Source organism: Porites lutea, chromosome 8, assembly GCF_958299795.1.
Source record: "Porites lutea chromosome 8, jaPorLute2.1, whole genome shotgun sequence".
Classification (NCBI taxonomy): domain Eukaryota; kingdom Metazoa; phylum Cnidaria; class Anthozoa; order Scleractinia; family Poritidae; genus Porites; species Porites lutea.
The window spans coordinates 32853650-32916594 of NC_133208.1; the positions used below are offsets into that span (position 1 = coordinate 32853650).

Sequence of the window (62945 nt, forward strand, 5' to 3'; positions counted from 1 at the left end):
TGATGTTACGGCGATAATTTTAAAATAGTTCTCTATGTATTTGTACAAGAAGGAAAATATAGAGCGGTTTTCACTTGACTGTCGAAAGGGATTGGTTTTGGTTTTGGTTTTGGTTTTACTACGCCCTTTGGTTGGCTAGTGTATTTACTTTGGTTTTGGTTTTACGACAGTCAAGTGAAAACCACTCTATTGGGATGGCTTTATCCCACTAGTCTACACTCTTTCGTTTTTGCTTAGCTAAGAATAAGAGTTCTTTTCTTAATTTCTCGCAAAAAGAAAAATAGGAACGTTGATCCAATTTGTAGGACTTGAAAGTATTAAGATTTGTTTGTTTTTTTGTTGTTTCCTATTAAGTTCTTATTAGGAACAATTAACTTGCCAGAAATCAGAGAATGGTAACAATATTTTGCCCGAAACCTTGTGCGCGTCTTGTAGGAACTGTTCAGCGGTGTTGCTTCATAGTGAATTCACGTTTTTCGAACATTTCTGGCCTTTCAACTGAAGATTCAAAATGTTAGTCCACGTACAATCACGGTCATTCCTGTCACTTAAGGGTGGGTCCGTTAGGTCGCCAATGATTTGCAACCGAATTTTAACTTCACGATAAGAGTAAGCAGTTTATGTTGTTTTATTACATTACCTCTGTGTTAAAAATGGCGTTTTTTTTATCTTCTATTACCCATTCTAATACCCTCTTTCTCCCTTTTCCTCTCCACCAAGTTTTTCAATTTTTGTTATGAGACGACTGCATATTCCCAAGAGCTTTTGAAATCATTTATTTATTGAAAATTTGGTGGACAAACAGAATGTATATCTATGAGGGTTCCAAAAATATTCAGTTGAACAAACCTATATCGTAATAAAGCATTGCTTAATTTTCTTGATTGAGCCAATGACTTCCTGTAGTTTATTTCTACGATTAAATAATTGTTTTAAAGATGAAAATTTGCTTTAGAACCTAGTTTTTAAAGTGGTCAATGTTCAGTAAACACAAACAGGTTATCTTAAAGAGAAGTTTTGTCTTGACCAATAAGACTCTGGAATAGCTTCATGGGCTAATGACTAGCGCCACCCTCCATTCAATACATTATTAATACAAAATTACCATTCGCTTTGTCCAAAAAATGGCTATAGTTTAGACTATTTTTTACCAAGTTTATGTTAATGGGAAAGATAACACCTGGAATATGAAAGAAGTGTTGATATTTTTCTCAATTTGTTTAATATCAGCCACAGTTCATGAAATTAGAGCAACAAAATTAGGTCACAAGTCGGTCAAACACCGAACGTTGTTCAATGAAAGATGGAGGAGGGATAATTTAGTGAGACAAGAAAAAGGGAAGAGACTCAAGTGGAACTCTTCAGATAAAAAGGAAGATGCCTCGTACATGAAGAGACAGTTTGTTCCAGAGATGCCTGCATTTTTCAATTTTCCCCACCCTCATATACATCGGATAATAGTTCACCATCATCCAGGTGAGTGGGTCAAAAAGGTTCGCTGCCTATGCATATCCCCCTTCATATGCTACTTTAAGAGGAAAATAGATTTAAGGATGCGCTAAAAACGTATTCTTTCACATAAATACACTTCCCGAACGCTGCCGCTCCCATTAACTTTGTTTGCATTTTTTGCACACATGGCACAACAAGCCCCCAGACGAATTCATGGTGTGCAAAGGTCATATAAGAGCCTAGTATAAATAAGTATCCATTATATCTATAAAAGACATCAATACTACGCTAGTGTGGGCTTGTTTACAAATTGTTGAATGCCATTTGCAAGATTGGATAACGCCTTAAGGCGTTAGCGCATGGAAAAATCTTCAGATAGTAAAATACAGTTACAATGTTTGGTTGCAACACTGATACACTGTTTTATTTGCTACACTATCACCGTTAGATTTGAAACAGCGCTTTGATTTTAGTCCCTAAATTAAAGATTTGTATTGGGGCGAATTTTATGAAGCTTAATGGCAAGAAACATGTTAAATTTTTATGACGCTTTTGAATGAAAGAACCTTCTTTGGTTTCGTTTCTTTCCAATTCATTCCACATTTCAGTTTAAGATATATGTTATAAGTTACATTTATTTTATTTATCACAGCGTTAGGTACTAAAGATCGTTTCCCAGCCGTTTCCCTGATTTAAAGTTTCCTTTGCACATTCTTTGTCAAAAAAGATCTTAAACAAAAGAATTCATCCCTCATTTTTATTCATTGCTTTATATGACGTAAAATTGCGTACTGAGAGACCTGACATTACATGTCCGCTTTGCTAAAATTGCCGCGAAAAATCTATTTTAAATAAACCAGGCGACGTTTGCATTTTGCGCCCAGTGCAGCAACCAAGCTTAGAGGGTACAAATCCATCTCAATACAATCTGTGCCATTATTATTGCTTTTCCCGGTGTGTATATGTAGCCACAGTAATTGACCCGTCCTGCTCCGCCAAAGGCAAAGCGAAAGCACTCAACCATAACCAGTTTTCCAGTTTTCTGCTCTTACATTAATTCTAAAAAAACTTCTATACTATTGCACCTTTGGTATTCATCTTTATTATTAAATTGAACCCCAGCTCACTCCACATGCGAACCGATACCTTGCCAAAATGGAGGAACTTGCACCGTGGTGGCTCATGGGTACGAATGTACTTGCTCTCCAGGATTCATGGGAACGCATTGTGAACGTAGGTTTTAACACCTTTGTTAGCAGAAAGAGTTATTTAATACAGATATCTCCAGTGGTCTACGTCTCTGTTTTAGTCCCAAGTCATTGCCTTGATTTTAAGTGATGCATGTCCTTCATTCCTGTCATTCCTTTGTCAGTTCTTGTCATTTCTTCATGTCCTGTAGTCAGAAGTCAATGTGAGCCAAATCCGTGCAGAAATGGAGGTACTTGTTATGACGTAGGACAAGGCTACGAATGCACATGCTCAAAGGGCTACCGAGGACAAAACTGTGAAGGTACTACTTATTGACAAGTCTTTGTGACAATGATTATTAAAACCAAACGCGTGGATAAAAAGAAGGTGTTGGAAGAAAATGTAAGGATGAAATTAAAGGCTGATCTATATTTTGCTCAGAGTACTCGTCTACCGTTATCATGCCCCAGCAGGTGACGTCAATGTGGGTTTGACATCGTTTTTGTCTCTCTCCCTTGCTCCAAGGAGATGTTTTCTCCAGTTTATCTTTTCGATTTTCTTTCCGCTTAGAGACAAACTTTTCTCAATCCCAGTTCGATTACTGATATGGCAGACTTACAATCGCCAATATGTTATCTCTAGATCATCGAATTTGTTTTTTTTGTCTTAATAGAACAGAACAAGTGTCATCCCAATCCATGCAGAAATGGAGGCACATGTACTGGCATCAACGAAGGAGAAGGCTTTGAGTGCACGTGTAGAGAAGGGTTCAAAGGAAAGAACTGCGAAGGTGAAAACCAAAAACAACAACAACAATTATAACAACATACGACTGTTTGCGATAGAAGTTAGAGTACTATCGTAAGATATAACAAAGTAGGTCAGCACTGCTCAATCATCGAACTATGGGGCCTTTAATTCTTGGACTGTAAATCTAAAAGAAAGAATATTAGCCCTTAATATTCATGACAGAAACATTAAAGATATTTTTTTATGCCTTGCAGTGTAGATATGAAGTCCTTTGATCACGTAGGGATGTAGTACTCAATTAAAAACTACAGTTCAAACTGTTTTTTGAGTGAGCGCCTTAATATAACTCTTTACCCTCACATAGAAATCAATCTCTGTCTTCCTAACCCTTGCAAAAATGGTGCAACGTGTACAGAAAGAGTTGGAGGAAGATACGAGTGCACGTGTCCCATCGGTTACAAGGGGATCACTTGTGAAGGTATGGCGTACTCTTGACACTGTGTAATTAATGCTCCTTAAAAGAAACTGGTATGACGACAGCATTATGAATAGGGTTATGTGGCAAGGCATTAATTTTTAATACAAGGCTCCAGGGCTCAGGTGGCAGGAAGCCGGCGTACTTGGTTACCAAACAATCAAAATCTAATCATACTTATCTATGTGCTCACCATAACACCGTGTATAATCACTAATGGCTTTCACTGAAATTTCGTCGAGTCAGTCCTTCATTTCGTTCCACCTCAGCAAACGAGATAAACGTTCTGGTAATGAAGACACTTTGCTGATCAGTCTTTGTCGAGGTGAAACTAGACACGTTAGAATCCATTACAACAATGAAGTGATTCATTGCATTGTCAAGTTCTGTAATCTATGTTCGCCTTTTTTTTTTTTTAGAACGAAGCATTTGTTATTCAAATCCCTGTATGAACGGAGGTACCTGTCTAGATGAGACTTACGGTTACAGATGTAGTTGCCGAATGGGTTATAGTGGCATGAACTGCCAAAGTGAGTAAAATGGAACTTCTTGTAACTGCTATCTCATGTCGCCCATCGAGGTAAAGACGTTTTCAACTCTGATCCAACCCACGAAGGCCAAAATTGATACCCTTGAAGATTACAGCTTTAAAATGTCCTGACCAATGACAAATTCCGTATTTTTTTTTCAAATTTAACGGCCAACCTTTTGATAGGACATTCTTTGTATTCGGAATTTTGTCAACACGGGACCCTTGCGATGGTTTGAGATGGTTTCAGTTGAAGGGATTTCAACATTTCTCCAGTCAATATTTCTGGCATATTTTGTGTCCCCATCGCGGTATCTTCCTGACGTGATGAAAATATTTACAGTGGCCATACTGACTCGTAATCGTATTTAACGTCACATGTCCAGATAAGATCTCTTCTAAGATAGCATCAGCCCTCTCGAGTTCCTTAGGCGTAGAGGAGAGAAAAATGTTCTCTGATCCCAAGATATTTATAGAGTTGTCCATTAGTCATATATCCTCATTGCCCTTTGTTGAAGTGATATCCTAACCTTTTTCGATTCAAAGACTATACATTCGAGAAAGACTTCTTATGTTAATGCAATTTTGAAACTGGTGTGTTGTATTTTTTAGATCACGTGTGCAGACCAAATCCTTGTCATAACGGCGGCTCATGTCTCGAGGAGGGCTCCTCTTACAGATGCGTCTGTCACGTTGGTAACCATGGAGACCGATGTGAATGTAAGCATAAGTATATTGGTGTATGGAAGTGCTGTTTAAGTGAACATGATTCAGGGCAGATTATTGACGTTGGGTTTCGGAAATCTTTTTACTCCCACAAAGGATTGAATTCGTAATCAAACAGTTTTATTCCCAGAAGAATGCTTATATGCAAAAATTGACATCCTGAGCGTGCCTTAGAGGACTATTGTTCCTCCGTTTTCTGTTTACCGGCATGGTGACTTTGCAGTAGTTATTTTACCTCTCCTTTTTAAAATGTCCCCGATAGTGTGATTTCCATTAGTTTCTAAGAAACACACAACAACCAGCGGGTCCTTGAGATAATTCTTTTGCTGAGTCATTGTAGCTTTTTTATTTTTAAATATCTCCTCTTTCAATTCCAGAATTTAGGGTTGTTAATGAAACTGGTTGGAGATCTAACAGTCGTCAAGGAATTCAAGACATTGTTTTTAACATGCATTTGCTGTTTTCTTTTAGTACTCAGTTCCTGTTTATCACACCCTTGTCTACACGGAGGAACATGCATTGACACCTACTTTCTACACAATGATATGAACGCAGTGGACTTATATTCCAGTCCTTCCTTTGTTGATTCTCAGCAGAATGCAATGGCGTATATTTGCAAATGCATCGCGCCCTTTGCAGGCCGCAACTGTGAAGGTAACGTATTGTTTTCAGGAAAGATGAGAGACCATCTAGTAGGTGTAAAATCAAACCTGTTTTGTCCTAAATTTAGTGAACATCTTTGGTCTTTTACCCTGGAAAAAACTGAATGGGAAAAGGTTATTGTTTCATCCTCAACCAACGTTTCATTTACTTAAAAGTAAGTAAGACACTTAGTACGGTCTGGTCAGAACCTTACGCATGTTCACAAACATGGACAACTGATTCTCCCTCACTTGGGCTCATCATCTTTAAAGGAAGTTTATTATCTGTTATTGTCACTGATTGCTCTCCACCGGTAGCATTTATTAAATATAATAAATAAATGCAGACAGTGATATAAATTTCCAAGCTTTGCGCTAGTTTCATCCTCGGTATTTCATTTGTAGATGACAGCTGTCGATATTGCAGTCCAAATGCCGAATGCATTTTAGGGCACTGCGTGTGCAAAGAAAGTTATCATGGAGACGGAAAAACATGCAAAAGTAAGTATGTCTAGTTCAAGTTGTTTTGGCATCAGCTCACCTCAGGTTTAGAGACGGTCACCTTGGGTGAAAAATATTTGTTGTCTAGTTATTGTGCTCTCTTGACAATGTAATCTTGACTTTTGTAAAAAATATAAAATAAATAAATAAATAATGATCAAAATCGTATCGTTTATTCCGAATTCTTGTTATTTGCTTCGTTTGCCAGGAAATGTGTGCCATCCAAATCCTTGTAAAAACAGTGGTACTTGTGTACCAACGGATTCTTCTTATGACTGCGAGTGTATGCTGGGATGGACTGGACCTCATTGTGAAAGTGGGTAGTATTGAAGTCGCTTTCCACGCAGACGTTCTTATGGCTTCGCCACGCGCCGTGGAACAGAAAGGCGTGACGAACCCATAAGAACATCTGCATGGAGAGGCTAGTATAAAAGAGGATTGTAACACAATTTTAGGGAGGTTACTGGCTGGAATTTTTCTCTATAAACCCAAGTTTAGCTCCTCAATGATGTTTGTAAATAGCCTCGGCCAGCTGGGATTCTTTTGATTTGTTGAATAACAATATTTGTTTCCTTTGTTATGTTCTAGCTCGACAGTACTGCATTCCCAATCCTTGTAAGAATGGAGGAACATGTATCCCAGAAGAGAGCGGATATAGATGCACCTGCCTTCATAATTATGAGGGCAACGATTGCGAACGTAAGTAAATTGTTCAACAGTGATTTTTACGTTATATTTGGAATGGAATAATAATGTACTAAGAGATCGGGATTCATATAACTGGAAATGCACTGCAGGATCTCAAAAACCCCGCTTCCCTAAAAATATGAACGGTAAGAACGAGCGGGAAGCGATATTCGTCTTATAGATGTATCGATAACTTAGTCTGAAGTATATACTGCTGCAGGGAAGATGTGAAATGCGTCTCCTAGAGGAATCGCATTTAGACAAATATCCCCGATCGAAGAAAAGATTTTTTTTTGTAAAAGATTGCTTTGATATATTATAGGAAACTTCTTTTATAGATGTTTGTTGTAGATATTCTTGTTGCTTATTTTATTTCCACAGTGGCAAATCCATGTTCCCCTAACCCATGTAAGAATTCCGGTACCTGCAAGGAAATGAACGGTATAGCTACCTGTGAGTGCCCCGCACAATTCGAGGGAAACTTCTGCGATGGTGCGTATTTTAGTAGTCATTTTAGTTTAACCTTTCTTCAAAGTTGCTTAACAAATGGCCAAGAGTGATATACTCGTTTCGAGCTCATGCATGATCTTCCGATATATCCCTTCGATCTTATGGCAAAATATTATCGTGAGACATTTTTCCCAAAGGACCACACATCGATTGACTGCCGCTAGTTCGTATAGTGTCTAGGGATTTTTTTTTCAAATATAGGTGACCTGGAAAGGCAACTTTACCGGCACAGTTGACAACCGCTGTTGCCATAAACAGCCTTTGATGAAGTAATGCAATTATTTTTTCAGCGGCTTTCCTAATAAAGCTTGAACTGATTGACCATTCTTGAAATGATTTGGTAACAGCAGATAATAGTGAACTAACGTAGAGGGACGGCAGCGGGAAGTGGACGGCAAACCTTACGTGACAAGCGTGACAATAATTCTGTTTGAAAACAATTTCCGCCAAACTTCACCTTCCTTTAAAAAGATCTTTTTGTAAAAGATCAAAACACAGTTATATTAATTGAATATCACAACAAACACGCGGGTAATAGGCCTGTCACGTTTGTGACACACAAGCGTTTTGCTGTCCTCTTCTTTTTAGTAGTATAGGTAACACCGGATTGTCCTCTTTTCTTAAAGTCTCATGAGGATATTATTATCATTATGATCTGGTGTCATCCATACGATTGGTGATTCCCCAGCCTACTGCCCTATTCTCCTTAGTAGAACCTACCAAGTTTTTTCACTCACCGAAGTCTGCCTTATTTTAACGTCACATTTCTAACACATGGAATGGGTTATATTTATAGTGGATAAATGTGCCAAATGCGATTCTCACGCCCGCTGCGACAACGGGAACTGCATCTGCATGGAGGGCTGGGTGGGTGATGGTCAGACGTGTTCACCTCAAACTGGAAGTAAGTATTATTCGTACAAACTCTCTTAGAATTGCATGTTGCAGGAAAAGCAAGAAAAATGGCTGCTTACAAGGATAGCACAACGGAAGATCTTGTACTGAGCACGACCAGGCGTCTTTGCCTCGAAAAAGTGCTGTAACTTGCAATGAAGACGATCAGACCAGGTGTATTATTGTAAAGTCGAAGGATTTATTGAGAGAACAAGTCACTACGTCTTCGTTCAGTGAAAACAAGGTCCAGATAGGATGTTAAGAGAGAAACACTCCAACAGTTAATCTTTACCGCAAATTGCTCATTATCGTTTTCATGATGTGCTTATTTATGACCTTGAGGCTCAATAAGATAAAAAACCTCGCAGGGTTCAACATGAAAATGATGCGTAGTGCATGTGGAAGGTTAACGATAGCCTCACTAAAATTATGGATCGCTTAGCCATCAAATTGGTAGCCTCATCGCCCAAAGGCGGCAACACGTACCGCTTTGGTTTACTGATGGTAGACTGATTCTTCCATGAAGGACTTAGTGAGGCCTATTTGAATCCTGGAGTGATATGTAGTGCATGTGCAGCCTCCAAAGCGGCTTGTTCTTCAAGAGCCAGTTATCCACAAATTTGGTTCAAAGATGGTGCCAATGCAGTGTTATGTGCATGGTTTGTTAATAACAAAATCAGGTCAAGTATTGTTTTAAAGCAAGGCATAGCCCAAGCGTGGATTAATTCAGAGTGCATGTTCAGTCCTGGGAGTTTTCCTACCAGTAAACATGGATTATCAACAAAATTGGCAGAAAGATCTCGCTAACTGCTTACCTTGCATGGTTTTTTGACGGTGGAAAGGTTCAGTCCTATAATTGAGGCATGAAGTGATCAGATCGATGGTCTTTCAAATGACGTGTTCATTGTTAATTAAAAGTTTCCTATTTATCATTTCAATCACAGCACCTTCTACGCCTGCATCACTTCCATCACCTCCTTCTCCGCCACCTCCTTCATTACCTGCTATCGTAGGTGCACCCGGAAGCCCTGGGAATTCATATGGCCCTCCAAGTTCCTACGGACCTCCTAGCGATATGCCAACTGGTACTGTTGGGTGAAAATGTCAAAGAGATACCCCCAAAAAATACGAAACCTGAGCAGAACCGTTCAGACAACAGTAACTAACGAGAAAAATTTCCTAAAACTGACGACTTACTGGATTTTTTAAGACATGACATTCTTCTCAGTTTGGATTACTGGACTACCAGACTTTAATCCTAATATCTGCGCACCTTGGGACTGTAAACTAAAGCCAAACCATTTTGGTATGGCAAACGGACGATATGGACTTTGACACTTAGCGTAACGATAACACTCTGTAATAATTATTTATTACAGGAAAAAAAGACTTCTCCAACCCAGTTAATATTAACGCTCTTTACTTACAAGGGACAAAATAATCGATAATATGGATGCAGAAAGCAAAGCTTTAATAAATAATACTGCACTCGCACCTTCACATATTAATTGAATGCCCTATGAGTTTAGAAATTAGAGTATTGATTTCTGGACAATGATCATGTTGATTTTAAGCAGCCAGGACAACGAAGCCAAGCAAAGCGTCACTCAAGATAGACCTATCGCGCTCTAAAATTAATGCCATTTTTCAAAGAGTCTTAATTTTGTCCTAGGCGTCCAGATCTTGGTAAGGACTTTGAAGTTCTTATCAGTAACCGGTAGCGGTTTACTTTCACACCAAGACCCTGTGATGCTACTTCGTTGTTTTCCAAACGAGACGTCTACCAAGATGTTAAGGGAACCCACAGAATGATTTTGCCCATTACGTTTTTTCTTTTTTCACGTTCTCGCTACTTTCTTGGTCGTGGTTGCTTAAATTCTCTCAAGGGCAAGCGCACTTAAGATGGCAAAGCTTTAAAACAACAGCATTAACGATAATAAGGTTTTTCTTATTTCATTTGCCATTTACAAACCTAATTAGTTCACGTTAAGCAGCAGTGTCTCAGAGCTTACCAAGTTATAGGAAAGTAATGCAAAAAGCAGTAACTTCAATTAACAAGAACGTTTTTGACACGAATTTACTGTAGCCCTCACGCAAACTTTGACTACTCTATATTCAAAACTCGTGCATCCAATGACCCAACAATATTGAAAAGAATTGTCGGTCTCCACGTCAGATGTGAACAATAACGTTTTTAAAAAATATACAATGGATTTCAGTAAGTGAGTAATTAAATAACCAAGTAAGTAACTAAACAATGTAAGAAACGTTGTTTTAAGAACTTCATCTTAGTTTAACTTAGAAAAACAAAAGTTAAAAGTAAAATTTTAAATTAATTCTTAAAAGGAGAAACTCCGTAAAACATCAAACTGTAGCAAAGAGGTAAAATAATTAAATATTAAAGATAAATCTTTCTCATCCGTTCAAAATTGGTCAGAGAATGATTGTTTGCAAAAGTAATAAACTAAATAACACCATTCACCTAAACGTTTATCAGTGAAAGGAGAACAACTGCTACTAACAATTACTTTGTTTAAAAACATAATTACATTGTCCAGCCCTCCATTTATTGTTTCACGAAACCAATATCAGACCTTGTTGCAAACGGAGCGGAAAACTCACAAAGCTAAAGTCCGGGGTTGGATATCTGAGAGGGTACTTTCCACATGAACTACAACAGTGGTATCAGTTTCAGTCTCAATCAAATTTGGGGATTTAGTTAACAGATTTTGGATGCTTACCCCGTTGCAAGGTTTTATTGGACCGTTCGATTTCCCCAATAACTGCTGGTAAATGTAGACCCTTTATCCCGAGCGACCGTTACACGCCCCTCCTGCTTCACTCTTTGGGCTGTCACTTGCACGGTTCCACATTTAATGACAAGAAGTGGGATGTGGTGGGAATGCTTTTTTGCAAAGTTGTAACTAAGCCAAGGTTGACAAACACTTGATGGGCCCCATAAAAACACCTTCCTGCTAAGTAACGGTCTTATTCACGGTGCTGATATGGTCACCAAAACAAAACTCATTGTATTTCGTTGCGTCTATGAGGAAAAGGTCTAAAGAGCTTTTTACAGGGTACGTGAGTTATCAGATGAAGGAGAGTTTACGAATATCAAATTTCATGATTCCGGTTGTTAGGAAGCTGATTATTTCGGAATTACGTTGTCGTCATCGAAGGGAAACTGTTCAAATTGATGTAATGTCGGGGATGGGAATAACAAGTCTAATGAACAGCCTACAGCCCTTTTTGAAGAATATTGTGTCTTTTGCTCAGAGTTTTGATCCTTTGGAAGAGGAATGGAGCATATAAGGGATGGCAAGGTTGTGATATGTATCTGCTGTGGTAGCTGATAACTTGATAATGTATCTGCTATGGAAGCAGATAACGTATCTACTACCGTAACGCGTTCTTTTACTAACTGTTATTTTCCCTTGCGTTGTTTGGTTTTTCAGCTCCTACGTCACGTGCCAGTCCATGTGACTCAAACCCTTGCCAAAACGGAGGCCAATGCTTAGACGAAGGCAATGCATACCAGTGTCTCTGCAAAGAAGGCTTTTCGGGGACCAACTGTGAATTAGGAATAGGTGTGGAAGTGAGCATTTTTTTTGCAATAGACAGTTTAGACTTGACCGATTTTCTGCCTCGGTGCCTCGGTACAACCAACAAATCGTTAAGTTTCATTGGTAACATGATCTCTAAGGTTTGTGCAGCATGCTTTGAGAAAAGAGCAAGTCGGTTTGCATTTAGTCTAAATTGATTAGAGGATGAAAGATCCAGCTTAGTCGAAACTCGATCAACAAAGGGTACTAAACAAACCGGAGAAAAGACTGCAGAGTAATTTAAAAGTTGATTAAAAAATAAAATTACTTTAATATTAAACGATACTGTAACTCTTAACACTGATTTTGTCACCATGTAGGTAAGGCCAATCCATGTGACCCCAACCCGTGTCAGAATGGTGGTCAATGTACAGCAGTAGATTCAAAACCTGTATGTGCCTGTCCTGAAGAATTCGAAGGAAATTTCTGTGAAATGCCCAAAGGTAAACTGTGTAATTGTGATCTGATAGGAATGAGTGGAAATGGCGACTGGACCACGGAGAGAGCATGTTGTGACGTGGTATAATGGTTTCTAGAGCTGCTGCTTCGACATCATCTTTCGTTGTCAAAAGAGTTCTTTTTTTCCTTAACTACTGATTCACTTAAAGCTTCTCTAGCATGACCATGGTCTGTCTTGAGTTATGCCCGGCAGCTACTCTTTTGGGCCGCTGGTCTCAGATGGGACTAACCCGTCTGCATAAACAAAGTAAGGTACTCAAGCAGTTATTTTGAAAGACGAATTTAGACCTCAGTTGATTATAGCTGGAAATGAACTTTCCCTACAACGTTTTCCTTCCATTAGGCGGAGGTGTTGGTGGTATTCCTGGAACAGGTGGAGGGGTATCTCTTAACTCAGCTTGCCACCCTAACCCGTGCATGAATGGGGGTTCCTGCACCGAAAACGGAGGAGGGTATGACTGCGCATGCATTGTTCAGTACAGTGGCCCTAACTGTGAAAGTAAGTGTCCTGTTGCATTTGGCTGCAACAAATCTTAGGTTTGTTTCAATTGTAGTTACACAGGTCATGCACTGAAGCTGTCGATCGCCATTCACTATTAAAATTAATTTTGTGTGTTATTGGTGAAGGTAGACCCTCCCTTGGTACAGCTGGGCTTTCTGATAAACCACTTTCTCATGTTTTCTGCAGTCGATGAATGTGAAAAGTGTGACATACACGCCTTGTGTGCCAATGGACACTGCAGATGTAAATCTGGATACTATGGAAATGGGTATCAATGCGAGAAAGGCAAGTAAATTTTGTCAATGAAAGGAAACGATAGTGTCACATGTAAATGAAGTGATTATCTTATAGGCGAAGTTGGCGTATAATGTTTCAGGAATCCAACAGTTAATGGTCCCTACATGTTATACGCCTTGTTGGTCATCTCAGACCGACTTGGCACAAGCCCTAATGCCCAGATCTCCTTTTTGTTAAGTTTTTTGCTTTGTCCAGAATATAACCATTTGGTTTCGTAGAAGCAATTTATGCCTCATCATATGAAAAGTGACGAAAATCGCTTGATCAGAGAGAGTGACATAGCAAGAGTGATGGAAGCAATGAATATTTTTCTCTTTTTTCTTTTTTGCAGAGGAATCAGAATGTGAAGGTTGTAGTCCCTTCGCTAGTTGCCAGAATGGAATTTGCGTCTGTTTGGAACAGTACACTGGAAATGGATACGACTGTGCGCGTAAGTGACTCTGTTCATGCATGGATGTGGGTCGATAAGACGCCCTAGAGGGTATCCTGGGACAAGATATATAAGAAGCTAGATGTCTGGATGTCTGGAAAGCAAAATCACAGTCGAAAAGGATGATGTTTAAAAGTTCTTCCATGAGGAATCGAAAGATACAGTCCTAGACAAAAGCAGTTCGTAAGGTCCTCCAACTTAATAATTTTGGCTTTTGAGTTCCCTTTTGTTAAATACCCCCATTCCCCCTCTTCAATGTTGGGTATACATAACAGAACACACAAACACTTTAGTTTTGGACAACATTGGGCCAGGGAGCGGAAGAAGAAACAAGAGGTGAAAAGTTGTGGCCCAGCACTTTTGACTATAATTGTAGACATAAATTCATCGATAGAGGTCTCAAATTTTAAACAAAGATTAATCCATCCGCAAATGAACTGTAGAGGTGTAATATCCATGCGAGATCATAGTAACTACAACGACACTAGAAACTGATTCATAAATAGTGAAATATAAAAAAGTATGAAAGTTTAAGTGAAACTTAGGGCAAAATTGTGACTTAGGGGAGGGGTAGGTGGTCAGTAACCCTGAAACTTCAGTTGATCATGCTCAGTTTCTTTTTCAGCTGTAAATCCTTGTACTAGCTGCCGTCCTCCAAACATCTGCGTTCAAGGCTCGTGTCTTCCAGGAATGACTAAGAAGTAAGTTCTTTTTTCAGGCTGCAGTAGTGATGGCTGTTGCTTGTTTAACCCTTTAAGCCTCAAGAGTGACTAACATTAATATTCTCTTAACTATGTTGATCCATAATCGGGAAAAAAGGTTGTGAGAGTTAATAAAATGGTCATTAATAAGGGAAATGTTCACTGTCCCCTATTTTCCCGTAACTGTTAGTCGAGATCGAAGTCTTTGAGTTACGGGTGACCATTTTGGATGAGTTTCAAACCTACTTAGGTGTCGGCAGACGGTTCGCTATAAACTCCAACGGCCGTCACCTCGGTATATATGATACCAAGATGGCTGCCCGCACAGGCCCCTTACGAAAAAATAAGGAACTATGTACAGGCTGCCAAGTAGAAAATGCTTTGACCTTTTATCAAATTCTCTCAACTAATTCTTTCTGGAAATGTATGGAGACCAGTCTGGAGAATTTGCCTGTGGATGTTGTGACTTAAAGGGTTAATAATAACAATAAAAAAATTCCCAAATTTGATTGGCTATCAACTGCCTGATTTCAATATTAATTAATAGGACAGTGCCAGTATGCGTCAGGCCTAAGTAATTGGAAAGTACGCACCATCGCACGCGCGTAGATAAATGGCTTTTTTTCCACTGCTAACTAAAAGCTCTTGAATTTTCTGGAGTTTTTATTTTAAGGATAGCCTAAAATATCACATTAGCCCCTTGTTATAACTGGTTGATGAAAAATCTTGCAGAAAACGTTTCCTACTCTTAAGAAGAGTAGTTATGCTTTTTCAGAGATAGGCACTTTCAGCAAGTCATGGCCAATTTAGAGGACTGCGTCATTCCCTTAAGGCAATGTTACACGGGACGATTTGTAGCAAAGATTTTAGCGCATTACAGCGTGGCAACATTGTTGCGACATTGTTTCGAATAGTTGCAACATTGATCCAACATTGCAACGTTGTGTTGCGCTAAAAATCGTCGTTGCTAATCGTCCTGTGTAACATCACCTTTAGCTTTAGTTCCACCACCCTCGAGTGAAGGTTAACGCGATTAACGTATTTTTCCGCTCGTAAAAGCTTTAGGACGCCTTGATGTAACCTTGCTTCATAACGATAGTAGTACCCTTGAGACTTCTGTTCACTTTAGTCTTAATATTTGAACTGTATGTTTTTCTTTATCGTTTACACAGATCACATGTGAAGAACCTTAAGAAGAAACGTTTTGTTCCTAAGAGAAAAATTGTGTAAACTTATAAAAATTTCTCGTGGATGCCTTGCAATTAGAAGTTAAATATAACTTGCAAAAACCAAGCGCTAAAGAGAATTCCTCCTTAATGTACATCTAAGTGAATATTTCACGTCATATACAGTTCTAAAACTCCACAGTACAGATCTTAAACAGCTCTTAAATCTATAAGGAGTTTTGAACGTCTAACCGTCCGCGATTCTCTTTGTATTGCAAGTGTATTATAAGCCTTTTGCAGCTTAACAGTCACGTGGGACAAAAACACCTTGCTGGAGAGCATGAGACGCAATGGTACAAGATTTGCAAAAGCATTAAATAAGCTAAAAATTAATGTTCCGTTCTTTCAAAATCCTTAATCCATCGTTTCCATCGAGGTACTTTTGAACCACGTGACTGTTAAGCTAATAGGTGCCCATTCAATTCAAGTCAAACAACCAACAGTTTCTAAGTTTCTAAATAATAAAATATCTGGTGGCTAAGAAAAAGAAGAATGAATAAAATACTTCTATTGTCAAAGCCAGTGTACATGTATAGCAGAGGCGACTTCAAAAAATAAAATTTGCAAGTTATCTTGTTCGTAGTCAATTTAAAAATGGGTTAATTTAAGTTATTTGCACTATTATCTGTGGGAAATTTTCATCAGTCTATTTATATTTCCTGCAACTAAGCCGGTTTATTTTGGTTATGTTGCTTGTTAGTTAGTTTGTTTTATATATAATGACATCCATACATTTTGAGTGTTTCTAAAACGAAAAGGACAGAGTAGAAGGTAGTAGGCTTTTGCTAGTTGGGTGGGTTTATCTTGATGCTTTCACTCAAGGGAAAAAATGAAAGCCATCACAGTAGTACAGGTTGCGTACAGTTTTTCAATAAGATAACCTGTGATGTGTGCGGGTATTTTTAGACGACCTTGGGAACCATTATTCTCTCTTTAAAGAGTAAACTAAAAAATTTCCAATCTAATGCATTTAATCAAGGGAAATCGCAAACCGCTGATCGTAAATTCCTTCAAAGTATCAAGCAGACGTTCTGGTAAAAATGAATGATATCACGAAGGTTCTTAGAGGCTTTGGAACTCCATTATGACTTTCACTTTCCAGTTACCAACATAACCAAGACAAAACAAACGAACTGATGTTACTAATTAATAAAACAGTTCACTGCATGGGCTTCAAACAACCTCACCAAGATCAAAATGTCGGTGATCAGTCAATTATCGTTACAGGTAACATTGTAGTGAATTCATTTCTTAAAAATCCTTATTATGAACCAATGACCATAAATTGGCGTTCATGAAAACTGTTTTTATAAAAATATTAGTTTCAGATTCTTTTTTTTTTTTTGTTGTTTTTCGTTTTTCTGCTCAAGTCCAGGAGGCTATTAAGGAAAAAATATGAGTTAGACAATTATCATGACTGGTGTTCAGAATAATCTGAATTATGCGACAATGACAAATTTACGTGAAAATTTAACTCGGTTCTATTGTTCGTATGTTATAGGACCCACTTGATCTCGATCTTCTCACGAAAACTTCGGCAGGTACGAAACACTTGTCCGTGAAAGACAGCCTGTTAATTTTGAGAGGATCGAGCTCACCTAAATTTTTCGATAATCAGGGAAAATTCCACTTAATGACCAGGAGTATCTGCTACTTTGTAGTTAAAAAGAATTTTTAGAAGTTTCAGTTTTAAAATATTTGAATATTTCGGTGATATAATACAAGCCCAATGAGGGAAGAATGGACTCTGATATAACTGTTAATCATTCAGTAGTTCTTTTTTCTCTTCTTCTTCTAACTTTCTTTCAGAGTATTCTTCAAAATATTTTTCATGGTTTAGATTTAGGAAGCTTACAGATTTGGGTTTGTGTAACGACAAAACTTACAGTTGACAGGCTTTTGAAATAAGATACAGACGTCAAGAGATGCAATGTGATACAAGAAAATGAGATCAACAGCTTTAATGAATAGAATTGGCTGTTAGGGCATTAAGGATTGGTATCACAAGGGGACATGATTATAGCAATTACCTTGATAAGAAAAAAAAAAACATTTTACTAGAATGTATTTACTTTCAACGACCATATATTCTGGTATATGACTGTGATAAGTTTGGGGACTTCTCTGATTAAAACAGATAGTTACCAACCATTTGATTAGCGATTGGCAGACGCCTAGAACAATTCGAAACCTTGCTTTGGTTATTTTAAGACTCAAAATATGTCATGTATTCGCTTATGTGTCAGTTGAGCAATAAAGTGTAGGATTTTTATAAAATGTTTGCCGTTTACCCATGGAAATCCTGTGTGAGCCTTGAGACTCGGAGGGGAACTTACTTCTTGAAAAGAACTCTTTTTAGCAAACCTTTGCACTTTTGCCGATCACCCGGCTTGTTGAGCAGCTCTTTTATTTCAACTTGGCACTCAAATCCCTCCCGTTAAAGAGGTGATCGAGACATATACCCGGAAATGTTCTTGATTTCTGGTACGCATCAGGTACTGCGTTAATGGTAGTTAAGCCATTCAAGTCACTCTTGATATTATGACCTTCATAGTTTTATCGGCTTTCCTCATGAGATGTTGTATATTTAAATATATCTTTACACATTTGCAAATTTTCAAAGGGCAGATTTGAAGGCGTTTGTGGATGCCAAAAAATATTGACTTTTAAACCTATTTTTCACTCAAAACACGATAAAATTTACACCTAGCCCACCAGCTATCACATCAATATTTCAAAAGTTTAGAGGAAGGAACATTGTCGTGCTAACAATGGAGTAAATTCAGCAACGAAAGGCTTTTTGAAAGCTTAGAAGATGTTTTTACCAAAGTTAATAGCCATTTACGAGTTAATTAACATTTTTACCCATTCACTCAAACTTGCTGAAGGAACGCATCAAAGGTTGAACCCAGAAAAGCCAGCGTCACACCAAAGAAGAGGAAGAATCCATACCAGAGAAGTAGGTTTAACTCAGTCGACAAATAACTCCTCTATTGGCAAGGGACAAAGTCAAGTCAAAGATATAAGTGGAGAAAGGAGACAATTTCAGCTACTTCCACCGCATATTGGCGCATATCCTCAGCAACCACTTCCTTTCCACGGACCGATACATCACGTTCATATTCAGCCACGGCCCTTCCCAGTGGTCTCCGTACGCTATGTGCCCAAACCGCTTCCTATACCATATCCCGTACCATCGCAGGTTCACGTTTCACACCTTCATTTGCGCCCAAAATGTAAGTTTGAGTTGCAACATGCTAGCTACTTGATGCAAAGCATTACGGTGGTGGGTAGCCCATGCAGGTGATAGTGAAATCGTTCAATTGAAAATAGTGCGAAAATCACCATGCACTGATTCACTACAAGACGCCTTGGGTCAGTTCATCTAGTAAGAACATAAGCATTGGGTTCATGTATTGTGTGCAAACATAACTTTATTTTATTTAAATGGTAAAGTGGGATATGTAAAGGCAAAATTTGATTGCAAATTTTAAGCTCGTTGACTAAGACACGGACTGTTTTAGTGTTGAAATGTAATTTTACGGCACAGTCACGGCAATGCTAAATATTGGTTGAATTTTCATACGATTTATTTTCAGACGACTAATATTTTAAATTACAAAGAAAATTGAGCCTTTCGAAAACTAAGAGGTTTCAAAATTTACAAATCCAAAGCATTTTGGAGTTTTTATAATAGATCATTTTTATAATAAATCATTTTAACTATTTGAGGCTTTCGAACAGTTATTGAAATATTAGTCACATTAAATTCAACTGCTTTGTCGTGCATGTAAATTGTGATTAAAAGATATCCATGTGTCCTTTCTTGTAGAAGGAATATTACTTGCTTTTTTGACCATCTGTTTGAGACGAACTTTCAACGATATACCACTGGGTGGTAAACTTTTATTCGACTTGCTTCTTAAATTTGTTGAAACTAAGAACTTGGGGGTGGAAGATGTTATGATGAGGATGATCGTGTTCATGGAAATGATGGTTGCGTGCGTAAACATAATGATGATGAGGATAATGTTGATGATGATGATGATGATGACGAAGACTACAATAATGATGATGATAATGATGATGATAACAATGATTATGTATATTTTGACAATGAGGAGAATGGTACCGATGTTATTCATCACAGTGAACTTTCCAAAGAAATGAAGATGGCAACGCTAATGTCAGTAATGTTGTGCCGTGTTGATACTGTATAATTTTATATTCCATCGCAGATCACTTAAATCCTTGTCAGAATGGAGGCATTTTCGTACAGCTTCAACATGATTACTTCTGTATTTGCCCAAAAGATTTTCGAGGAAAGAATTGTGAAGGTAAGAGTGTCTCGTAGCTTCACCTTTGATCCTTGCGGAATGGAAAGAGGAGAGACAAAGAGAATTTATTTGTAACGTACGTTATCTGGTTTAGTTGAGTAATTGACAGCCTCACTGGTGAAGAGTTCGGTTCAGTCTTCATCATTGTTATGACGGACGAAGATGCATCAAACCTTCACATCACCCGGTGAAGGGAGGGGTACCTAGGAACGTTTCCTACCGGAGACTTGGCCCTGGGATCCAACCCTTACCCTCTGTATATACCATTTTTGACAGAAACGGTAGCCCTTTTGCATACCCGTAACAGAAAGTCAAATTCAGCCAATAGGAAAGACTTAGTGAAAATTAGTATATAAGTAACCACAAACTCATGATTGAAACTGAAAGATATAATCAAACTTCCCGCAACGATAGATAATGCCCTATTTGTAACTCTGGTATAATTGAAGACGAATTTCAATTTCTCTTCCATTGTCCAAAATATTCAATCCCAAGGAAGAAATTCTACACTCAAATCCAACAAAATTTTGTGGACTTTAATCAGCTATCTTACACAGAATTAATAATTAAATTGATGAATTCACAGAATTTTCCGTAAATTGACATTTGTTGAAATTTGTCTCATTATGTAATGATTAACGTACTAATTTGTTATCAAATCATGCTGATGACACTTGATTGACTGTAGTAATCATTGCATTGCATTATCATTGTTATAAATTGTAACTTTATGTTAAAGCTTTTGCAATACTGTAACCTCATAATTATAGTCATGCAAATAAAGCTTATGTTGTTGTTGTTGTTGAAAGTCAGTTCATGTCATTGTAAGTAGTGTTTAAGAAATTAAATTGATACAGCCATAAGGTGCGTAAATTCAAATTATTTTAGTCAAAGGCCCTTTTTAACTTATATCATGACAAATTTGCTACCCCTTCATTAACTAAAATACTACCGTTTTGTATACGTGAAGACTGAAAAAGGTACCTTTTTCTTACGGAGTGTCCCCCTTAAAGGCCGTCATAGTATATGGAGTGTCCCCCTGGCTCATATCTAAGTTTTAAATCTTAACATTTCTTCACTCAGATCGAAACTACTGCGCATCGAATCCTTGCAAGAACGGAGCAACTTGTACAGAGATACCTGGCGCGTTTAGATGCATCTGCCCTCGCGGATTTTTAGGAGCTGTCTGTGAAGGTAACCCGACTTTTTCCTCCTTTTCTTTAACCTTCGAATAAGACGCTTGTGCTCCCAATCCTTGTAAGAACGAAAGGGAAATATTAATAGTATTTCTTGAGAATAGAGTGCGTTGCAGTTTTAAAAGTTGCAGTTCGAGACTCTGTGCCAACTAACAGGCGATACAGAACAAAACTCTCTCAACAAAGTTAGACAGCTCTCAGCGATTTGTGACGAATTCTTTGTCATGGTTTGTTTCTTCATAAGTAATGTTTTTCGCTTAATTATGATATCTTACAGAACCTAATCCTTGTCACCCCAACCCATGTAAGAATGGAGGAATGTGCACAAGGTCAGATTCAGAGGAAAAGTTCTCCTGCATCTGTGAAGAAGGCTTCAAAGGTCAACAGTGTGACTGTAAGTGCCAAACTGCAAAAGGTCACCAAACTGGGGTCTTTAAATTTTGTGTGATAATATTTTATCGCGTACCAACTGAATTCGAGATACCCTGCAAATATGACTACATACAATTCGATTTGGCTTGAAATTTTTCCAATATAATCATGTCATGTGGCGTTTTCCAAGGAGTTTGTAATAATTGTTTTCAGGTCTAAGGCGTACTATGTGTCTCAAGAAGATGAAACAAAAACAACAATAATGATAATGATAATGATAATAATAAATTAATCAAGTAGACCAAATAAGAGACTATTAATACTGAAGTAAATCTCAATTTTTTTCCTTTCCAGCCATTAATAAATGTGATCCAAACCCTTGCAAAAATGGGGCAACCTGTCAGCAGTTAAGTGACGAACAGTATGTTTGTATCTGCCCACCTTCTTTCAAAGGAACGTTATGCACAGGTGAGATTAGGGAGCTGAAGCAACGACGACAGCAACGGGAGTGAAAACGACATCCAAAAAGTGAATTCGCGTTGTTTTAAACTTTGTTGCTCTTATTTCAACACTTTTAATTTGTCAAATGTTGACGATTTTTCGGGAGTTGAATTCTAGAGGATTGTCCGTAAGTTCACAAAAAGAAAAAGAAAATCGTTTTCTTGTGTTCACGTCCCCCATAAAACGTGGAATTAGGAACTTTTCCTCGCAGTCCAGCAGTGACAGCATAGAAACATTAAATACAAAAAAAGCGTTAATTGCAGGTGCAAAGTTGTTGTTTTGCCAATCTAAACCTGTAACTTTTTTGCCGTTCTCGTTGCCGTCGTTGTCGTCGTTGCTTAAGCTCCTTAGCAACGCAGCACCATCATGTTAAGTTATAACTACTAACAGTATATTGACAAACGAGTAGAATGATAATCCTCTAAGTGATTATAATTCATTTCATGTTATCATTCCAAATTCGCATTCTTTTAAAACGGTATAGACATATTGAAACTTCAACAGCAATGTAAATTTATATCGCATTAACTAGCCTTCTAATTATACGAAAAGGGCTGACCCATATACTAAATTTTTTTTTGTGGAATCCGGAATCCTACTAAAGATTGGAATTCAGAAACCAAATTCCAGTGAAAAAAACTGGAATTCAAGGCGGGGAATCCTTATTCCCTTACATGGGGTGATTGATATCTCATTGAAAGGGACTTTAAAGAATTTTCTTATACTGTAATCTGTGCAGTTATTGAACATTTATTTATATTTCTTTCTCACTAGAAACTAAGCAGTGTTACGTTAATCCTTGCCTTAACTCTGGAACTTGTCATGAAGATCAATTTGGATACAACTGTACCTGCAGGATGGGATACACGGGAAGCAACTGTGAAAGTATGTATCTCTTTGTGAAGAGATCGCCCTTCGCTAACAGTGTCTTTCAACATCGTGCCTTCAGACCTCAGTAGCAAAATAATATCATTACGTCAAAGCTTTTGCTGTTCACACAAAGACGTTTAAATAACAACTATTTTTGACAGGCCTATTAATCCAACGTTTGACTCTGTGCTGAAATCAATCATTCATTTTGGTTCCATTTGGCCGTTTTTAACATGATGAAAATCTAAGAGGTAAATTAATATGGCAAGCCCTGGCCAGCCTTTTGCCGTTTGAGACCTCGAATACTGATTTACACGAATACGTTTTGGGATTAAGTTATATTCTAACAGCGCACAACAACATCAACAACAAAAACAGTAAAAGAAACAGTTTCAAAACTACTATGCTTTGTTATTGTAATATGGCCAACACCTTGGTTTCTTTCCAGGTCACGTTTGTCACCCAAGCCCCTGCCTTCACGGTGGACACTGCCGAGTGTCCTATGGTCACTCCAAATGTTACTGTCCTCCGCTCTATAAAGGCAACAGATGCGAAAGTAAGTTTCATTAAAAACTTTTATTGTTCTCGATTTCGCGTCTAGTGTAAAGACCATTTTATTGTAAAAAGGCCATTTCGAGCAAATTCGAGAAGTTTCACTTCATCCTAGGACCCCCATAAATTATATCAGTATTTTGTGAAAGTGACCCCTACCCGATAGTTAAGGAAACTACAAAAGTTCAAGATTCATCTTCATGTCTAAGTTCACCACAGACTTTATCTACGGTCGTGTTTAGACCATCGGTGTTTACTATTTTTGGCTATTAATATTAAGAGTGATTTTCGCTTCCAGTCCCTCATCCGTGCTACACTCACCCGTGTCTGAATGGAGGCATCTGTATTGACTCGTACAGTGGTTACACCGCTTATCCTGATAGATGGAATCATGGATCTCTACACTATCTGTGTCTTTGTCAAGCAGGTTTTATAGGGTCCAACTGTGAAGGTAACACGTAACTTTTGCGACTGTCATTGACTTTGATTAATTAATTACATGAAAGCAATGAGTGTGATGATAACATAGAAATGTACATAGGGGAGGCATGGAAAACAACTTCGCCCAATGTAGGTAAGGGTATTTCGCTCCGTATAAGGTATAACGTACGGTATCCAGATTCCGGAAAACCGGCAAATGTTTGCTAGTGGAATCCGGAATCCTCGGAATTCAGCTCAAGAATTCCGCTGGAATCCGGAAACACGGAATCCAGAAACCTGTACTGGGAATCCGGGATCCACAACGTGGAATTCAGATCATCCAAGACTGTCTTGGATTTACCTCACATTGTCCGAAGAATCGACGAACGTTTTCGTTAACGCCTATACGCCATATTTCAGTCGTTCGAAACCACTTTCTTTGTTCAATATTGCTGTACCAATACTTGGCAACCTGTGTCTTTTGGATACACCACACATCAGTGAAAATGGCTGAAACGGTGCGAAACTTTGAGCACATACTCCTTGCATTTCGCTCGACGAATAGCTCGAGGTTGGAAACATTTGTAAAATCGATCTTTTATTGATTATTATTAAACCGAAAACCGCAAGTTTAACGAAGAATTATTGACCATTTAATTGTATGAATAATATTCCCGGATGTCTATATTATGATATCTGTAAACGCTCAAGATACCCTGTGAGCAGAGATTTCTCTCTTCATGAATGGATTTTAGCGTTTACGAAGTCGTTCGCGACTTATAAGCCGCAGGAGAACATGCTCAAAGGAAAAATTAAGCGCCTTGCTGCAGAGGTTTTACCCGGGGCGTATAGAACAAAGCAACTACGTGACTGGTGACGCGAATGACTTTGTAAACGCTAAAAAGCGTTAAAGAGAGAAACCTCTGCTGGCAAGATAAGTCCATGATAGATATTCTCCTGAATACTCAATTTAACTTTTTCCTATCTTAATATTTACTTTTAGTGGACATATGTAAGAAGTGTGACATAAATGCCAAATGTATAAATGAAACCTGCGTTTGTGTAGAAGGCTTTTATGGAGACGGTTTCGTTTGCCACAGTGAGTACACTATCCAGTAGCGTTTTATGATTTCCCTAAACACAGAACATCAGGCCTTTCCCTGGGTTTGGAGGAAGAAGGCCACAGCCAAGTTACCAGTAAAAGTGTTCAAAATTGGAATTGTATACTGTTCACAGGAAAGACCTGTGAGAATAAGGGTATAGAATTTATTGGGATTTCACTATAAGAAACCAGTATTTACTTTTGAAAAATAGACTCAGTCCACGCATTCACCTAGATTCCGCTCATTCGAGAGCAGCGCGAATTACTTTCAACCTTGACCGAGCCTTATCCGATGCTGAATGCTTTTAAAAACTGGCCTTCCATTTCCTATTTTTACAAGAAGTCTGTCATTATATTTATGCACAAATTTTATTTTCATTCTTTATCCTTTTTGCCTGAAAAATTGTTTTCAAAGAAACTCTCAAGCAGATCTTCACGTGCAGTCAATCAAATGATTATACCAAGGCCCAGGTCCGGACTAAGCGGACATTCCTTGTACAGAGGACCTGTTATATAAAACTTTTGCAACACAATTATCAATTTTTCGGGCAGTGTATTACTAAACAGTTTTAAGAACTCTGTGAAAAAAAATCAAAGCTGACATGTAGGCCTTAAATTCTTTAAACAAAGAATCATCCGTTGTTACAATGAAATCAAAGGATTTTTATCAATTGTTAATATATTTTTAGATTCATTTTGAAATTAATTAAATGTATACATTGTAATCTTTAGTATTTTAGGTTCATCTTAATTGAATTTTTTAAATAGTTTTATTTCTTGTCTTTGTTGCTATCTCTCTTTCTTAATTATTTGTACTTCAGCGGCTGATGCCTTTTTCTAAACCTACTCAAATAAAGCATGTATGTAAGTATATTTATGAATGTATGCAATTTTTTTTTATCCAGAAATACCACACCCTTGTCATCCAAATCCTTGTAAAAACGGCGCCAAGTGTAAAGAACTCCAAGGTGGGGAATACGATTGCGAGTGCCCGTCAGGTACCAGCGGTAAACACTGTGAAGGTAAGGAACCGCTCGCGTGATGTTAGATTTAACTCACTCTATGTAAAGAAAGTCATGAGAACTAATTAGGGCCTGTTTACATGAAGTGGGGGACCCCGGTCTAGTGGGGTAGGTTTCTTTTGTTTTGTGTCCCCCAGAGCGTGAAAGCAAAAGAAACCAACCCCACTAGACCGGGGTCGCCCACTCCATGTAAACAGGCCCTAAATAGGCCATTTCCGAGTTCCAAAACCTCTTACTTACAAAACGAAGCGAAGATCAATCTTTCAAAATAAGTTTTATTTGCATGATAATAGAATATCATTTTCATATCAATGGTTTCACACTTAATCACGCTTTAAAACAGACGCTTGGAGCAACTTGAAAATGGCTTATATGTGAAGGATCATATAGTTACCTACAAACACAGGTAGCCAAGTTTGATATTACCAGATATAAAGTGTTGATGATAGCGACATTGATTCAAATCAAGTATCTCCCAGTCACCTCAAAAGTTCATGAATACGTTATGGATGTGGACGTTTTAACTAAATAGTGTTCTTTTAAAAGGGACAAGGAAAATGAGCCCTCGGTAAAAGACGGTATCCAAAACAAACTTTTTTTCCGTTAATATTTAACTATTATTGACTGATTCGGTTTGCTTATGATATGACGAATTAAGCAGATTTCGGAGGCTGTAATACACCGAGGCTAAATCTTACACGATATAGCCCTTTTTGCTTTACACCAGTAACTTGAATTAAGGAGTAAGGGATACTCAGGTCTTAAACTGATCGATTCATTTATTCACATTCGATTTTTTTTTAACTTCAGAGAAAGACGCTTGTGTCCCCAATCCTTGTAAGAACGAAGGAAAATGCTTACAAACTCCTGAAGGTGGATTCCAATGTGTTTGCGAAAAAGGATACACTGGTGAAAACTGCGAGCTTCGTAAGTCTTAAATAAATTTCAGTACTGATGTTAGAGCTTTTTTATTTTTTCCTGAAAAAAAAAAGGTTTCTGTTAGTTCTTGTTGTTGTTGTTGTTTTGTTAAATGAACCTAAGAGAGAATAATCTCTTTTTTAGATTATTCTCTATTGATCAGCCAATAGTTGAGACGGAACATGGTTTCATTGTTTTGTCTCAAAAAACAAACCAAAAAAATGAAAAAGGCAACGTTTCGATCCCTCAATCGGCCATGAGAAGTTCTCAAAAATTAAAAGTGCAAAATTACTTTCCAGCAATCTTCTTTTCAGCTTGATAAGGTGTTAAATACTCGTTAAACCAACCAAAAGCCGCGCGCAGATGAACAGTTCGCCAAAAAATCCGACGAATGCTTAATATATGTTTGCTTCTTTTTAATGTTCAGTGTTTTGTCCTGTTTCGATTTCAAGGTAAAATACCGTGAACTTGAAACCTATAGTAACGTGACTACGCGTGAGGGAAAGTCTTACGATATCTTTTGTTGTTTTATAACGTTCAATCATTGTTTAATGTGAAGCTGCCTAACATAACAGAATGTAACGCAACTCTGCTGTACCAGACTTCATTGTTGGGTCAGTCAAAGACTGGATTAAGATTGCTTGATTGTCTTTCTTAGCTATTAATGGATGCCAAAGTAATCCTTGCCAAAATGGAGGAACTTGCCAGTTTGAAGACGGCAAGGTGGTTTGCAAGTGTAAAGGAAAATTTAGTGGACCAACTTGCGCAGGTAAAGTTTTGTTTTAGTTACGAGTAATGTTACTCCAAAAAGCATGAGCACCGGAAATATTTCATTAATATTGACAGCGTAGACTACTAACCCTGATTCATCACAAGACGTCTCCGAACGAGAGAAGCGGGGGGTGATGAAAGAGTCTCCCCTCTTTCGTCCTTATAATCCCATCCCCTCGCTGCTTCCCTTGAACGTGCTTCTCTGTTATGTAATAATTAAACAGGTACTAACCTATTACAACCTAGATCAGGAAACTCAAACAGACCACGGGACCATCAATGGATTACCGTTACTGCTTGCGGATACTGTTCTCATACCTAGAGAAAGCCTGGTGCAAACGGACGCAACATTGCTGGCCAACAACTCCCGACATTGTTTGATGTTACATGTTGCGTCACGTCCGTTTGCACACCCTCTTTCATGTTGTTGGAAGTTGTTAAAATTCGAAACCAACAACAACTCCCAACATGTCTTTTGTTCCGTTATCGCCAAAGCGTAACGCAACAATGTTGGATCCATTTGCAAAGCTTTCCAACATTTTAGGGCTACGCTTGCGCATTACACATGGTCTTCGTAGAGATCATTAACGTGTGTCACAATGTTGTTGCTCAAATTATTCAGATTTATCTTATTATGACATAATTCCCCACAAGTCCCAACATTTTTCGGCCCACCATTGTTGGGATTTGTTGCGTCCGTTTGCACATAGCTTAATATTGGGCTGTATATTATTCCAGAAACATCTTTGATGCTGACAGTTTGCAGTAGAGTTAGCCCTCAACAGCATATTACTTTGCTTAGGTTATTCACAACACAGACATAACTATTTTCCTTTTTTTTAGACTGTAGTTGTCCTAAGGGAAATCCGTTTGCGGTGCCACCTATTTATGGGCAAGAATGTGATCTGGAGGGGAGCTGTTATTGTGCAGCAGACTTGATTCTAACGGAAACCGGATGCATTCGGGAGCGTAAGTATGACTATATCTTAGGGTAGCTAGTGACAGAATAGAGACATATCTGTACACAACGTCTAGCCTTCGACAATTCTGGGGTTGTTACTAAAACGAAGGAACGTAGAACGTGGAATGAGCACTGGGAGTGGGAAAAAGAAAGCTAATTCATGACAAAAACCTAACTTTAACCCTGGCTGACCCTATCAGTAACGTTATTACCAATTCTTTCATTTCTTTCCCTTTTTTCAATTTCCCGTTTTTCGTGCTCGTTTCCTGTTTCTCTTCTTAGTAACATCCCAATTCTGGGGCTTTTTCGTTAGTTTATTTTAAAGTTATTCTATTGTTCATAATCAATCAATACATAATGCACTGCATTGAAAAGTATGAGCCAGAGAAAACAGACGACATTTTGCGACCCCACCAACGGTTTCCCCGCGAAATGACGTCAGTGAGAAACGAGCGCAGAAATTTCTATACTGATGTCGCGCACTACCTAGATCTGGATAGTGGCGTTGGTGGCGTCCCAAAATGTTATCTGTTTTCTCAGGCTAGCATTTAATGTGTTCCATGCAGTGCAAGAAGTTAGGAAGCATTCATAATTTACCTAGAGGGTGGGCACTCTTTTTCCGTACTATGATTTAGGGGGGACTGTGGAAAATTTCCAACGAAAATTACATCGAGCATAGTGGGGGGGGGGGGGGGGGGGGGGTGTGGGCGACCATTTTTTTCCTGAAAAAGGAAAGGAAATGAAAATATGCTGTTGGACGCTCTTATAATTCCTGTCTTTTTAATTTTTTTTTTTTTACTTCATTTCGACAAAATGTTGATACAGAACTAGAGTATGAAACTTGATGCATGACGCCCACTTTTTGTGCTACAAGGTCTCTTTGTGAGTGGCTCAAACTCACTCTCGTCACCCTCCTCACTCTCGCTCTCCTCATTCTCACTCTCCTCACACTCGCTCTCCTCACTCTCACTCTCCTCACTCCGTGTTTCCCCCAAGACAGTGTCGTCGCCTTCGTCATCATCATCAGTTTTTCTTTTTTCAGCTTTTTTTTCCAAGGTAACGAATGATTCTTCAAATATAAGTCAAGTTCCGAAACGCAAAGAGAATTTAGCCCTTCAGTCAGAAGAAGCTCCTCCCAATTGTAATCTCCATAGCTCTTAGATGCTCTCGCGCGCCTCTTCTGAGCAGTTTCCTCAGTTCATAGATTTTTGCAATAGGATAATTGTTTTAAATGGTCTACGTAATTCTTAACCAGCTCCTTAGAAACCACAAAAGCTACAGAAAATTCAGCTATCTCTTTTGCTGTTGCCGACTTTCCTTCTGTGTTCTGTTGTACTTCATCCTCGGAGACCCAGGGGCAGTCAGTCGGGCCGGGAGAAAAGGCGCGACGAACGTTTTCAAGCACGGGCGGAAGAGCCCCTGGGTACCGACTCAGCACAGGACCATTTCCAAACTGTCAAGTGAATGCTGGCTCCTGATTGGGTACAAAAAATGTTTTGTATTATTGTGCCCAATCGGCGAACAGTTTCTCCTGAGTTCTTTTCGTGAGTTCGTACACGACGGCTATTATCTCGCCACAGTAGCGCGGTTCGTTCACCAAGCTTTCCTAACCAGACAAAGGAACTACTGATGACTCGAAAAACGTTTCGGATGCTATCAGCAGGAGCAATTCAATTTGCACTGAGAAAATTCTGTTTCTGACGGATCACAATGTGTCGTAAATAATTGGAAGTTTAAGATGTGGTGGCGACAAGAAATCAAAAAAAGCAATAACTTGACAAGGCAAAACAACAACTTTGCGCGTGCATCACGCTTTGTTGTACATTTCTTTGCCGTCACGGCTCGACTACCACGTGAAAATGTCTAGTTTCTCGTTTTGTGAAGGACGTAAACAAGCAATGAGTGACAAAATTTTCTTTCTCCTTATGAACTTGGATATGGTTAATAAAAATTCAGCTCCAGAAGAGTTCGCTGGCATTTAACAAAGTAAGCGAGTTGGAATAATCACGATAGAGACTAAAAAAATGTTTTTCACTTTTCATGCGACGTTTTCGTGGCTGTCATCAGTTGTCGTGGCATCTTAAACTCCCTCATATTTATGAAGACGTGATCGATGCAAGCGTGAATACCTGTTGTAAGCTCAAGCTTGTATTTTCGGAAAAGCGTCTTTAGTTTTCGGGTAGACAGTATATTGAAATGGAGAGTTTATATCAAACTAAAAGTTTCCTGTCAGCGTGCATTTCTTTAGTGTATGAGCCAGACAAGCCGTGATCGACTCAATAGCCGTCATGAACGAAATCACAAAAAGAACTCAATACAAAGCATTTTTTGTGCCCATTCAGGAGCCAGTCCCTCGCTTGACCGTTTGGAAATGGTCCGGTGAAAGTCGGTACCCAGGGGCTCTTCGGCTCGTTCTTGAAAACTTTCGTCGCGCCTTTTCTCCCGGCCCGACTGACTGCCCCTGGGTCTCCGAGGATGGTTGTACTTATGTGCTGGGGGAGGGGGGGGGGGGCTATGATATTTTCCCCTGATAAATCAGCATCTCTTGAGGGAGGGGTCAGAAAAAAAAACCCCTGAGATGATCAGGGGGGGGGCTTCACAAAAATGAAAGGAAAAAATAAGGAAATCATCATAGCCCACCCTCTAGATAAATCATGAATGCTCCCTTAGATAAAACTAAATAGTTCCATTTTTATTTTTTTCTCTCTTCCTTAGAGGTAAGCTTACCATGCGCATCTAACCCTTGTCAAAACGGAGGAACATGCGTGAATCTTGTTAATATCTATCAATGCAACTGTGCTGAAGGATTCACAGGAACCAATTGTGAAAAACGTAAGAATCATTATGGTTGCTTGCAATTCATTCTCAAAATCAGGAACTTCTGATGGATTGGAAATTGAAAAATAATATAACTTGGACTTCTAACTAACAAAAAAAGTTCTAAAAACAGGTATTCGAAGATTTTCTGGACAAAACGTTTCAATTTCTACAATTTCGACTAATTCTATTCTGGCCTTGAAATGACTGTGGGAAGAAAGCGGCACAGCCACAGGGACGCCCGTTAAGCTCCCAAAAGTAACAACTCAGCAACAGGAATGCACAGAACTCTGTATATATTATACGCTGGCTTTCAATGTGGAAAATCTTAAACGACACTCAACTAAATTGCACTCTTACCTTCAGACATGGAAATGGCCTCTGTTGTAATTAGATAAGCACGCATTCACAGCCATTTCATGAAAAAACAAAATTAGAAAGCTTTATAAGGAGCAGGCAGACTTAAAACTCTATCTTTTTCCAATGATTACCAACTGGATTAAAGTACATCCTAAACAGCTGAATATCTACGGGCGTTTTCTATAAAGACACCTAAATCTAACGCTTAACTGCCATGTATTACTCTGATAGAGGTCTGTACACCTGGTTATTGCCTAAATGGTGGCATCTGTAAACCTGTTGGCAACAAGCCGACATGTATTTGTCAACCTGGATACACTGGAGCAAGATGTGAAACCAAACCAGGTAAACAAGCCCTTGGTTGTTATTCATCCCACAGCTGGTCCTACTGCACCCTGCAGGCAGAGTCTTCCTTTCGCTTGCTCGATTTTAAAGTACTCGAGAAAGACTCTGCATGAATCGCAGTCTCGTACCCAGCGCCTGCGATCCTTTTGGTCAACACTAAGGATCACTTACCTCTAGAGGAATCCGAAAAAAAATCTCTGATTGGCCGATAAAATCGTGTTCATCGAATGCAAATTTCCTTGAAAATCAAAAAACCGTGAGCACGTTGATTTGATTTTGACATGTCATTTGTGTACACACCAGTCTGATCACCTCTTCACTCAAGAATACAAAAGGAGTCTCTGCTTGAAGGGTGGTCCCACTGGAAAAAAAGTCTATATAAAGTTTATCATGATGCTGAGTAGGTATCAACTCCACTGAATTTACGTTTTGTTATTTCCTAAGTGATCTCATCGTACTTTAAACACCCAATGCGGACTAAAATGCCTTTCTGAAAAGCTATTTTACCAGCTTTTTTCTTTAACCAGTAGTTCTAAAAATCTTGTCAAACGTCTTCACCATTATCTGATCCTCTTAACTCTGGAGCAGGTGTTAAACTGACTGGTGTCATATTCCAGTGTACAACCCAATGGAGTGTAACGTACCTTTTATCACCTTTGTGCTTTTTCCGCTACTAACTTTAATTGTAGGGACCAAAGACTATTGCCATCCCAACCCATGTCTAAATAGCGGCACATGTGTCCAAGTATTGGGTGGATATGACTGTCATTGCGATGAACAATACACTGGAGCGCACTGTGAAGGTAACAAGGAGTCAACAAAACTGTGGTCATCGAAGATATACCTATCTTGACAAAAAAACATAAGGTTCTTTCCAGAACTCATGTAGAACTGCCTTGGTCAAAGTTGGATGCCCTACTTATCTTCCAGATAAGTCACTAGTTATTCCGCAGATTGGCCGTAATTAACTAAGCTAGTTGTGGATAGAAATTTAGCAGATTTGCGGTGAACCACCAGATTTTTGAACTACCTGCAATTGACCTTAACGGTCTGTGAGTTGTCCTTGTAGTCTGAACCTCTATAGGAGGTCATTCCGTAAGAAAATTAGAAAAACAAGAACAGCAACAATAAAACCTAACATAATAATAAACAAAATAAAGACTTCTAGTAAGGAAACTAATAGCCATGCGGTGATGAATGAAAAGAAAAAAAAACTAAAGGCAAAGATCTGACAAAGACACTTCCGTGTCATTTTCATGTTTATAAGTCCTTTATATCCCAACCAAAACTGCTTTTACGGTTTTGATTCTCAGAAGATTTACACGGTGTTTCGTTTTAAACTAAACACATTGTTGTGATCCTTTGCTTTGTTTTGATGAAAAATCGCATCTTTATTAGGCCAAACATTTCTTTTATAATTCCTAGTCGACAAGTGTGCCAAGTGTGATGTCCACGCCATCTGTGTTCGGGGACGCTGCAAATGCATACCAGGTTACATAGGAACAGGCTATGAATGTATCAAAGGTAAAATATTTATTCAGGAGGAAGATGATTAAATTTCTTTTAATCAGTGACACAGGCGGCTCGGAAGAAAAACTCCGGGTACTCCCAACATGAGTCGAACCTGTCGCCCCATGTAATGATGAGAGGGAAATTGCAAGACAGTCTTGGATCTGGATTCTACGCCGTAGATTCGGATTCCAGTTACTGGATTCCAGGTCTTTGTCAGTGGAACAGGGATTCTGGGTTTCAAACCTTAGTGGAATTCCGGATTCCAAAGCCCAAGATTTCGGATTTTATTAGCAAACGTTTCCAGGATTCAAATTCCACAAGAAACAATTTTTCGGATTCCGGAATCCGGATTGCCTTATACGGGGCGAAACCAATGCCCTTTTGGTAATAGTCCAGATACTCTACCACTGAGCTTCTCGAGACCCGTCGAAACTAAACCAGGTGCATGTGATCCTTGCTTGCCAATAGGACGTTTGAGAACCTTTCCTCTCTAGATCATTATTTTAATTTGTTTCCCTCCTCCATTTGAGCAATTCGGGGTGCAACCAATGTCAATTTCGAGGCTTAATACAAAGACAGTCGAACGGCTAATTTATCATGACAAAATTATTTTTGGACTGCTACTTCTGTGAAACGTTTCCCTTGTTCAGCCAATCTCTAAAGTTTTTTGCTATTACTGAATTACAAATGAACTTAAGTACCCGTAAAATTAAATTTAAAGTGAAACCTCTATTAAGCGGACCCCCAATTAAGCGGACACTCTCTATTAAGCGGACACTAAGCTTGGTCTCGAAAATGACGTCTTATATTTCCTTTTGTAACGAACCCCTATTCAGCGGACACCTCTATTAAGCGGACGCGGACACTAAAATAAGTTGTATTTGGCTAATTTCTATTGTTAAAAAACTCTATTAAGCAGACAACGGACTGAATTGACAATAGTAGTATTGGATTGCGTCCTCGAAATACGTACTGAAGTCAGTTAAGGCAGGCATATGTTTTTCCACTAACAAAAAATTTTAAATGGTAATGAAAGGTAATGAACTTCAACTCTGGATAGCTTCTTTAACAACATGCAATTTTATCACAGTACAGAGTAACCGTTGAATGTGGATCGTTAAAAAACATTAATTGCGCAATTTTTACACCCTCTATTAAGCGGACGCTTGGGAAGGTTCCGAAGGTGTCCGCTTAATAGAGGTTTCACTGTACTTTTAAAATGTTGATAAATGTTTTTTAGCTCGGAAAAAGCACTGCCCGATAGTGTGTCCTATCTACTCGACATGTATACATGGCGCTTGCCAGTGCCTACCGGGATATCAGATGCAGGGAAACAACTGTATACGTAAGTAGGACATTTTTTAAATAAAGAATTTTTTCTAATTTTTAGTGGATGCATTCTTAAGGGAAAATCCTGCTTTCCTTCTACCACATTTGGAATATATGCTACGTCCTGAAAATAACTTCTTTCTAGAGCTCCCAGGCTTCTCTCTGAGTAGCGATTCACATGATTGCTATTGGACCTAAACATGCAAAAACTAACAAAATAATGTTCCGACGTCTCTGTGACCTCATGATGCCATTATCAAAAAAGGAATAAATTAATGCGAGTTAAAAAGAGTTAAAGTACTTAAAATTTGCATGAATAAAAATACATCTAGTCAAGACAAAGACTTGAGAATGGATTGAATCCATTTGCGAGTTCAAAGGTGGTCTTTTTTGTAGTTTGATGTACAGCATTTCGTTAACAAAAAAGTCAAATTTTTTCTTGCATTTCTTCATCACCTAAAACAATTGAGGAGGTCATTAGGAACAGCGTCTGCAGCTCCCTCGTCTCTGTGCAGCCGTAATTTTCATTTATGCAAATATACAGTACTAAAACTGTTTTTGAACTTTCATCGATTTATTTCTCTTTCGTGATAATTGCAGAAAATTTTACGTAAAGAAATAAACTTTACAGGCATACAGTATGATAAAAATAATAGCATGTTATAAGGATGGTTACTAAAGACTGTTGTTGCCGGTTATCATGACAGCTCCTTTACTCATCGCACACAAGCCCTTGCCTACTCAACCACACACTCCTCCTCCAACGCCACCACCACCGCCGCCGCCACCACCCCCACCACCACCAATGCCTCTACCACCGCCACCGCCATCATCAGCGACGTCTGGGTATCCTGCAGTGGTGTACTATTATCCTTACGGCAAGCGAAGTCATGTACAGAGTCAATTTAAGTCTAGTTGAACTAACGAACAAGACCAAATGCTTACTTAAATGAAGGCTAAGTGTAAGTTAAAATTTCGTGACGTTACTATAGAGCTGCATGAATAATACTACAAACTCAGGTCACACACGTGGTGGTGGAGATGGTTGGAAGGTGGATCAATTCAATGCCATGCGACTGAAACTATCAGACGGTACCTACCTACACTACTTAGCAGTTTCAATTTAATTTTTTTCATTGGTTCGGAATCATAGAAGAACCCATCAAATTTCTTCAAGGCTTTAACTTCAGCTTAAAACTTAACCTGTCCAGTGGTAACGATAGCGTTATCATTTTTGTGAAACTATTTTAAGTAACGGAAACATTCGACGTGTAACATTTGCGTTTACAAACTGGACTTACAGGTTTGACGGTTTACGCCATACATAACGGTGAAGACGAAGAAGAGGAAGAGGAAGAGGAGGAGGAAGAAAAAACTCGTCCATCTCCTCCTATTCCCAGCACGATACACCCGACCAAACCGACAGAACTACATATATCTCCTGTACCTACGCACGCCACGGGCGGTCCACCTCCTGAGCCATCTCCCCCACCACCGCTAACAACTCCCCCGCCTCCTGTCACACCCGCGACTCCTTCACCACCGCCTTCGATCCCTGTACCCTCACCACCACCACCCGTACCTGTACCCTCACCACCTCCTCCTGTACCTGTACCCTCACCACCTCCTCCCGTCCCAGTACCTTCAGCACCCCCTCCTGTACCAGTTCCATCCCCTTCCCCCTCATCTCCGCTGCCGTCCCCTCCACCCGTCCCCCAGCCTCCACCTCCTGTGGCAGCACCTCCCCCTCCTGTTGCATCACCACCCCCTCCTGTCCCCCAACCTCCTCCTCCTGTTGCAGGACTTCCCGCTCCCCCTGCTCCTCCACTTCCAGCTGGAAGCCCGCCTACCGCTGCTCCTCCCTCTTCGGTGACGTCTTCTCCTGGATCATATGGGCCTCCATCTTCTGATTATCGCTATTCTGACTACCCAGCCAGTCCTGCTAATATTGGATATCAGCCTAATTACAATAGTTATTCTAAGCCATCTGAGACCCTTTATAATCGATTATATCAGACGTCTGCAAACACCCAGGGTCATCAAAACTATTACAATCAACCTTACCAGACGTATTCTAACCAACCTTATAGAGGCTACTTTGAACGGCCATATCAAAGATCGACGTATAGTCAGCCACACAGTAGAACCTATATTAGACCTTACAAAAGACCCTACATCAGCTATAACTCAGCGTATTATTCCCCTTTTCAAAGGACTTACATCAAGCCTTATATGGGACAATACAATAGACCATACAGAGGAAGCTACAATGTACCTGCTCGGAGTTCTTCTAGTAGGCTTTACATAAGACCCTTTAACACATCCAACAGAAACACCTATAACAGTGCCAAACAGAGAATGTATACTAACTATTATCAAAGGAATCCGAGCGTCCCCAATAGAACAATCTATGGTGGCTCTAGTAGGCTTTACATAAGACCCTTTAACACATCCAACAGAAAGACCTCTAACACTTCTAAACAGAGAATGTATACTAACTATTACCAAGGGAATCCGAGCGTCCCCAATAAAACAATCTATAATGGCTCTAACCTGAATGCACATAGCATTCCAAGGAAAACTCCGTTTACCACTCAGAAAAAGAAGGCAGATAACACTTCTAAGCAGCACTTTCATGATGGCAATCATAAGCGACCGGCTCAAACCAAACATAAGAAAATATAACCATAGACCTCCCTATCTCAGGTTAAATTGAGTTTATTTAACCCAATTATGCGGGGAAAGTTCTATTAAAACTATTTTAGAATAGTAATAAAAAATGGAATAATTTATAGAAACAAGAATCATTTTCAAATGTTAGGATCAAACTTCAGATGGAAAATATCTGCTTATAGAATCTGTACATTTTTATTTGGAATAAGAGCTCACATTTAAATAACATTATAAAGCGATGTTTGCAACAAGACAAAAATTATATAAATGAAAAGTGTTGGTCAATGCTGACGTTTCCTTTATGCATGCTTTAGTTTCAGGTTAGAAAGAAGTAGAACGAAGAAATGAAGGTTCTATAAAATGATAATTATTACAAAAAACGTTGACTTATATAACGATGAATGTAAAGCGACTTAGTACAACTAAGAAAAATTTCAAATAGCCAGTATAACTTCCTTATGCCATATAAAACATTATATGAATATAAGACTAATAAAGTAACTGTTATTGATGAAAATGACAAGAAAATGTGGTATTTATTTGATTTATTTGTTTAAGGCCTGCTCCCCCAGTATTACCCTTGAAACTTCGGGTTTTAATTGATGATATACCACCAAAAAACACAATTTCGTAGCTAGTAGAAATACCTTTAGTTAAAGGGCTGTGTAATAGCTATGCTGTATGGTTCATTTTGGTAGCTTTACCAATTACGCGTCCTTATTTGCTATGGCTGTGGAACATGAGAAATTACTTGCAAATGACAAAATCTTAGTTTCGTCTCATACAAATATGTCTCCCAAGCATTATATCAAACGTTACTGACAACAAAACTGAGTTTTGAAAAACTGTTAGGCTGAATCTAAGTTTTCAAAAACCACAATTGCAATCCGTTTCTATCTTCTTTAATTTGGTCCACGGTGCCTCCTTTCGTATTCGCTGTGCTACAGTCGACCTCCGGTAACTCGAACCCTCTATAACTCGAACCTCCCGCTAACTCGAACTTTTTTCTATTTCCCTTTAAGGTTCGAAATCAGTCGCGAGTCGACCGTATCTGTCACTTCTTTGAATGGTTTTGAGCAATTGTTTTGACTTATGTTTGCTTAGTTTGTTGGCCGTTCCCACTTTTTGAATTTTGAGGTGTCAGCAAAACGCGGGGTTGAGGCCATGGCCGGGGCTGGAAAAGATAGACTCCGACCCAGGCCCCGGCCCCTGCCCTGACCCCGACCCCTACCCCGCGTTTTACTGACATACCAAATTTCGTGACACAGCTCCAGCCTTTAAGCCAAAACAAAACTTGATGCGTAATCATTCAGTTTGAAAATAAGTTTTGTTTGCATATTGGAGAAAAAACTTGATTTCAAATTGAAGGGACGAGCACCAAAACTCACTTCGAAAACGATGCCAAAAATGATTTGAAATCAGTGACTCAACAATGGCTTTGATTTACGATTGATTTAATTCCCTGATTCTAACGTCTATAGTTGGGAATCGAGAAAGTTCAGAAACAGACTGTCGAGAGACTTGCCAGCTACAGTCGACTCCCGATAATTCGAACCTTTAAGGGAAATAGAAAAAAAGTTCGAGTTATCGAGGGTAAAATATATGGAAAATGATCTGAAGGGAAATGAAAATTACTTCGAGTTAACGGGAGGTTCGAGTTATGGAGGGTTCGAGTGAGTTACCGGGAGTCGACTGTATATAGAAACTATATCCGTGTTTCAAAAATCTTTGCTCTAAATTAAGGCAAGTTTTTTTTTCTTCTGATAATTCCTCTTAATTTTAACACTATGATATGACCAGATGTACTTCAGACCAAAGCGGGACCAGGGAACTCTTCCCCCTTTAGACCCTCCCAGGAAATGCAATTATTCTGTTCCATCAGAAATCACCGATTTTCTGCTCGCCTCATCACGAGCCACATCAACTTTCTCGAAATCTCTCTGCTGCTTCTCAAAAGGCCATTCAATTTCAAAAACTTAGTAGCGGCTACAATATTGAAATGGGAACGGTTTAGAAATTGCTTTTAGTGCTCCTAAATGTTGGTGCCCTGCCCTTTTTAAGGTGGTGTTACACGAGACGATTCGCTACGAGGATTTTTAGCGCAACACAGCGTTGCAACGTTGTTGCGACATTGTTTCGAATCGATGTAACAATGTTCCAGCTTTGCAACGCTGTGTTGCGCTACAAATCGATCGCGGTTGCGAATCGTCCTGTGTAACATCACCTTCAAGTTAAGATTGTCACCTTCTTAAGTTCGGTCAAGATTATCTGCTATGGGCATAACGAAATGTTGATGCCTCATTCACTCATCAGTCTTAAGACACTACTCTCCTCTTTGTGTCGTAAGAAGGCTGAGGCCTGCGCGGTTGCTATTTTCATTATTGCCATTTTCATTAGAATTATCGGCCATACGGGAGACTCTACGGAGAGGATGAGGAGAAAAGAGGTATTAAAAAAATGTTTCTGGAAAAAACGAGAGCAGAGGTCTGTTGGAACCACTGCTGTCCTCACGACAGGTAACTGTTACCGCTTGTCAAGTTTCCTCTCTCTCCTAATTCAATGGTTTTTGGTTCTATTATTGAAATTTTAAGTAAGACTGCTGGTAACCATCAATGTATATTGAGATAAATTCATTGAGGCCTTATTAGAACAAATGATTATTTGTTCAGCCTATCTCACGAGGAGATGATAACCATTTATGAAAGAATTAAGGGCGACAAAATATATATTTTCATTCGTCTAGGTAACAACTAAACAACTAAATCGCCCTTTATTAATAAAAAGTAACAAATTTGGAATTGAATTTTAATAAGATGTTGTCGATTCTCATGTTATTAATCTCACTGGCAAATGCAAACTTTCATTTAGCTGTAAATAGTGAGATATTCTGATTTTAAGGCCGCTTTTTTTCCAATGTACATGTTAGTTGAAGCTAAGGTAAAATCTCATTCCTACTAATTACCTTATAAGCCCCAGGAAGACACATCGGTCTCGTAGCCACATGTTCTTGATGATGAAGTGACTCAGCGGATACAGATTATCTTTAAAAGGTCTTAGAGGCAATTGCATAGGGGAAGACAGCGCGCGCGAGAAAGGCGAGAGAGAATGTGGGTTACCAAGTGACAGAGCAATAATCTCTCAATAATGTCTAAATTGTGATTGAAGCAGCCAAAAGACCACTAGTCGTTATGCCTTTAGGATTATATTAATTGCAGAAACATTTTAGGCGTTAGGGCTAAATAGAAATCAACTGTTATTTCTAATAGGGACCCATTCCTAGGTAATCTTTCTATTCAAAAGACTAAACAGTCTTATATCACTTCGATCAGTTGTTACAAATTGCCAATCACATAATCATCAAGAATAGTAAATACAGCGAAGCTTCCTGCGTCCGCTGTTTCAAATAAGAAATTTTTTTCGTAAAGCTTCTGCTTGCAAGCTGCTTGTTATACTACTTAGAGTATTTATTTAGGCGGACGGAAAGGAATCCAACAGTAAGGAGCAGTTCTTTCCTCTCGAAGTTAAATTCGTTTATTATTAAACACTCGCCTGGAAGACAACTTATTTAAATTCGCAGAACTAAGAAAAAAGGGGCACAATCGCAGGTTACCAGTTAAAACATGTTACTAATTGTTTATAAACAGGTCGTTTAGTCGTTTGATGGAAAGGACAGTAGAAACTTTTAAAATATTAATTAAAAATGAGTCAAAACTTTTTTCTTGTTAACACCTTGGGATAACTTTGAACAATCAAATTGTTATCTCTTAAGGGACTTAAAACCCCTAAAATAATGCTTTATCGAAGAAAATGTTTTGCATTCATGTCATGGATTTGCTTTATGTCCCTGAATTGTTTAGTCTATGGGAAATCAACAGATGGAAAGATTTTTCATAAACATATCAAAAAGGTCGAAGACAGCTCAGCTCATAAGAAATACACTCTCGAAAAGTCAACGCACGCCCACATAAAATCAAAAGGAAAATCAGACAGAGAAGGGCTCGACAATGGCGTACGAAAAGACTTTTTGAGTTCTTTGCAGGAATTTCCTGTTCCTGTTCAAATCGAACATCTTAAGGACCTCCCGATTCCTGTTCCAGTAAAAAAGGAAGTAGGTGAAAATGTTTTACATGTGCACATCCATGATCGTAAGTACTTCTTCTTTTTATGTTTGTTTACTATTTATGTGATACTTTTAAGAGCAGCTGAAACGTAGTTTCTACATCTGGCCATGTAACCATTTCAGTGGCTGAAGTTTTTGGGTGAGATTGTCAGAAGTTCATTCCTTCGATCAAACATCAGGTTTAAATGTTGAGAAAGAAAGGTATTTAAAATTAGTGGTATAATTGAAAATTAGAAAATTCAATATGCTGGACGAAGACAAACCTTTCAAATGCTTAAAAGCTGAAGAGGGATGAAGTGATCTGCCATTGAAAATGAAGTGTGCTTCTTTATTATTGTTTATTATTAACCATCATGGCCAAAAACATGATAAATGGATAAAAACGTAAAACAGCACCATACAAGTAACAGATGTTCTTAATCTATTGTCATTTTTTGGTTTGTTAACCAGTTTTTCAGTTCCTTAGCAAAAGAGATAATTTTTCAGTGTGAGAGAAGGAAAAAGCACTGAGCGAGTAAAACGAATGTGTGTTTTAATTAAGTAGAAGCGTAACTATATCAGTCCGTCATGCTGTCTAGATTTCACAGACTTTTCTGCTTGACAAGGTGAATTAAGTTGATTCATCATAATGTTATTTTATAATTTCTTTCCTTTTAAAGGAAATCCTTGCAGAAATGGAGGAGTTCTTTCACGGGATTTAGAAGGTTCCAGTTATCACTGTATTTGTCCCGCTGAATACGGAGGCACAACTTGCGAAAGTGTGTAATGTTGTTTTTATACGGGATATACGTGTAAATGTCATGAAAAATAACTGCTGCTAATCAGCCTCTGATGATTCAGTGAAAACTTTGTCATTTTCAAATAGGAAAAAATTTGTAGAGAAAAGGGAAACCTAAAAACGATAGATTAGATCCATTTGAAATTGTCAACAGTTTGAACTAATGCACTGAGACTATTAATAATACTCGCACTTATAAGAAAAAAAAATTAAAGTGAGCCATTAAGCTATTACTATCTTATGTTTCGGGGTGTTGGGTTTTGTCCTAAAAATCCTTGATGTGTTCTCCCCACCATTATTCTTGCCCCGGGACTTTATTTATTTGTCGTAATGTATAATGGTAACTCACAACGTGTCTTTCCTTTAAATTATCCCTTCATTTATACTTACGAATTTACTTGTTTGTCAATTATTTTTCAGTACAACATTACTGTTTTTCCAGACCTTGCAAAAATGGTGGTGCGTGTTTGGAGACAAGTGGCGGTTACAAGTGCAAATGTGCGCAAGGATTCACTGGAGACAACTGTGAAGGTAAGATACCAATAAGATAATTAGTGGTAACAAGATGAATAGAGCCGACACCTGATTGAGAGTTTGGGCAATTAAGGTATGGTTAAAAGAGCAGCAAAAAAGGACAGATTGTTTTGCAAGATTGCCCGGCTTCAAAACGAGTTTGATAGCGAATGTTGCGCTTTTTCTCAGTCTCTCGTAACAAATCAGGTTGTTGTAGGTTTCGAAATGTTATTGTAAAAGTAGGAAGGGGCTGTACGTTTTGCTACGAAATCTTACCAGGCTGGGCGTTTTAGTGGTCCAAGGCGAACCTGTTTTACAGCAAGTGACGCAACTTAGTGTATGGCGCGAATCCCGCGCGATTTTATCCAATCAGAGGTCAGAATTCAGGCAAATTGCTTCAACCTGATTTGTTTCTAGTTGCAACTAAATTTTCAGCTCTTTTTGTAGGAATGATGCAAAACAAATCGCAACTCTTTGTTACCCGTTTTGCCGTAGCGCAAATTTCATTTCTGCTAACATCCCCTATAGGTCGATTAGGAATTGTGCAACCCTGCTCGCTCAATTTTGTTCGTCATTTTAAAGAAGCACAATTGTTTGAGGTACGTGGGTGCCAGAGACTTTTCTAGCGCGGTTTTCGGTTTCTGTTTAGTCTTTAATAGTGACCCGCGTGGAAAGTGGCCGAAGATGCGTCGGCCTTCGGCCAACACCGAAAATTCCCGCCGCACGCGAGAAAAACCTTTTAAGTACCCATGGTAGTTAAGGGGACAATTAAGCTTCAAAATTGGTTGACGTCAAACGACGGTCTCAAGCTACATTTTGATGTAAATAAATTTCGAAATACATAAAGCAGTTAATATTTAGGGGCGACGGTTATGGTACGGTTGAAAGTTTAAGTTGCACTTTACATAGGAGATTTATTATTTAGCACTAAAAATGTTGCAATTTATTTTATTTTTAAGAGGAATTATTTTGTATTCCAAATCCATGCGATCACGATGGAAAATGTGTGGAGACAATTCAGGGCTATCGATGTGTTTGTCAAGCTGGATTCAAAGGAGAACAATGTGCAGGTAAGAGCAAAGTCACTCAAATTGTTTTTAAAGATTTTACTTAGGTAGAATGTTGTATGGATTATATAGAGCGTTTTCACTCATCTGTCCTGATGAGCATCCATGTAAATTTTTCATACACTCTTTGTTTCACTTTTAGATATTGACCCATGCTATCCAAACCCTTGTCAACAAGGGGGCCAATGTGAAGATATACATGGACATGCCGTCTGCCGATGTCATCCTGGGTATCACGGACCTTATTGTCAAGGTACTAGGGAAGCTTACATTAGAGAGCTTTAGAGAGAATTAACTGAAAGTTTTTCCGCTTGTTCTCAAAAGAAAAACAAAAAAACAAAAAGACACTCTCTGAAACCTTCATTTCTGCTTTTTTTTTTTTCACCAAAAAAGCTAGTACGGTTATTTATACTGAAGGAGGTTAAGCTCTCTCTCGATGGAAGAATGATAAAACTTTTTACATTAGATAACTTGTTCCACTACGACATTCTCGCTGAAACTCGTTGTAGAATGAGACGGCTATCGCGTTTTCCCGCCGAATTAATCATGACGCTGGCTCAGGCGCGTGCACTACTTAGTTTTGAGAAAATTTCGTACCCGTAGTCGGTCGTCCTCTTCCGCGAATCTAAAGCTCTCTATTAACGTAGGCCAACTTTCATTGCAAATAAAAAAATATTCATCCTTTGACTAGCTAAGGCTATGTCATATGAAGAAAACTTGTCCCGACTTGAAGGGTCACTCTTCTACCCTAGCTAGTCTGAGCTTATAATCTCTCCTGCCTTACAAAACTTGGCTCAACAAAAAGTTGGCTCAGCTAGACAGGTGACTCATCTAGCCAGTTCAACCTGTTTCGATGGATAGGGTCACCCCTCTAGCCTGGCCAAAGCCTGGCCAACTTTTCTCTTTATATACACTTTGGCTGACGACTCGCCGGGTTAACTCGGTCAAGGCGAGATAATCATCCTCAGAGCTTGCTTGAGCGCTGTTGGTTCAGGCAAAGAGATTAAATTTTTTCTCACACAGAAGCTTGCTAAAGTTGACTTGGCTGAGATAGTGATTGATCCTCCTTTCCGGGACAACTTTCCTCCATAAAAAAGGGGCCTTAGTGAAAAAGACAGTATCATTTTTTTTCTTGACAATCTTGGTGCCTACATCTGTAAAAAAACAAAGGTACTTTGTGCATGAAGCCTTATAAATGAAATATAAATATTCTTTCACCATTAAGTAAGTCATTGTTGTGTAGTTTTTTAAGATTATGTTTTGAAAAGATGCACATTACATTTGTGGTTCAGAGGAAACCTTAGTATTATTTTGTACACTCTATACAGTATTTATCTTGGAGTCCGTTCTCTGATGTACATCGTTAGGATTGAATGTTTCGATCTTTATGAAATAAAAAATGGAAGGGAAGACCTCAAAAGTTTATTCAATATTATACCTCCAAGTCGTAAGTCTGTCAATGCTTTTTTATTTCAGACAAATACGTCTGTTATGTGAATCCTTGTTATAATAGAGGAGTATGTGTAGAGAACTCTTTAGCCCCTTGCCACTGTGCCAGAGGATATGTGGGGACATTCTGCCATGGTAAGAGTGCGGTTAAGGTATTTTTACATAAGCCAATCTTACCTGTTCGCCAAAATTAGGATCCACTTTCTATTTAAAACTAATCATACCATCAAACATCATGGAGAGATTAAGTGACTTCAATACGGAGGTGTCAGTATTAGAAAGATGGCAATTGTTAAGAGTTTGACATCCTTCCGAATAGGGCTCAATTGTAGGATAGCGCTATATCCACAGAGTAAATCACTGTTCAGCGATTAAGTATTGGGAAAACAAATTTCGTAAGGCACTGCATATAAATTCATCATTATCCATCTATTGAACAACTGAGGTATGGTCGTAATAATAAACAGAGAGGTCCGTAAGGAAAACGATCAGAAAGCAGTAAGCGTTTGCTCCATTTTTCATCAAGCAGACATATGATCGTTCATGACCAAGATCATAAGGATACGATAACAAAAACAACTCCCTGTATTGCACTGACGGCAATGCTTGATATTCCATCACCACAAATTTGCTTAACAGGAAGTTTACCGCTTGGGTAACTAACTTAGGCAGTTATAAGCAGGCAACATAAATACATAATTTTGAGGTATCAATAAGGCATGTCTATAGGTTATTTCAAATAGAGTCCAGGATTCTGCATGGAAGCTAATGACCCAGGAAAGTTCGTAATTAATAGAAAGATATAAGACCAAAGAAAGACTTAACCACTGAAGTCGCCTCGTAGGTCTTTTTAAAAGTCTTTTTATTCTTGCATTGTAGATCATGTATGCAAACCCAATCCGTGTCTCCACGGTGGTTATTGTAGTGTAGTCAATCATCCATTGGGTTCCCATAACAACAGATGGACATTTCACTGCAAATGTCCTGAATACTATAGAGGACGCATTTGTCAATGTAAGTAAACTTTCATCAAAACCCGAAACGTTGTTACCCAAAACACCATTGCACGAATTTGTTGGAAGAGGCATATATATATAAAAGCATTGAAGCTTAAAAAGATAAGGGACCTACCTGAGCTAGATGTATGCCAAAGGAAAGGCATATCTATTTGATCACCATCATGGCTTCTCACTTAATAATGGGGCGATCGCAGAGACTCCAGGTCTTTTTGGCTCCTCCTCGGGAAACATTGAGATTCGAGGGGAAACAAAATGTACTGTTTTCCTCGGGAACAGTCATTAAGTGTTTTTTAATTTCACCGGCCAGCTAGATTCAAAAGTTAGTTTTGGTCACCAGTTCGTTAACAGTTAGTTTCATTTGGTTTCAGACTAGGAGTATTTTAAGCCTTGAAGAAAGCTTCGGACGACTAAAGGCTACCACAAATCTTTATTTTGCCCAGCATTCGGGTGCGTCAATTATCAACGGCTCTCCCCTTGAACTGAAATTTGTCTTGGTTTACTGTAACCTAGAAATATTATAAATATTTTGCTAACCTTGTTTTCTCGATCACTAAGGTTTTGGGTAAATATTCTTCCACATCTAATGTAAAGTATATTTGATAGTGCTACAGAAATAAGTCACCTGCTTGCCAGATTTTCTTTTAAAATCTGCCTAACTGTAACACGGTTTATAAAGTAAAGAAATAGTATCTTATTTCAAAAACGCCAAAATTCCTTTCATTTCCTTTTACACCACTTAGGCCTTTTAAACAGGTCCTTGTGGACTCCAAGAAAAACACTTCTATCCACTAACGATCGTTTGTCTCGATTTAAATCATCAGTACCCCATCCATGTATCGATCACCCATGTCTCAATGGAGGTACCTGCGAGGACGCGTTTTATGACTGGCACGAGGGTCGAGATCAACACATTTATAATGACATGGCCTTGTCTTCCGTAAGTCTGGAATATTACTGCATCTGCCCACCGGGATTCAAAGGGTCGCGGTGTGAGAGTAAGTGAGACCGATAACTGGTAAAAAAGTTTTCTTTGAAAAAGTGGTTACATTTAAGCATCAGATATAAAAGAATACGGCCAACTTCTGCGTTAGAGTTACCGCTCGAGTTTTAGAGGAGGAAATTTCACGCAGGGGTGAAAGCACTCGCCTCCCATCCGTGTGTGTCGGGTTCAAACCCTGGCATCGACGCCACAATAAAGTGGGTTGCGTTTATTGTTAATTCTCTCCCCTGCTCCGAGAGGTCTTTCTCCGGATTCTCCGGTTTTTCCAACATTTCCAAATTCCAATTCCATCTGGAAAGTACGGATACGTTTAAAAGAGTCTGCGAGAACTCCTAACCAAATAATAACCAAACAATGGTTGTTTCTTTTCAGCTGATATTTGTTCTTTGTGCCATCCTGAAGCCCTCTGCATTGACAATCATTGTGTTTGTAAGCCTCATTTCATCGGAGATGGGTATCACTGTAAAAGTAAGTACAACATTACTATTTCCCAAACTTTCTATCAATCAGTCCTCGAGCTTGCTGTTTTAATCCTGAACCAAGGCGCTGTTATCAGTGTAGTAGGGACAAAATTCACCTGCTTTCACGGAAAAGAATCTCATCGTCAAGGGCACGTCATTGACGCTGATGCAATCTTAAATTTGGAAAAGAATACATGGAGGTCACATAACTTCTCAGTTTTAGGATTAAAATGCCCTCAACTCATACCTAACCGACAATTGCCCAACCTTCTTCACCATCTTTATATAAACCTACCTTTGACAAAGTATATAAAAATTGTAGCTGTCTGTACTGCTTGTCCAACCGTGATGGCTTAGAATTTGCATTTTGTTACTTTTAATTTGTTTTTGAATCGATTTCAATCGCTTTTTGCCTTTGAAATGTGAAAATCCCTCTGCTAATGATTGGCATATTATACAATGACCTATTTAATTATATCTTTCAAATCTCGTTATGTTGATTTGGAAAAAAAAAAGGAATAGATTTTGTTCAGTGTTTAAAGAGGTATGGCAGTGACTACTACCTTTCAGTTTGCGTCCGTATATAGTGTGGACCTCTGATAAGGGATATACCGCGATAATTGAATTAATAGTATCAACTGACGTGATACAACTCACTTTGACTCTGAAGATGACTACCGCACAGGTTGTCGAAACGTCAGTCACTGTCAACAACAACAGTCCTATTCAGGACTACGTTCATCCGGACGATCAAACTCAACCTACTTTTGAAATGACTCCTGGGTTCAAACCTTTCACAGTAATACTCTTATTGTTATACAGATGTATCCAGCCATTGCCATCCAAACCCCTGTTACCACGGTAATTGTGTTGAAGGTCCTGATGGAACCTATGATTGTGAATGCTATCTGGGGTATTGCGGACCTCAATGTAAAGGTATAACTGCTTTAGGGACAATAACACAAACGCCTTTTTTGTTACTTTTGTTACTAAATCTTTGTTACTTTAATTAGACAGAGGGGTTTAGTGGTATGGATATTCCTTACTTCTTTTTGTTTCCAAATTTGACTGCATTCCATTCTGGCATGCGCAGTGAGTCATATTTTATATTCATGACGTAATCCACAGATATCTGCAAACCCTGCTTGATCTGGCCATGTTCCAATGGGGGACGCTGTATTCCAGTTGGAGAGAAACGTAGATGTATATGTGACCCGCGATACGAACCACCAGATTGCAACGGTAATTAAACAAATTGCTTTTGACTCTGTTACATTATCAGCATCAGTAGCTTAGTTTTCATTTCCTCGCGAACTGAATTCAAAATGTCTTTCTAAGAAATTCTGTAAGTATACCTCCATGTAATCGCGAAGAATACGTTAGTGATAAAGCGACCTGAGTTTAACACAGTATGGTTTCCTTGTACCATAATTAGATACCATCCATTTTCAACTGTATTTAATCCATCAGCACCACATTGTTCATTGTACAGTGATCGACAACAACAAAAGTAATCATAAACACAACTCGTGTATGGCCAAGTGAGATTCCTGTTTCATTATTTTTGAGTCGTTAATTATTCTTCTTGTCACGTGTTTTCCTTTGTTTTTTGTTTGTAGCATATATAATGTACTCAGCCTTGTAAGTACCGGGCTAAAAAGGGTTGATGATAACGCATTGCCTGAATACTCACTAAGCTATGGATTACTAGGGACTATGGAAGGATGTGTATGTATAGGTAATAATACCTGCTTGGTATTGTATTGTTTCAGTTACCAGACCCGATCTGTGCAATCCGAACCCTTGCAAAAATGGCGGGAAGTGCAAAATGCTTTTGGAGAAAAATGATTATATTTGTGAAGACTGTCTTGGAATGTTTACAGGAAAGGACTGCTCTGGTTAGTGGTCTTTTTATATATTTATTTTTTGTTTGTCTGTTTAATTGAAGTTGAGATTTTTCACAAGCTAGTTTTCCAAAGAAAGTAGACGAGTTTAAAGTAAAGAAATATAGTCAGAAAACTGAACTGGTGACTTCGTCTCGCGCTTGCGTAACTGCGGAATTCTCCTAACACCCTCTCGTGTTTATATCAGGCTATGCAAACACAAATAACATTTTCTACTGCTTAAATGTTATCTCTTTCCTCCAGAATGTGGTTGTCCTAAAGCAAAACCAGTGGCGGATGAACGAGTCGTAGACTTTATTTGCGATCCAGTTGACGGGGGATGCCAGTGCCCAGATAACGGAAGATACACACGTACAGATAATGGTTGCGTGCTAGGTGGTAAGTGTTACCACAAAGGAAATTTATTGTCATGAACAATTTTTGGATAAAAATGTATGACAGCCGCCCCCTCTTCCCCTAGATTATTGGTGACTGCCATCCACGAGGCAGTCCCGTTCTTCAAGGAAATAAGGTTTCATTTCCGATCAAAATGAAGATTACGATGGTCAATAAGGACGACTGCCTGCCAGGTGATGATAATGGCCCTGTTTATACACATCCAAGAGAAACCAATGGAAATAGTTTCTGCACGCAAATGAAGTTGTCTCAGTGTAGAATCGAAATTGGATAATGAAGCTAACAAACGGCGAAGAATTGCTCGAGCCAAAGAGTTCTCACCATCCATGTTTAACCTGCTGAGTCAAAGAATTACGACTAGCCTGCTTAGCAGGCGTCGAAAAGGGAAGGGTACAGGCTAGGGAGGAAGGGAAAGAAGGGGGAAAAGGAGCACGCAGGCTAAATCACGACCTATACCTTTATTAGACAGATTTATTTAAAAGTATGTTCTTTTTTTGTTTCTTATATAGCCGCTAATCCTTGTAGATCAAATCCATGTAAAAGAGGCACATGTACAGTGCAACCTACTACTCCACCTACATTCACTTGCAAGGATTGTCCGCCTCCTTACTATGGCCGGCTATGTGATTGTAAGTATAATTGTATAGCTATAGTCTATTTAACAAATCAACAATTTTCCATGGTCTGTAGTCTTGAACATTTAGACGTCATCTCTAATCCAAATTTTACAATGATAGTGACAAATTTTACGTCCATTTCTGTTGAAATTTCACGTAAAATCGCGCGCCCGCGAGAAAGAGAAGAAAGAAATTGCGCCACCATCACGTCATTTACATGGCTCGCATTCTTATATCGAACCTAGCTCTCGACCAATCATCGCCCGAGAAATCGCTTAGTTTATTGTAAAATTCCTCGTAGAGTGCAAAATAATGTCTTTTATTCATTTACTCTAAAACACCAGGTACCACGTGTACTTGTGACAACCCTTGCAAAAATGGTGCCACTTGTCGGGACACAGGAACCAGACAATACAAGTGCGTCTGCCCTCCCGGTTATACTGGAGCTGACTGCTCATGTAAGTATGATAATATCAAGTAAAGGTGAGAGGGAAGCTGTATAAACGCGTTAAATATTATAACCTCGTACTTAAACAAATCTAGGACTGTCGTCCTAGATGGGTAAGTTCAAGCCAGAAGATTAAGCCAAATTTTAAGCAAGGTTGTCTTATTTAGGATCATGTCACTCGAGCTCACTAAATATTGTTGTGTCTTTACTTCGAGATTCAGTGATGATAACATAGAATTTTCCTCTCTGAGCAATGACTGAAAGGTAAATACAAAATGGAAAAAAATCATGGATTAGCAATTATCGGCCTTTCAGGAACCGGGGACAGGTTCCAATTAACTTTATGAGCTGCCCGATCCCTTTAATCTTTTATTCAACTTTTTCATTTCCTTCAACTTTATTTTTAAAAAATGATTTTGGCCCGCAAATAGCAATTTCTAATTTAGGCAGCTAGAGCACTGACAGGGAGTGATATTTTAAACTTTAATTCAGTTTTGGGTGTGATTAAAGTTATAAAAAAAAGGATATGCATAATTTGCAGTGCCTGTGACGAAACCCGACAAACATTGCCTTTATGCCAAATGTGAACATGGAGCCACATGTGTGGAGCGACCTCACGGATACGACTGCATCTGCCCTCCTCAGTACACTGGACCTCATTGTGGAAGTAAGTTCCCCTGTATTTTTGAGACAATTCCTGTAAATAATAATTATTTCTGTACTTAACAAGTATCATTTTCTTGTCACCAATGGAAGCCTCTTAAAATTAAATAGTTGGCTGGAAAGGAAACTATAGTAAGAATTTTGGCCAGGCCAGGAAGAGGGCCAATTATAATAAACTCGATAAAACCAAGAGCAACAACAACAGCAGGCGTTTGGAACTGGTAAATCGTAAGCAGACTTACATTTGTCTAAATCTTACAATAAACTATATGAGGCATTTCTTAAATCCCTATATAACAAGACATTTTATTAAAATCAGTGTTGAGGAAAATGCAGTCAGAGTTACTCCTTTAAGTTTTTTTACGGAAAACAGATTGTCTTCTTTTTCTAAGGAAAGACTTCATTACTTCCTATTTTATTTCATTCGCAGTTGATAAATGTGCTAATTGTGACATAAATGCCGACTGTATTTATGGACGATGTCGCTGCAGAAAAGGGTATATTGGTACTGGATATGTTTGTGAAAAGAGTAAGTAAAAGCTACTGTAACGTTACAATTCATAAGCTCATTTAGTTCTCTCTAAACGCGGAATAATACGTTCGCCGTGCACTACAATAATATGACCAATCCCCTCTAAGTTGTTACTAAAAGATATCATAGTTTATAGATAGTGTTCGCCTCTTTGATGATTTTGGAAAGTCAGTTACCAAAGATTAAAAATCCAGCGTGTTTCTATTCATTTGCATTGTTTTAACAAATCTATATCTTTTTCATGAAAGCTCGCCCTTTACCTTGTAATTGAAATTTGAAAAAGAAGTTATAGTCTCTAATGGTATAAGATTTGTTAGTATAGTAGGTTTCGACTGTGTCCTGCATATCAGCGTCCAACCCTAAATAGAGATGGGGTACCCGCGATCTTTAATCATTTTTATCACGTGAGTAATTCACGCGAATGCTACAATTAAAGAAAAAATTGAGAGCTCTTGAGACTAGAATATATTTTTTAAATTTATATTTATTGTTTTTTCTTCTTTTTAATTTGGAAAAGAGTCAAAATGTGGTATTTGTCCTGTTCATCATCATTGTGTAGAAGGAGTCTGTGTATGCACGCCTGGATTCGTTTGTCAAGGTAATGATAATACTTAGGGAGTCACCCCGAAGCATCAAAAATCATTTAAAAATATCTTAAGTTTCTCTATTTCTGCCCAGATGTACAGTCGCAGCGTAGGTCAACCACATCAGACAAATAACGGAGAATACGTACATGTATTTAATCGGTCCACATCACCAATTTTGTAATCACTAAATGACAATTAACGCAACACTTTATGATAAATACCAGTCGGAAAAATACCGTTTATGAATGGTGTCTTATGTCTTATTAAAGAAGCAACCTGAGTGTGGTATTTGTCCAGTTCATCATCGCTGTGTAAAAGGAGTCTGCGAATGCATGCCCGGATTCGTTTGTCAAAATAACAAAGTAATATAAGTTTTATCATTATTCTTTCTTCATACTTAAGGAGTCCCGATAAGAACTCTGTGACCTTAAATCGCGCATTCCCTAATAAAATTCATCATCAAGATGGATAACAATCAAGCACATCACCAATTTTGCCATCACTGAATGATGATTTACAACACAACAGCTTAAGATAAATAAGTAAATAATACCCGGAAAATAACGATTATGAAGGGTTTCTTTTATTTCGTTGTTTAAATCAAGAAGAAGAAGAACCTGAGTGTGGTATTTGTCCAGTTCATCATCGCTGTGTAAAAGGAGTCTGTGTATGCATGCCTGGATTCGTTTGTCAAGGTAAAAATAATACTCAGGGAGTCACCCCAAAGCATCAAAAATCATTAAAAAATATCTTAAGTTTCTCTATTTCTGCCCAGATGTACAGTCGCAGCGTAGGTCAACCACATCAGACAAATAACGGAGAATACGTACACGTATTTAATCGGTCCACATCACCAATTTTGTAATCACTGAATGACAATTAACGCAACACCTTATGATAAATACCAGTCGGAAAAATACCGTTTATGAATGGTGTCTTATGTCTTATTAAAGAAGCAACCTGAGTGTGGTATTTGTCCAGTTCGTCATCGCTGTGTAAAAGGAGTCTGCGAATGCATGCCCGGATTCGTTTGTCAAAATAACAAAGTAATATAGGTTTTATCATTATTCTTTCTTCATACTTAAGGAGTCCCGATAAGAACTCTGTGACCTTAAATCGCGCATTCCCTAATAAAATTCATCATCAGGATGGATAACAACCCTGCACTTCACCAATTTTGCCATCACTGAATGATGATTTACAACACAACAGCTTAAGATAAATAAGTAAATAATACGCGGAAAATAACGATTATGAATGGTTTCTTTTATTTCGTTGTTGTAATCAAGAAGAAGAAGAAGAAGAACCTGAGTGTGGTATTTGTCCAGTTCATCATCGCTGTGTACAAGGCAGATGCGTCTGTATTCCCGGGTACCTTTGTTGAGGTAAGCTGAGGAAACAACAAGTAATAATAATAATAATAATAATAATAATAATAATAATAATAATAATAATAATAATAGTAATAATAATAATAGTAATAATAATAATAATAATAATAATAATAATAGTTATAATTATAATAACCATGATCATCATCATCACCATGATCATCATTGTCATCGTCATCGCCAACGTCGTCGTCATCATCATCATCATCATCATAATCATAATAACAATGATAATAATCGCAACCTAAAAAATGTAAGAATTGCGGTCTTTTTTGCAATCATTAGTATAATGTTTTGGTTTGATTTCAGATTTGCAACATCGACAGAAGAGAAAAAGACGCTGTCATAATAGTCTTTGAACAGACGTTTTCACTGACATCAGTGACGTGATGTTAATATGTTTACATTACACTTCTTTATAGATAAAGGATACGGATTGTAAGATACTGTTATCATCCAGTTTAAAAGCGATCCTTCAATGTTCTTGGATTAGAGAGATTCTAAGCCGATGTTTAACTAGTCGACATCATTAAAGTCAATGTCATTTTATATTTCTTTGCAAATTTTGGAAGCTTCGAAAGCATGTAACCCTTGTTCCATTAATTGTCCAGTAATTAATAGTCTAATGTAATTTTCATTTTGCTTTCCAGTCGCAAAATTGTCTCATGTTGTTAGGAAAGCTATAACAAGGGCCAGTTTCAAGATACTGGTGACATTGAGCAACAACCCTAACCCTATCTTATCAAGCCACTGTCGGTTGTCACCAAACTCTGTCGAAGCGGAATGCTCTACATGGCCAGTCTATGCTGCCATTTATGACGAGTGTTTGAGTTAAAGTTCAATAAATAATACCATCTAGGGGACATTTAAGGTGACAAGCACAGTATTTATATCCGTATTGAAAGTTTGAGTTTTTATGTCAGGGGTAAAGAATTTTATAAAAGACAGACATAAGGTGAACTACATTAAAAGCACGAAACAGTAAAATATATTAAATAAAATATGATCATAATAAAATAAGGCAAACTGAGGTAAAGAGCAAATAATAAATAAAGGCTTTTTTAAAAAAATATTTTTGAGTAATCCTTTTCTTGCTTTGTTTTGTGTTTAATTCGAACTGAGTACTACGTTATTTCTTTGTAGAAAGAGAAAAAAATTGCTATTTAATAACGTTAAATCACAGTTTTTTAGTTGGACCCAGGGGTTACTCAAAAAAGTTTCAAAGGGGAAGTCGCCGCCTCGGGGTCCAATCCCTTGTTTTTTAATATACCATTTTTCACACAACAACAACAACAAGCTTTATTTGCATGGCCATACATGTACATATAGTATTGCAAAAGCTACTTAAAGAGAAAAAGACAGAAAAACTAAAATTTCATCTAATTGCAATTAATTTACTTTCCTAACAATTTTTCACACAGTTGTTCCCCTTTCGTATACCTTCTGTTGACAAAATGGTACCCCTTTCACATGCGTAATGTAGACCTTTACATTCCTTTAAACTGCTGTTAATGCACTGTTTTGAAATATGAATAAATCACAAAACCAGGTTTATTCTCGACTTTTTCACAGCCATAACTTGCATCTGTTTGCCCTTTAGGGACTTTTTATAGAACGAAATTTACTTCTAATAGTGATATCCCGACCCTTTATCACCTGGGCCGGGTTGTTCGAAGCTGCGTTAAAATAACCCAGGGTTAGTGCAAAATTTGAACTCAGACATGAGAGGTTAAAAAGAAAATTCAGTTGAATTCTCTTTGCCTACAATTTGATGATTGGATACTCTAAAAAGAATAGATAAAATTATCCGAGAGAGTGCTTTTCATAAAAAGATAAACCATTCCGCGTTAAAATTTAAGCCCAGGTTAGCGTTAACCTGCGTTCGAACAACTGGGCCCAGAAGCCTGAAAAAGTACCTCTTTCGGGCGGACTCTCTATGTACATGGAGAAACTGATCGGGCGTTGCATGATTGTTCCTTGAAAGGAACTGCGCAGCAAAGAAAGGTGCAGGTCGACAATTATTTAGACCCGTTATAGTTTAGCTGGCGTAAACTGTTCGTTTGTTAATTCTTCAAAAAGCAAGCAATACCTTAGACGACCGTCGCAGGACTCTCACAGGGAAGTAAAATTTAATCTCAATGAAGCTAGACCGTAGAACAGGAAAAAAAATCAACTAAAACAAAATCATTTCATCAGTAATCAGTTCATGATCTTAGAAAAAGAAAATAACCTTAATCCACCTACACTTGTGCGTGTCACTTTTAGCCATTTATTATTTATATAATAAGCGACTTTACATGTTTTTGTTTTCCATACAGGTGACTGAATTTTTGTTAGTATATTAAAATGCAAAGAGACAAGAACTTAATATGGCCATGATACAAAGAGAGCATATCGCCTCTGTGTTTCATGTGGGATATTTTTCAGCTGCGCTTAGATCCTTTATGCACTGGTGTAAAAACTCAACGTCGAAATGATCGCCCCTGGTTCTCTGTTAAGGCTTGTTGCTTTGATATTTGTTATTACTGACGGTATCGTGCACGCGAGACATTTAAAGGTGCATTCTAAAGGTACACATTCAAGCGGACAGAAGAAGACACAATTGGAAGGTGCTAACACAACTTCTCAATGCTCTAACTCGACTGCCCATGAAAATTCGTGTATCCCTGTTCATATTCCTGTTCCTGTGCCCGTACAAAGTCCCGATGAAAACGAACTGCACGTCTACATCCATGATGGTAGGTCATTAAAGGTACGATAACTTATAACGAAAACAAGAAGTAGTGTGATAGAGTGCTTCCAACATATATGAACGCTCCTCCTTTGTACTCTAAAATTTCTTTTCTTTTGTCACCTTTGATGTTCACGTGGTGTTTTATTATGCGTTTATTTTGCCACGGTACTTATAATAAATAGTTGCAAACCTGCCTGTTTCATCTGCATTCAAACGAAATGACTCATTTCCCATATGACCTGAAGATCGAAATGCAGCAGACTAAAATTTTTCCTTGAAATATTTAATATTTGCAATAAATATAATTTTCACTACTAAGTTATGACAAAAGATGTTTTGTCTTTAGCGTCAGACAAAGAAGGTGCTAATATCTCTTTGTCTAAATACAACTGCCTATAAATTAAGATTTCTGTTGACTTATTTAAAGGACAATGATTAGAACCGTTTACCAAAGACCTAAAATCAAGTGTGTAAAGAAAAAGAATGCTTTCAGAAATTTGATTTCAAATTGTTTTCTAGGTGAAAGTTATTATTTTATTATATGAAGTTTTCCTCCTCGACTTATTTAAATGTCAGTCGTGGAGGAACCAGTTTTACCACCCACTGAAATAGAATGGGTTGAATTTACAAAGCAGGTAAAAAGTTCAGGAAAAAAGGTTTGAATAAAAAAGTGTCTTACTCAATTTAAGTATCTGATATAGAAATTGGAATTGATAATTCACATTTAGGAAATGTCTGATAAAGAAAAAAAATCCAGTCGGTGTAAAAAGTAACCGAAACTTTTGTTCCGTTCACTCAGAAAGTAAGAGGTGATGTCAAGTACGATGCCTTTGTGAAGCATATTCCCCAGGGGGAAGGGGCGGGGAAATTCCCATACAACAAAAGGACCTCTTGACACTATTGTCTATATATTGAGGTTAGAGAATTGGAAATGGCTTTTGCTTTCAGGAAAAACTTGCTTCTTTTACTAAGGAAAACTTACTATCATGGCAATTTTTTGTTTAAGGTAATCACTGCAAGAACGGAGGCATCATGACAAAACACAAGAACCACATGTTCAAGTGTTTGTGTCCTCCCAAATATGGAGGACCTCTCTGTGAAGGTGCGACAAGAATTGTAAGCTGTAACAACCTTTTTTCATTTATCCTGGGCAATACAAAACCAATTTTTAGGTGACAATTTTCTCAGAAAATGATATATTTCTTTGATATATATTTCTTTGGTAGACAATTCAAGGGGCCATAAAAGTTATGTTCACACCACGTTCGCTAATCTAATTTGCCAGAAATGAACAACATTTGAACAGATATATTAAGATCAATAACGACAAGGCGACGGGTTCAAGTCGTCACAGAGGAGCGTGCGCATGTGCCAACTGTGAATATATCACACATTGGCGTTTTTCAGCAATTAGGGTTTTCCGATTTAGCGGAAGTTCGAGCCATTTTTTATGAGATGTGAAATTGATTCCATTATACTGTAAAGGGTCATCTCGAATTTTTTTCGCTTCAAGTAAATCTTTGCATGATGTCATTGATTATGCTGGATGATATCCTGGGCAGGGAGGGAATCTCTCTCGACATCTAATTTTTCTTCATTAACCTGCGATCATGGGCGGTCCTTAGATTTTCCCATTTTCTTTGGGCGGCCTGATCGCAGGCTATTTCTATACTTGCTACGTCAAACGTAAATAAGAATCGTTTTCATTGTCTCATCGAGTGCCATATACTGATTCGATAATTTATAAACAGAAAAGGAACAACATTGTATATCTTCTCTCCTACAAATTGGGAGACGCCGTGAAGTCTCCAGGCATCTCTTGCAATTTTGTCTACTTATGGATATCTATTCGACTCTGTGCATTTTGTGGGTTAGGGTGAGGGTTGAAAACTATGGCAAAAGCTGAATAAATTAATACAAACGGTAGAATGTACAATCATAGTTATTGGTGCAATCCAACTAACTAAGCGAATGCAAATACTTTTTGACACTGGTGCGAAATTCCATGAGTTCCCGCAAAGGTGCGGGATTGCAGAAGAAAGCCTCATATATGACAACTTATTGAATAACAAAAGAATGCCAAAGCAGCACATATGTTACATGCATATTCTTTGAAAAAACACACATTTTAAGCTAGTTCAAAATGAAGGTTTAAACAAATTAGGCTGAGTACCTGCTTAGTTTTGATGGTAGAAAGAATAGCATTAGAAACATTATCACCTTCCATACTTCAGCACCTTTGTTTCTGAGAGTGCAAAGCCCCACTTTCACGCTATATTGTGATTTTTGCTTGCACTATTTAAGTGCCGTGATTTGTTGGGGACTGAAGAGGAATATTCCATTTTTTTTCTCGTCTTGAGACTCTAAAGAGTTGGCCATGTGAACTACTTCCTTGAATCCTGATTTTCTTGGTGAATCGAATTATATGTAACTTTGCAAGAATAATATAAAGTTGAGCGCTTCAGTTGCATGGTCTCGTGAAGTGAAGTTATAAACAGCCCAGCAATTTACTTACAGTAGTTGGTGTTAAACTAATTTCACGTATAGAAAGGCTAGAAATTGAACTTATTTGAAACTGGCTAGTTCCACTTCCGCAGAACTTCCGCTAAATCGGAAAACCCTATTGCATCTTTCATGTAAAATTTGGACAAATTTTTATCGTGCGTGTATCCAACAAAAATTGTCGAAAAGAATTCTCACACCAAAATTGCTTAAGCACAGTGAGCGCGTCCAGAACACGTGTAACACTCTAAGTAGTCAGAATAATGTTCAGATTAGACGTCTTGGATTCTCATTTAAACATTCACAAGCCTACATAAGTTAAGCCTTACTGAAAGATGTACCAGCGCATCATATGGTAATTGCACAAGTTTGAAGTCCGTCTAGGTGGGGGGGAATTCTCATTGTAGAGTCAAGTGTCATAAATGACTGAAAAATGAAAGGGAGCAAGCCCAAGTTTTCGTTACTGAGAGATATCTGTATCTTAAAGCTTGTCAAGATTGAGCAGTAGATTGTTGACGCAATGACTGAATCCTCTACGAATTTAAGGTGGAAAATTGATAAAATGTCAATAATAATAACAAAATATATATATGGTTTTAACATTAGTGTCCATTAATATAATTTTCAATCATTGTGCTCTTCTTTGGTGCAATTACTTCTTTCAGATACACTATTTTGCTACTATAATCCTTGTAAAAATGGAGGCACGTGTAAGGAACATGGAATAGGTTATAAATGCAGATGTACACCGGGGTTTGAGGGACAAACTTGCGAAGGTGAGGACATCTCTTCCATTTATAGCTTTGTAAGAGTATTCACATTTCATCGAAATCATATTTATAAGTTTGTTTATTGTGAATAGGTCTTGCAACATCCGTGGTTAGTGCAAGAATAATTACATTTATTTACTTCTTAGAAATCGACCAAATGATGATTTGTCTATTTCTTTTTCTATCACAGTTTTCCTTTCATCGTAGATCACATGTCAAACAAAATTTCGCCATCAATACTATTTGAAACATGCATGTCTTTTGTCAAAATGTTGGTGTCTTGTGTAATGATCCGTTTGTTAACTCAACAGAACAGAATTTTTGCAAGCCCAACCCTTGCTCCATCCATGCTAAATGTGTAGAGACTCAAGACAGCTTTAAGTGCATCTGTGAAGAGGGTTATAAAGGAGAGAAATGTAAAGGTAAAGATATACTGTTTCATAAATAGAAAACAGTTGAATCCACGATTTCTGCTATCATCTTGACCACAGTCACCATCATCATCATCATCATCATCGTCGTCGTCGTCGTCATTAAAATCATCTTCAACGGAATATTTAAGGAAGGGTTCTACATTCTGCTCAGTTTCTGGCATCTTGAGAGATTTCTTGTAGAAATGACCTGATTTGCTTTTCAGGCGGCCATCCTTTCCTAATCATTACCTGAGATGGCTCGCAAGGATTTCATTTATGTTTGCTGCTTTCTTTTTATCCGCACGATGTACATGTTTGTAATTGTACTATCACATTTCTTTTGCTGCAAGATAACTGTTTGCTGGACAGGCTTTACCCCATTTTTTTCGGCTATTATTTTTTTTTAATTTGGCCTGTTGACCTTTGTTCCATTACTATCCTGTAACATTAAGGGTGGCGAAAGTGTTTCGTTTCAATCTTATATGCCTGGATATATGATAAAGGTTAAGTTACAAAATAATGCGGGCTAGAAAGAATGTATCTAAGAAAACCCAGACTTCATGTAAATCCTTATGGGCGTTTATTACGGCTTGTACAATTCTTATACTGTAGACCCTGATGAAACACTCTGAAAAAATGTCTGTACAATTTCTTTCAGATATTGATCCATGCCACCCAAATCCCTGTCAAAACGATGGAATATGTAAAGACGTACAAGGGAAAGTCCAGTGTGAATGCAAACCTCCTCATAAGGGAACATTCTGCACAGGTTAGTTTCTCGTCTCAAGAGTGTGTGATGCCTCCCACGGTCTATCTAGCCTAAATACCACGAATTGAAGCCATCGTTTGTTTAAATTTTGTACAAAATCGCAAGATTTTTTTTTTTAAATTTTTATTTTCAATTGCAAGGTACTTACTTACAATACTTACTTACAAACAATGTATGATACTTACGCTACTAACAATACTATACTCTACTTACAATACAAAACTTGCAATACTTACTTACAATGAGATACTTACACTACTAACAGTGCTATACTCCACGCTTTACATATATAAAACAGCTACTTGCACTACTTGCATTACGGATTACATACGCTACAAAAACAGAAAAAAAGAAAAGGGGGTGGAGGGGGGGGGGGGCGCGGGGAAGTATGGCAAATTTTAGTCAACTGTAGTTCTAACTCAAAGGAGAAAAAAGAGATTAAAGATATTTTCTCTGCTGATTCACTGAAATTAGCTTTATATACTTTGAAAGTTGAAGCGAGGAAAATAGGAAAGGAATGTCTAATAGGAAGGAAAGTGTAAAAAGAGCGAGAGACCCCAAACTGGTGAAAGGTTACTAAAGAGGGAAAGGCTCAATTTCTTTATTATATTGTTTTAGAAAAAGGCTTAAAATTTTCAAGAGTTGGAATATTTCCTTTACTTCTGCAAAGCCAAATGTACAATCTCGCAAGTAACAGAACGAAGTTAATTGCGGATTTGTTTTTAGAAGCATCAGACCCAAGACGACAAGACTGTTAAGGGGATTTTAACATTCATGTGGATAATGCAGAGGATACTGACGCCAGAAAACTGATCGATTTACTGGAGTCATATGGACTTCAACAGCATGTTACAAGTCCCACTCATAAACATGACCACACCCTTGACTTGATCATCACACGTCAATCTGATCAGTTATTAGCGAATACACCGCGTATTAGTCGGTACATTTCTGACCATGCAACTGTCCTTTGTTCTATCCGCTGTGATAAGCCACCACTTTCTGTGCGAAAAGTTTCTTACCGAAAATTGCACTCAGTCAACGTAGTCTCCTTGAATGAGGACTTGGCTACTTCCGAATTGTGCCAGAATCCATCTGATGATTTAGAGGAACTTGTTTCATCTTATAACGATACCCTAATGGCTGCTTTGGACAAGCACGCACCGTTAATGACAAGAACAATT

At 38.2% G+C, this 62945-nt stretch overlaps 4 protein-coding genes across 5 annotated transcripts in view; all 4 read left to right on the plus strand.

The window, feature by feature from the left end:
* Positions 1 to 1112: 1112 nt before the first annotated feature.
* Positions 1113 to 16148, plus strand: LOC140945076 (uncharacterized). Of its 2 annotated transcripts, XM_073394144.1 has the most exons (21): positions 1113 to 1476; positions 2575 to 2685; positions 2852 to 2962; positions 3314 to 3430; positions 3755 to 3868; positions 4285 to 4395; positions 5007 to 5114; positions 5592 to 5774; positions 6167 to 6262; positions 6471 to 6578; positions 6851 to 6961; positions 7331 to 7441; positions 8256 to 8363; positions 9298 to 9438; positions 11809 to 11940; positions 12276 to 12398; positions 12758 to 12913; positions 13103 to 13201; positions 13545 to 13643; positions 14269 to 14344; positions 15517 to 16148. In XM_073394144.1, the coding sequence occupies exons 1-21, from the start codon at positions 1188 to 1190 to the stop codon at positions 15572 to 15574; spliced, it is 2562 nt and encodes an 853-aa protein (XP_073250245.1). In that variant the 5' UTR covers positions 1113 to 1187; the 3' UTR covers positions 15575 to 16148. The 2 variants fall into 2 exon arrangements, with proteins under 2 accessions (XP_073250245.1, XP_073250246.1); XM_073394145.1 differs by lacking the exon at positions 9298 to 9438 and having other exon boundaries at positions 15517 to 16147.
* Positions 16149 to 18187: 2039 nt separating this feature from the next.
* On the plus strand, positions 18188 to 38126 carry LOC140945075 (uncharacterized). The gene is made up of 19 exons (XM_073394143.1): positions 18188 to 18806; positions 19809 to 19907; positions 20991 to 21101; positions 21381 to 21497; positions 21830 to 21943; positions 22751 to 22861; positions 23295 to 23402; positions 23697 to 23849; positions 24822 to 24917; positions 25826 to 25942; positions 26753 to 26869; positions 27519 to 27629; positions 28475 to 28600; positions 31308 to 31424; positions 32001 to 32114; positions 32804 to 32917; positions 33540 to 33638; positions 34867 to 34971; positions 36259 to 38126. The coding sequence occupies exons 1-19, from the start codon at positions 18386 to 18388 to the stop codon at positions 37638 to 37640; spliced, it is 3732 nt and encodes a 1243-aa protein (XP_073250244.1). The 5' UTR covers positions 18188 to 18385; the 3' UTR covers positions 37641 to 38126.
* Positions 38127 to 41337: 3211 nt separating this feature from the next.
* On the plus strand, positions 41338 to 55618 carry LOC140945588 (uncharacterized). Its single transcript, XM_073394600.1, has 21 exons — positions 41338 to 41773; positions 42408 to 42506; positions 42947 to 43057; positions 43999 to 44109; positions 44249 to 44359; positions 45583 to 45690; positions 46435 to 46569; positions 47396 to 47569; positions 47947 to 48042; positions 48858 to 48971; positions 49164 to 49277; positions 49808 to 49933; positions 50183 to 50317; positions 50845 to 50964; positions 51297 to 51410; positions 51942 to 52067; positions 52494 to 52592; positions 53113 to 53193; positions 53788 to 53877; positions 54478 to 54567; positions 55224 to 55618. The coding sequence occupies exons 1-20, from the start codon at positions 41419 to 41421 to the stop codon at positions 54564 to 54566; spliced, it is 2508 nt and encodes an 835-aa protein (XP_073250701.1). The 5' UTR covers positions 41338 to 41418; the 3' UTR covers position 54567; positions 55224 to 55618.
* Positions 55619 to 60242: 4624 nt separating this feature from the next.
* LOC140945589 (protein lin-12-like) overlaps positions 60243 to 62945 on the plus strand; it is a 17386-nt gene continuing 14683 nt past the window's right edge. Inside the window, exons 1-4 of the mRNA XM_073394601.1 lie at positions 60243 to 60285; positions 60475 to 60585; positions 60891 to 61001; positions 61651 to 61761. Coding sequence (XP_073250702.1) covers positions 60243 to 60285; positions 60475 to 60585; positions 60891 to 61001; positions 61651 to 61761 — 376 coding nt within the window. The remainder of the gene's footprint in view (positions 60286 to 60474; positions 60586 to 60890; positions 61002 to 61650; positions 61762 to 62945) is intronic.

Excerpts from the sequence above, each read along its gene's own strand:
- LOC140945076 (XM_073394144.1), top strand. The coding sequence starts at position 1,188 with ATGAAAGAAGTGTTGATATTTTTCTCAATTTGTTTAATATCAGCCACA. Across the intron at positions 3,869-4,284 it reads CAAGGGGATCACTTGTGAAG|AACGAAGCATTTGTTATTCA; the intron begins GTATGGCGTACT and ends TTTTTTTTTTAG. Across the intron at positions 14,345-15,516 it reads CTTCCAGGAATGACTAAGAA|ATCACATGTGAAGAACCTTA; the intron begins GTAAGTTCTTTT and ends TCGTTTACACAG.
- LOC140945075 (XM_073394143.1), top strand. The coding sequence starts at position 18,386 with ATGTTTTTACCAAAGTTAATAGCCATTTACGAGTTAATTAACATTTTT. Across the intron at positions 24,918-25,825 it reads AGACGGTTTCGTTTGCCACA|AAATACCACACCCTTGTCAT; the intron begins GTGAGTACACTA and ends TTTTTTATCCAG. Across the intron at positions 26,870-27,518 it reads TGGTGAAAACTGCGAGCTTC|CTATTAATGGATGCCAAAGT; the intron begins GTAAGTCTTAAA and ends TGTCTTTCTTAG.
- LOC140945588 (XM_073394600.1), top strand. The coding sequence starts at position 41,419 with ATGCTTTATCGAAGAAAATGTTTTGCATTCATGTCATGGATTTGCTTT. Across the intron at positions 51,411-51,941 it reads TACTGGAGCTGACTGCTCAT|TGCCTGTGACGAAACCCGAC; the intron begins GTAAGTATGATA and ends CATAATTTGCAG. Across the intron at positions 53,194-53,787 it reads GCCTGGATTCGTTTGTCAAG|AAGAAGAAGAACCTGAGTGT; the intron begins GTAATGATAATA and ends GTTTAAATCAAG.